At 45.0% G+C, this 71,857-nt stretch overlaps 3 protein-coding genes and 1 pseudogene across 4 annotated transcripts; 2 read left to right on the plus strand and 2 right to left on the minus strand.

The window, feature by feature from the left end:
- Positions 1–3,973: 3,973 nt before the first annotated feature.
- LOC135384444 (piggyBac transposable element-derived protein 3-like) lies at positions 3,974–5,605 on the minus strand. The gene has a single exon (XM_064613645.1). The coding sequence runs from the start codon at positions 5,603–5,605 to the stop codon at positions 3,974–3,976; it is 1,632 nt and encodes a 543-aa protein (XP_064469715.1).
- Positions 5,606–11,950: 6,345 nt separating this feature from the next.
- LOC135385257 (uncharacterized) lies at positions 11,951–23,994 on the plus strand. Its single transcript, XM_064614459.1, has 5 exons — positions 11,951–12,630; positions 12,844–12,959; positions 13,244–13,537; positions 14,045–21,493; positions 21,558–23,994. Exons 1-4 carry the CDS (start codon positions 12,287–12,289, stop codon positions 14,818–14,820), a joined length of 1,530 nt encoding a protein of 509 aa, XP_064470529.1. The 5' UTR covers positions 11,951–12,286; the 3' UTR covers positions 14,821–21,493; positions 21,558–23,994.
- A 462-nt stretch (positions 23,995–24,456) lies between these two features.
- LOC135385258 (uncharacterized) lies at positions 24,457–55,716 on the plus strand. Of its 2 annotated transcripts, none has more exons than XM_064614460.1 (4): positions 24,457–24,806; positions 24,927–25,171; positions 37,529–37,744; positions 53,376–55,716. In XM_064614460.1, the coding sequence occupies exons 1-4, from the start codon at positions 24,574–24,576 to the stop codon at positions 53,720–53,722; spliced, it is 1,041 nt and encodes a 346-aa protein (XP_064470530.1). In that variant the 5' UTR covers positions 24,457–24,573; the 3' UTR covers positions 53,723–55,716. The 2 variants fall into 2 exon arrangements, with proteins under 2 accessions (XP_064470530.1, XP_064470531.1); XM_064614461.1 differs by having other exon boundaries at positions 24,653–24,806; positions 24,892–25,171.
- Positions 46,603–47,948, minus strand: LOC135383259 (uncharacterized; annotated as a pseudogene).
- Positions 55,717–71,857: the final 16,141 nt, after the last annotated feature.

The following is a 71,857-nucleotide window of genomic DNA, read 5'->3' on the forward strand; positions in this document are numbered from 1 at the left end:
CACTGCCTACCAGATGCTCTGTATTTGCTTCCAGTTGCCCACTTTCGACAATACCAAAGCCATGTAGGTACCACAGTACGTGTTTGAGTGCACTCGCAGATCGTATCACCAGAAGCACAACCAGAACCATGTGACCGCCGCACGGCGGAGTGCTCGACTAGGATTGGATTCTATTGACGGCTTAGCATGGCTTGAACTGACTCGATAGTCGACAAAGCCAGTTGGGTTAGCCGGACGTATAAGCTAGTGCAAGCAAAGACTTCTGTTTTCGTACTGTTGTTGTTCAAAATGGGGGGGAGGGATCGGAATGGGCGCACAGTGGCGCAGGAACTTCAACATTTTGGCTTTTTGTAGCAGTATGTAGCAGGGCCTCGCGTGAGTGCAAAAATGCGCAATCAGCGCAGCAATCACACCTCTGAACACCGTGGGGATGGCACCTTCTTTCAGTTGTGGACAATCTCGTGGTATTTCAACAACCTCACCTCCGATTACATGCCAAAATGTCTTTTCAATGAAGCGTTCTTCCAAGTGGCGCTCACACCACCAAGCACTCACTCGTTAGTTCTTTGTCGGCCCGTTTTATATTACGTGCCCATATCTCTCGTAGGACAGCGTTCTTTGGCGGTGGAAAAAGTGAGGCTTTCACGACGCACGACTTATACCCACATTACGACTTATACCCACAGAACACGTACGTCCTCTCGATGGCATGGTTGTGCTTCCGGACTGTTCGACATTGCACACCTATGCACACTTTATGCAGGGATATATCTACAATTTGTGTCAAACGTGCGACAAACAGATATAACAAATTCACTTCCGAACAACGCCTTTGTTGTGCTTCAATAGCCCAGGTTGACCATGGCGTTGAGGGCTCAGAAGTTGAGAATAAGAAGCAGGACAGCGTCGCCATACACACAATAACACATGGTATGTCACCGGAGATTTCCCAATGACTCACTGGGAAGCTATGACCTGCTCCAACGCTACCCAGCTGAGTGCGGCACAAAGGGCTATAGGATGTGATGTCCCTTGCTTCCGAAGAGGACGGAGCACACAGTTAACGAAGAAAGGGGATGCACTCACGCGGGCATCCACAGAGGCGAGAACGAATGACATGACAGACGTTTAACAAGCACAAACACGATTTAATATGAACACAACTAAACACTACGTTACCACTTTTGGTGATCGATAACACCAGCTGTGCGATATATACAAATGTGGGAGACAACATGGCGGCAAATGTGACTGACCCTGACTTTGCGCACCCTGACAAAACCGCTTCATCTGGCCACGGACGATGGCATGGCAGACGAACTCTGAAGACGACTTCGGCAGTAGCCTATGCGGCCGGCACTGCAGGCTCCGACTTTGGATTGCTGCTTCTGTCGGTCTTCATCTGCTCTGGTCTGCATTATTGGTCCATGGCCTGGACAACAACAGTAGCAAAGACGCCAACTTGACAGCAGGCCTTCTGTCCCACTTGGAGGCTCGGTCCCAGGAGCTTGGCTGCCGCCCTCGTTGGTACATTGCGTCGCTCACCTTGTTGTCGGGTACACGTCTCGTGCCAGTCAGTCGCCGCCAGCTGGTCTCACTCGGTTGTAGCTTCAGTTGCCCGGACCTCAGTACTGATGGAAGGAGACTTCGGGGACAAACCCTGAGGTCGCATGGGGACTCCAGGCATCGAGGCGCCTCCGTTGTCCCCCCGGGCTCCCGCATCTCGATCACGTATCGACGGCTCCTTGCTGCTTCCGACTCTTGACAACTCCTGTCTCACTCTCTTTCTCACTCCTTGAAGTCATCCAGGGTTTGTATATAGCCTCCTCCACACCATGTCACAGTCTGGCCCAGTCACATATGCCCAACTAAAAAACACACCTGTGGGTGCGACACTGCATTCCAAGAACACTGCGGTAGCCACAGCTTCCATTCAGTTGATTACTAGTTAACTAGATTAACAGAATTACTTGTAACACGTTACGTACAAGTCTGCGCTTTGGTCAACACTAAATCTGTAGTGCCACTATATCTACCGTGACCTGGGTAATGGCAAAGGGCGCTGGCCCTCGTTCTTAGTATGTACGAGTGGGCTCATGTCTTTGCCTACAATATACGGTGGCATCTCTGCTGCCCCTTCAAGATGATTCTGTGAATTATCTTTTTGTCACTGTGTCGTATACTCTGTGGGAGCCTGTTCCCACTCTCGGGGGCAAAGCCCGTTCATTCGACTCCTGTGGAAAGCGAGGCACAAATGCAACTACAAGATATACTTAACAACCGCTGCTTTAATGACTCACATGTTACAGTCTGTTCCTGCGCACTTCCATGTCCACCGTCTCGAGGTCCGTTACCGTGTGCTTCCACGTCCACACTGCGTACAAAACCCTTCGTCGTCCTCCCTTTTTACCACCTGTCTCTAACTTCCTTGTCGTCCTCCAACCTCCCAACTTCTTCGTCCTCTTTTTCCCCACAACTCTTAACCCACACAGTCATGTAAGATGGTCTTTCTATGATGTCTCGGGCAGTGCCGGAAGCCATGACCACAGGTTCGACACACTTTTTCTTCCACATTATACGTTGCCTCTTTGCAGTTGCAGTTGTATTTTTGTTTCAGGCTTTCTGTCGATGACCTTTGCGGCCTTATGAGCGATAGACAGCCGCTGCATTAGCTCCACGGAATAGTTTTCAACAGTTCCATAATTTACGGAAGGCATGTCGCACATTACAGTGAGGAGCACTGGATTGCGAATCCATAGGTTCCAATCTCTTTGATCACTTGACAAGAAGTGCAACAATACTTTTCCCATACTCTGAGCCTCTCGATGATGGCACCATTGCATAGCGTATGGTACACTGTGGTCTGTAACTTCTTGAACCCAATGAGTTGATATGCATCCATCATTTGGGATGTGAAGTTGGATCCCTGTTCTGTCAGCAATTCTTTCTGTGCACTGTGTCGCAAGACAATCTGTTTCATATATAGCCTTGCTGTAGTGGCCCTCTGGTCAGGCATTGGAATGGCCTCTACATATTTCGTAAAGTGATCAACAAAAACGAAAATATACTAATTACTACCTGAAATTATGGGAATAGGTTCGACGACATCCATCCGGGAGGTACCCAAAATCCACCATTAAGAATAAACTGCTTAAAAACAAATAATTGAAGAATAAACCGCTTCAAAAATACACTGTTAAAAATAAATTGGGAAGAATAAACCAGTTAAGAATCCTCCATTAAAAATAACCTGTTTCAAAATCTCCCCATCATCCAGCACGGAGGCAGATTGATTGTATTCTGCGTCGGGTTAGATCAGGTTATGTTATGTTAGCCTGAGCATTTATTCTTAACGGTTTCAAATAGGCTACACCCATCCATCCTGGTGCGGTCAAATCGACTGACTCACTGCCTGGAAAATTTGCAACAGTGCTGCCTTACGGTTTTTAGGGACATTGTCTGCTGTGTAGGGCGTATTGTTTCGTCCGGCACACTTTTCTGACCTCAGTAACTGCGAGCGTCATAATGAGCCTTTTGCTTGTGCACCCACTAATATCCATACTGCTATGTTGCATTACATGCTTAACCCTTTGTTGCATTCACGGCGGATTCTCATGCAAATACCACAGTTCTGCATGCTTTTTAAAGCTTTACGATGGCTTTTAATCGAAAGAAAAAAATTCATCCAGTTTTGGTGCTTCGTTTGCTGGGTATAGATTGTCCACTCCAGTGGACAGCATGCACATGGACATCCATAGGTAACTAGTAATTTGAATGATATTTATTGCTTTGAAATATAGCTTTCTTGCGTGATAACTACGGTTGAAATATTTGTACATCAGGTTCTGTGATGGAAGTTGAAAAGACAGACACTTTTGCTCTCTGTGCACATGTACACCTTGCATTTCCCGCAAATATTGGTGGTCTTCCGCTTGCTCTCGTCCATTTTGCATCTTTGGGCAGCACAAGTGTTCTACCAAGGAAAGTAAGAGACTCGGTCATATCGCACGTCTTGTGACACAGAGCTTGCTTTGACTGGAAAGCTTCTGTTCTGTGTTGAGCGCGCAGGAGCTTGCAGATCCTCAACCACTGGGTCACTTTCTAGAACTGATGCAGCTTCTGCTTGAATGAGTCCCCTCGCCAGAGTGAGCTTGAACATCCCTAGTTGAATGTTGCAATCTGGTATGATGCGGCGGTAAAGAAGCCATGCATTTACCACAGCTACATCAGTCAGGTGAAATATGACACGTTTGTACCATTTTTTTGTCTTGAAGTGCATTCGGTAGAACGAGAGCAACATATCACATTTATCGACGCCACCCATGTTCTGGTTATAGCTCCTAATCAGTGCAGGGCAGTCCACCTCGATGTGCTCTTTTCTTTTCCTGTCAAAGCGCTTGACTTTCACAAGTGGCTCCACTCCGTGCACATTTGACCCCATGATGACAAGTCTGTTGTCATACCACTCGCACACAATGATGCCATTCTCCCTGTCCACCCGGTAGTCATATGAACCTCTGCCTTGGGCCTTCAGGTCCTTCTCCGATTGCAGAGGGCACTGCGCAGCGCGGTCCTTGCGCATTGTGCACGTGGAATGCAGTCCTCTCTGTTTCAAGTAAGCCAAAAGTGGAGGCGACACAAAAAAATTGTTGAAAAAAAGATACGTGCCAACTGGAACATCGGTAGTAACACGGATGACAATGAGACCAGATTCTCCTATTGCTGGAGGAGCATCAGTTGGGTCACTCTTCAGGTTGTCACCATGAAGTTCTCGTTTGTGAACATATCCGGTTTGTCCGGCTCTAACCCAAACCTTGTAGCCCCATTTGGTCGGTTTCTTAGCCATGTACACTTTCAAAAAGTGCCCGCCTTTGAAAGTTATAATCAGCTCGTCAACAGCCTGACACTTCTCTGCTTCTGCCAAGCTGCTGAAGCTGAGATTGAGCATGTTTACTGTGGGCCTTACCTTCTGCAGCCTGTCAAACCCAGGGTCTGTACTTTTTTTCTCTAATGCCGGGTCACTCAAATGAAGAACAGACAGGATTTCTTCCCACCGGTTGAGTGTCACTGCATTAGCAATGGTGTCTTGTCTTGTGCTTGGTGACCAATACCAACGCCTGTGTGGCACGTGAACCACGGACATGTACCTACACATTCCAAGGAAGACTTCCATCTCATTATGCGTAATGGGCTTCATTTTTGTGCGGTTACACAGTCTGTATCTTTTGGATTCAAATGTCATAAGGTGAATGGGCTCATTATCAAATACTGCCTTGAACATCGTCAATGGCGTTTCTCCACGGAGCGCTCTCCCTTTAGGAACCAACAAACTTGGTAGCTCTATGGGTGAAACAAGATCTTTTTTGACCCACTGCCATTTTTCTTTTTTTTTTTGCTTTTCCTTTTCTTGTGGTTTGCGGCGTTTCGTTCCAGGTCTGGAATCAGCCTCAGTACTTGGTTCGTGTTCGTCGAAGACGTCACTTTCACTGCTACCCGTAGAGCCGCCTCTTGCACCTTCTATAGTGTAGTTGGCGTCATTCTCATCTCTTTCCAAGAGATCGTCTTCACTTCCAGGTGGTATTTCTTCATGGAGGGTGGCCTCCATTTCCGCCTTGGGTACAGGTTCATCAAGGATCGCATTGATTTCTGCTTCAGTCAAGGGAATTGTGTCAGCAGGCCGCCTTTTCCTTGAAAAAGGCCATAAAATTTCTACGTGAAAAACTGATTCTCCAAAAGGAACGCAAACAAATATAGGAATGTTATTTACTTAGACATATGGTTGAAGCGATAGTAAAAAAGTCCGATATGCATAACTGCACCCCATGAAGGAATGGGCGTTATCGTGGCGTCCACTAGAGTGGACAAGTACCATTTGCCATTTGTGGCTGTCTGTGGCAATATTCTTTCGCATTGGCCACAAATCCGCATATTATTTTGTTCAGCAATCCCTCTTCTAACATCGCAAAATAGTTTTGGAAAATGCACTGCACTGAAAAATTAGATGTGAGCAAAATAGTGCACGTGGATGTGCCTCACCTGCGATTTGATGTTGCCACCATCTTCCTTATGGAATGAAGAGAGCGGGGTTGATCGGTGGCGCCATCTATCAGCACCAAGCGAAAGCAAATTGTCCACTGAAGTGACCACCATGAGTACCGGCTTCTACGCCGCATGGTGGGCTACCCATATCGTATGGAATTTTGTCCATTGTAGTGGGCAGGATGCTCGACGTGTAACACATTTCTGACATTTGTGTAAGGACTTGTAAATATGAGTGCATATCTATGGCTCCCGTCATTAATGTTGTACAGTGCGATCCCGTTAGCTTGAACTCGAAGAGGCTGAAGATTTTTTCGAATAAAGCGTAGTTTGAACAAATGGGAGTCTGTCTGAATGTGGGCCCAACAGGCAGCATATGTTAGTTGTGTCGGAGATGCGTCATGGCTCACTAGGCCTTGCAGCTCATTCTACGGCACACAGTGCTGGAGATATAAGAGGCTTATTCTTATTCAAAAATGTTTATTTGAAGGCAACCATCAAATCACTCAAGGCTGAAAATAATATGTAATACATGCTTGCACTCTGTCCACGACTTTACTAGTATCATTTGTAGCTTGCTCATGAGCTTCAGTGCAGCGTCCGCATGTTTTTGGAACGAAAAGTAGCACACAGTCATATCTAGCGCTGATGAAAAATCAGATGCGTATGGCGGGGACATTGCTTCGTCGTTTACATTGCCCGAGTCTTCGTCACTGCAAGTAGAAGGATCAGATGGAATCTGGACAAAGCATGCAGCCTCGATGCTTTCCACATCGGTCAGGGGCCCAGAAATCTCCACGCTGCGTGTCTACATCTGCGTAATTTTGGAAGGTGGCACCTGGGAGACCAGTGCAGGCATAAAGTTTAACTCTTAGCAGGTGATCTTCCTCCTCGGATAAAATCTGTTCCACGTTTGCGCAGTTGTTACGCCCACAAATTTTGTGATTGTTTTAGGCTCGACAGCATTCCACACAGTTGCGAGAGTATTGATGGCGCCCAAAAGATCGACCTCGTGCTTACACGTCATCGTATCATACGACATTTACGTATGATAACATACGGCGTCATAGCTTATCATTATTCAAATATAGATTTCCACTCTAAAAGGTGCCATCTTCGCAGCGTCTTTAGATTCTGGATCACTCTGAGATCCATGTGCTGTAGCACAGTTGTCACGTTCTTTGGCAAAAAGGTTGAGTGAACCGCTTTGAGTCCCTTGACGTCACAATGGGCAAAACAATTGTCGAAAAACAGGAGAATGCTCCTCCTTTGTCCAACAAATATCTTGTCCACCAGGTGAATTCATTTTGAGAAAATCTTGTCAGTCATCCACGCCTTTTTGTTGGCTTTCTAGTCAACTGGTAGTGTCTACATCTGCTTAAACCAGCGAGACTTGTTTGCCTTGCTGTTCACGAGCAACCGGCATCGTTCAGTGCCGTTGGTGTTGTCGCACACCATTACAGTGACGCTGTGCTTGCTCATCTTTCTCCCGGAACAAGCATCGTCTTTATATGTAATGGTCTCGTTTCACTTAATTAACATTAATTAATTAGTTTACATGATCTGAGAATACCGGCCTCGGTGGTTCAGTGGGTAGCGTGTTCGCCTTCTGATCCCGAGATAGTGGGCTCGAACCCAGCCGAGGATGCCAGCAACTTGGTGGCTGGGTACAGGTTGCTTTTACACGCTGTCTTCCGCTGTTCCGTGAGGGACGTTAAATACAGGGCACAGTGTGGTGAGCTTTCATCGCACACTAAAGAACCCTCAGGTGGGCAAAAGCAATTCTCAGACCGACCTCTATGCCGTCGCTCATGATCTCCGTTGTCTCACGATGTGCACCCTCCATTATTATTACATGATAGCATTTTCCTAGTATGCAAATTTTACATGCTTGTCACATCTGATTGATTCATATACACACGACTCACACACATGATTCACATAATTGATTCATATCGAAACTGCTTGGTCTCTGGCCCAATCCAGCCCAGCAACGCTCTGCGCTCAAAGCTCTTCTGACATTTGTGGACACCATCGGGCTTCGATCGTTATTGTGAAGGGGCTCGTTATTTTATTCCCCCCATTCCATCCAGCAATGGGGTAGAGTATCGCCTGTGGCGATGAAACTCCCCACTCTCCAAGGTCAAAAATAAAGTTGTTGTTGTTGTTGTTGATTCATATTACACCTCTTCTTTGTTCAGTTGTTGATAGAATGGCTAGGCACCCTCCTTGCAAGGCAGTTCCCTATGGTCAGGCGTGTTTTGCTAATAAATCTGCTAGCTGTAGTTCAATGAACAAGAAAGTTTAATGAAGCACTTTGCTGTGTCTGTGTCCGAATTGGCCAGAACCTACCCAGAGAGTTCCCTCTCATATAGCTTGCCACAAAGCACCTCCGTGTTCTGTGCTGTGCAGTTTCGACTAAATGAAACAAGTGCTGAAGTCAGTGAGCGTTATGCATTGATGCCATGCATTGTTACTACAACGGAATGATGCAGCAATGACTGTGTCATATTGTATCTTTCACCTTCAACGTTTTGTTCTCAAATGTGAAAAAAAAAAAAAAAGCCATTATTACTCGAAAATATACAGGGTGTCTTATCTTTCTAGATTTTTCATTAAAAACCTATAAGGGCTATAGACATTCAGAAGATGTGCAAAGAATAAAAAAAATAAAAAAATGGTGTTCTTTCACAAATTTTTTGCAGGCGATCTATCAAACGGATTTTTGTTCTGAAAACGCTAATGGCACCACGTGACCGAAGGGACCACATGTTCTCATTGGGACGGCCTTGTAGCTTCTATAGTTAAAAAGTTAAATAACGATTTTTAGGTAATTAGTCATTTGACGGTTGAGCAACAGATGGCCAAGAACGTCCGCCGCCCCAGAGACGATAGAAGTTAAAACAGGACACCTTGTACTTTGGTAATCTGAGCCTAAACATGCCTAAATATCAACTCTTCTTTCACTCTCAGAGATTCTTTTTCTCCATCCTGTGTCTCTTTGTTCAATGCACCCTCAAACATGGACCGACAAGGTGTCTGAGGAATCTGATGTCATTTGAAGAAAACTGGTTTAAGAAACCAGAGTTTAGAGTCATGTGTGTTAGTCACCAGAACTCTGCATGAGGATTGTACTTGCGATAGAAGACTTCAACTGTGCTGCACAAACGTCGGATGAGGCAATTCACCTGACTTTCCTCATTGCGATAAGGTCACAGCGGGTGAACACAAAACCTGTGTCATTGCTGCAGCTTTCCCAAAAAGCAAAGATGTTACAATAAGACGATACACCACTCAAGCAGCAATCCTCAAGAGGTTTCTGCACATGTGGGTGTGGGCCATTTTTCCGCTGCACCTCTCGCAGTTATAGAAGCATTTCATGTTCCGTATTTTTTTCCTGATGTTTCTGTCTGCATGCTCGCTGCCATTGTTGTGTGAAAATATGAATATCCATGTTTTCCTCACAATCTCTAAAAGAATGATAGAATTTTTTTTTAAATCTCACCAAGACCGTTTCCTTTGTGAATACTGTCTCTTTTTATTTCAGGACGTACAGCTTGGGACAAAAGTTTATGGAACACAGCACTGTCGTATTCCTTTATTGGAGCGGCCTCATGCTAGATATAGGGAAGAGATCGAATAAGAAATGTGTGACTGGCTATTCTATCTATCTCTCAGGATATGTGTCTGCTTGTGCTTACTGCCAAGGTGACATCCATTTTTTTCGTAAGCTTTTGTCCCAAGCCGTAGCAAGGCCATGTGTGTAGATGCAAGGTTATCCTTAGAGTATCATACGGAAGCAATCTTCACCACCTCGTCCATGTATAGTCTCATAATTGTGATAAACCTTAGCACATTTCCTGTTGGACAAAGGTCGCAAACCTCTTTCCGGATGTCATGATCAATGGTAAACAACACAGCTCGGGACTATGCTGTTGATTTTAATGCAGAAAGTTAAAAAGCACATGGCATTTACAGGTCGAGTCAGCTTTGAGCTCGTTTTATAGCCAGATATACAGCCCAAATAAGGTTCTCATGTTGGGAACCAGCCACCCTGCATCGGGAGTGAACCAAATGCCATGCCATGCAATGAGTAAAAAGGAATAGTTCTTGTTCATCTTCACTACCTGAATTCTCTGCCGTTCCTCCCCCCTTCTTCTTCATTGTGGAATGGAGATGGAATGAAGATCGTCCTCCACGATCTCTATTCCTTTACAAGGACTGCATGCGGTAGATTGCAACAGCTGAGGAACTGCTGTAGGCCCCGAGCGGAGCTAACTCTCGTAGGCACCAGCACCGCCCTGTCGGCGGTGACGTCATCCCTTGTGTGGCCACACGCAGCAGTGTTCCGCGTTCACATGGATAATTCGCTCGGCATGCGGGATGACGTCCGTTAAATGAAGTAAAGTAAATTGTTGCATCATGAAATGCAGCAGCAGCTACGGAAATTCTGTCGATTCCACGACATGCAGTAAGCACTTCATCGTCAAAAAAAAAAAAAGCTCTGACGAAACCGATAGCCCCAACTACAACCCAACGATATTCCCTGACGTGTAACATGCGCCGCAGAGAGGCACGAGAGACAACACTTTCAGGTCGTTTCTTGTTGGCGTTTTTGTCGTGTGCTTCCTACGCAGCAACAGAGATATATTTTGCCGTTACCCGTTGCATCATTAGTTTTAACGTTTGATTTTTATCATCGAGGATTCACGTCGACAGAGTCATACAACGCCTAAAAGTCTTCGATACTATCAATTCCATTCCATGCATCATCTCAAAGTACGTGTTCTTTTTATTCATAGTAGCATTCAACACACAGTGGCGTACAAGAACATATATTGTTCCTCTTTCTGATTTCTGAGATGTGCAAAATAAAAGCTCCTGGGCCTTGGTACTGCTGTACCGAAAAAAATGAAGAAAAAAAAAACAGGAAAGAAGTCATTGCAACATGTGCAACATGAGCAACCCTGAAACTGAAATGGGAGATCCCATGCCTTCTTTTGTTCCCCGCTCTTGGAACAATTGATTTGTATTAGCTGAACCGCTGGAACACAGGGTCTTGCTGCTTTGGGTTGCGTTTTGCGCTCTGCCGATATGTCCCACATTCCCTGGTAACTTATCTTTGTTTCAGCAGCGCCTCTCTGAATGTAGACGGCAACTGCCGCCGCAAGCGTGCACTTGCTAGAAATACCCGCTCTCCATCCGCAGGGCGCACTTACAATGGCTGTTTCGTTGTTCACCCTCAATAAAAGCGTCTCTGATTTAGTCAGTGAGGTTATGTATCAGCTTGCGAACCCTTCCCTTGATCACAATTTGTCAACTGCGATTGTTGATTCGTGTCGGTGGAACACACTGCCTAATTATGTCTCAGCCGTGATCGTGTGTGCCCTCACCCATGCAGTAAACGTGGTTGGAGCGAAACAGAAGCTCGCCCTTGTTGACATTCTGGCCTTGAAAAACGCTTTGATGTTAACTAAGGACTTAAAACCAGCTAATATTCGCAGAAAGGAGACATCCGATGCGGTGCCCATACATTCGTCCCCATCGCCCACACAGGTAACGACAGGCTCGCAAGGAGGGGGCGCTGACGCAAGCCTGATAGTGGCGCCGCCAAACAAGAGCTCGAGGCCTGTAGGGATGGGTTTGTCCAATGCTTTAGTTTATTCATTTATTTATTTACATACCATCAGGGCCTTTGGCAATGCAGAGGGAAGTGAGTTATCAAAGAATAATACAAATACAGTCGATGCAGTATAGGTAGGGTTCCACGTTTTCGGTTTTAATCGAAAAACATACGCCAGGTAAATTTTTCCTCATTCGGTGTTAATCGGAAAACAACGAATACAGAGGAATATTCCAGGAATCATGACAGAGGTGAATAGACCTCTCCCTGTTCGTAAACAAATGACGTCATAGTGTTCGACAGTGCCACAAATTAGGCAGAGCTGAACTACGTGCAAAGCTAGTGGCAAACAAGGTCGCGCCCGAAAGCCACGGTCTTGAGGGGGGATTACGATGGTCCTGAAAGGGACGCGACCTTCGGTCCTACTTTTCTTTCAAGAGGAAGCAGCGAACAATGCACCTCTTTCAGAAAAGGTGCTGCCGCCATGTGGCGGGTGACAGAAACAATCTGGAGGGCATATACGGCAGCGCGCGCGGTTCGGGCGTTTCGTGAATTCGTGTAGCCGGCCAGTATCCGCAGCCATCCGTGCAGTGAATTTCTGTGTACACGTTTGTTGTATTTGCAATGACAGTCCCCGGTGATGTTTTCGTCCCCGGAGGTTTTGCATCCTTAGTTAATGGATGGTGTAGCAACTTGGGAACAGTTGCTCTTCCAAATCATGAGCGGATCATGCAGTACCTGACGGCATCTGGTGCTCCGTCCGCACGGCAGGTTCAGAAAGGCCATCGCTTTAAAGACGAGGGATACGTAAGGTACATTTACGTTCACCCAGTGTCACAGCACTCGGAGTACAACGTTATAAAGTGTGTCTGCCTGCCCTCCATGCGGGCGGGTTACTATGTCGTCCATGCCGTCGTAAGAAAGGATAATGGCAACATAGAAGGAGCACACTGCTACTGCCCAGCCGGGTAAGTGCACAAACTTTCACACAAATGAGTCGAGCATGAGTGTGATGAAATTATGCTCAAGCTGTATGAGCTGAGCATGAGCGACACGCGTTCATCTGTAAAGCTCCTACTAAGCGTCTGCATGGTCGCTAGGCGTAGTTTGTGTTTGTTAACGTCGTAGTTTGTGTTTGTTAACGTCGTACTTTGTCTAATAGGACTACCGATAATTTACAGGTTGAGTGGATCCTGCCAACATGTTGCAGGCTTGCTATTCAGTCTTGAAGAAACTGCCCCTACAATAGAGCCTTCTTGCACTGATGTAACATGTACATGGGTTGTGCCACCAGCAGGTAAGAAAGTGTTTGTTTTAAAATGTACACGGTTGTGCAGCTAAGTAAGCAAATTAATCACAACACGTGCTATATATTTAGTTAATATGACTGCAATAATGCCTCAAATTAGTTAACAAAACATATAGATGGCAGTTGACAGGTGGTGATATATAAAGTACTGCTTTCTCACTACTGTATATGCTTTGATTTAGAAAATAATTTAGTGTGTTTAATGTGTCACAAGCTGTAATTTGATCCGGTCCTCACGTTCTTATTCCTCACGTTCTTATTCCTCATGGCAGCAAAGAAGCCGGACCCTCCCACCCCAATTGATAAGATCAAATTCAAACGAGATTCAGTGCGTGTCTCAGCTGCAAGGAGCAGTTACTCTCCTGCGGGGCACCTGCTGCCTGGTGATCATTGCAGTCTGGTGGCTGCTTTGGAGAAAGTGCACCCAGAATGCATTTGGCTCCGGTATAATAGGGACATAGAAGAAGATGAAACTGATGTCCAAGTTCAACCCGCTCCACTTCTTCCTACATCCGAAGACTTCATGCATGGTGACTGGATAGCAGTTATTGAACGCTACTTTGAAGGTATGAGCCAGATATTAATCGGATAAAGTACATAAGGTTACGGCTGTCTTCTGATAGTTTCCGATAGAGATGTGTGCTCTCCTTTTTCGTAAAACAAAGGGAGGTCCAAGCTTCTGTGGAAATGGGAGAAGTTACGTTCCTTGTTGTCTCTAACTATACATTGCTTCCCAAATGTCAGGATACTTCTGGGATTCTTCACTCATTATTTGGTGCAAGTTTGCTGCAATTCTGCCCTCAAATGGTGCTTTTTTTTTCTCTCTTTTTCATGTAACAGTTTTCAAATTATCTGGTTATGATACAGATATTCAATGATCGGTACTTGGCGGCATTATAGTTGGCTAGGCAATCTCATAGGCACTGTCTTGCACGCTTACCTATCGCAAAAACAAAAAGGACAAACGTTTTGTTTTCCCACTGCGTAAAAACATGTTGAAGTTCCAGTTTGTCAGTACTACATTTGCCTCCAGTACTAATAAAATTAATAACACATATTCCTACCTTCTCCAGGTATCCAACCTTTATCAAGTGAAGAAAGGGAAAGCATATGTCAAGCAACAGTGGGACAGGCATCAAACCACACATGGCACCGGGAAAGACAAGGACGTTTAACATCTTCAGTATTCGGACGTGTCATGAAATGTAAAAAGCCAGAAGGGCTTGTGAAGGATATCCTTTACCCCAAAAAGCAAGTGCAATGCGAGGCTCTGCGGTACGGTAGAAACCGTGAACCTGATGCTGTAAATGCGTACCTGTCATTAATGTCGTACTATGACAGGCAAATAGTTGCGTATGAAAGTGGGTTACATATTCACCCTGTATATGCATTTCTTGCAGCATCACCAGACAGAATTGTAAAGGAAGGGGCTGACGTGGGTATTTTAGAGGTAAAGTGCCCCTTTTCACAGCAGGGTAGAACCCCACTAGAAGCATGCACCACAAAGGGCTCTTGCTGTGAAGAAGAAAATGGGGCTCTTCGTCTCAAACGAGGGCATCAGTATTACGCCCAGGTGCAGGGGCAAATGGCGATAACTGGCTACAAATGGTGTGATTTTGTTGTGTGGACCAACAACGGCTCACTGCAAAATTCTGTTTCTGTTGAGCGCATTTACTTTGACAAAGTATACTGGGACAACCTGTTGCTTGCGTTGTTGCACTTCTACAAACATGCCGTGATACCGGAAGTGCTAACCGGTCGTCTCAGGGCAACAGGAAAGTTATTTGATGACAAAGCTCCATACGTGCCATACTTGGCCAAAACCAAACAAGTCAGGCACAAAAAGTAGTATGTTGTACCGAAGTAAATAAAAATGTTATGCATGAATACTTTTATTCCTACTTTACATACACATCATTCAGCTGGCATAAGATGCAGTACATTGATTTAAGTATTTATGAGGGGGTCCTGGAAGTTACTTAGAAAAGCACACACCCTGAAGATGTGGCCAGCTATATCCATCATATTGATTGGGATAGGGCTATCAAATATGTGGAATTCTTTTATGCGCCTAATAAGCCGTTCAATGTGGATCCTCGCACTCGCTATTTTGCGAGTATTCTCAACATCAGCAGGAGGCATCTGCATACCTTTCCGAAATGGTGGTACATACAGCTTGATCCCAGGCGGCAGAAAAGATTCTAGTTTGAAGCCCTTGTCAGCCATGATGGCATCTCCTGGCCTCAAGTGGTCCAGGAGACCACTTTCCTTGACTATAAAACCGTCACTCACATGCCCTCCCCACAGGTTTGAAACGAAACACAAATATCCGTCTGGTGTCGCCCCTACGAGCACTTTGAAAGTATTGTAATGCTTGTAATTAGAAAAAGTTTGTCGTTGAGCAGTGAGCCTTGACGGCCTTTGTATTTTGATCTCTGTGCAGTCGATAACTACTCTTGTGTCCTGAAAACACGAAAAAGATTTGGGGAGATTCTGCTTTATAGCATTAGGTGAGGGGAAGTGTGTTTGAGCGCTCAGCTCTTGATCAAGGAATTTGACCCACGTGGTAAATATTCTACTAAATGTGGCTTCAGATATACCAAAATTTCTTGTGATTTCCTGGCTTGGCATTCCAGTCCTGAGTCTTACGAGTACCATTAAAAATTCATCGTCAAGGCTGACAGCTCTTGGTCGTCCCCTGGCTCCATCGTTATTTCTGGGCCCCATCTGCCAGTAGTTCATTCGCCTTGCATTCTCTTCAACATGCTTAAAAATTACATTGAAAAGTTGTTTACTCTTAAAACCGGTGTAATACTTGAACTTGCTGTCCGGAATACTCCGCGAGCTCAGTATGCGTGAAGACAGGTTGCGGTTTTCTTCTTCCAGTGCTTGAATCCGCATCTTGAGGAGTTGGTTCTCTGTACTCATTGTTATTGTCTCACAGGAGGTCTTGGTTCCAAACTTTGTCGTTAATTTGTCTTGTTGTAGCAGGATCAGTGACTCAGCTGCCATCAGTTCCAAGTGTGTGTGTCCTATGTGAGATAGGGAGGAAGAATGGCTTTAGTTACTGTCAGAAAGCAAGGGTAGGCAAAAAGACATGAGCATATTTATTCGGCAGTTTTGATGGGTGATGAATGCAGTGACGCATACCAGTCATGTATAGTCAGCTATCAGTAAAGTATGTTAATGAAGAAAAATAGCCAGTCTTTCTGTTCGAGTGTTTTAGGAAATGTAGAAATATTTAAGAAAGTACCAATATGTTCTAAAGCAGGTTACAACATCTCTACAACACGGTCCTCTCATGCTGATCTGTGCAGTTGTGGTTGGTTAGGATACGTAGATGAAAACTAGTACCCATCTATTAAAAGGGTGTGTAACATAGCAGCTTAACGAACACTCTGGAGTACACAACACTACTATGTAGAGTGGTGTTGTCTTATGACCGCTGCAGGTATCTGTCAAAATTAGTAACAAATGTGATACTCTTACCGTCTTCACTGGTGCTCTGGATTGCTGAACTTGTGCTGCCTTCATCACAGACAGGGCTTTCAGAACCTGGTACAAATATGAGGGATGAAAAGTACACATGTGCTCTGCCTGTAGTAAAATGTGCCAAAATGATAGTCCGCAGTAATTGCTCAGCTTTGCTTTCACAGTACATACCAGACTTGTCGCTGCTGCTGTGGGCTGCAGACCCTTGTCCGGTACTCTGAGGGAAGGAGCTACGAGCACAATCTGTTAGAGGTGGGAGGAAGCAAATTCGGTCATTGACCTATCTGTGCCAGATATGTGGGCTGCATCACGGGTGTACTACCTAAGATATCTGCGTTTGATTGTTAGTTTTACTTCCCATACACAAATGTGATGTGACATAGAGCAAAGCACATACGCTCGTTTTTCTTTTGCTGAAACCGTCTTTGCGATCGCTCAAGCCTCTGAAGGGCATCAGTCCTCCGCTGGCACGCGTTTTCATCATTTTTGTCAGCAGCACATGGCACGTAGTCAACATGTTTTGGTGAACGGCTTGGCCTTCCTAATGCATAACAAACAAAGGTTCATTACAGACTTCGGACTTTTTCTGACTGCAATAGCACCAACGCCGTAAATACACGTTTTTGGTTATTTCGTTTCCGGCTATCGTGCCGCCGTATTTCTCACGTACCTGTTGCGAAATGTCGATGACATATTCGTGAATACGGAGTTGGAATCCACGGCTTGCCATGTTCGTCAACACGCTTAACAGCAGTAATCCAGGCTTGCCTCCTCTGTGTTTCACGTTTTTCCGACGGGAAACGGAAAAAACCTTTTACTCCCCGTGACTTGCAGCCGGGCATTGCGCACGTTGACGGCATGATATGCTCTTCTGTGCCTTATGCTAGTAACAGTAGCATACAAACTACGGCATTCAGTAACGTCAACAAACAAAAAAAAAAAAAAAAAACACGACGATAGAGTGAACACGTGGTTTAGTTTCGCTTCTGCACGTCTGCTTGAATCCGCCGCCACACATATCACTTGGTCGTCTGCTGCACCAGACTTGCCCTCCAAGTTGTTTCTGCGCTCCGCCGCAAGATGGCGATAACAAATGAGCATGCGCAGGAGGTATTTTTGAAAGAGGCCCATTGCCCATTCGTAGAACCCAGCTCTCCCCTTCCGATCTGTTTCGGTTTCGGTCTGTCTACCAACGTAATGATGACGTTTGTTGGGTAGAGGTTTATTGCTGCATATGCCCAGCAAGTTGTTGATGCAGAAAACCACACCGAAATACAATGGTACTGAAAAATGTCCATTTACTTTTTCATTAGCCGTAAAACGCCACAGCAGTGGACAATGCCATGTCGAATGAACGTCTTGCAGGAATTACATCGTGATTTCTATTTGCCGATAACTGACAGGTAAACCAGTTACGTGCCAGGAAAAACATCGAAAAACGTTGATCGAAAAACGGAATGGCATGAAAGAACACTAATCTAAAAGGGAAAAAAGGCAAAAGGGATTAGGTGCAACAAATGCAGAAAGTGACATAGGCAACTCTTAAACTCCTTGATGTCTGCGATGTTTGTAATGGATCCGGGCAAGCCATTCTGCTCCACAGACGTCCGGGTATGGATGATTCATTAAATGATCTAGTTGACCATGTTATGATGCCAACTGTCTAATAAAGTAATGACGGTTGAAAATATTTTGGTATACGGTACTACGTATATATAGTGGTAAATACAGGGTGTTCAAAATTAAGCTTTCACGAGCGCTACGCAAACACAGCGATAACAGGAAACCGGATGATAACTTTACGCTGCTTGTGTAAGAAACAGGTGCTGCTAATTATGTAGCACCTGTTTCTTACTCAAGGAATAGAAAAATAGCACCAGTTTTGCTTTTGTTCACCTATTTATAAAGTGCTAGTGAAAGCTTAATTTTGAACACCCTGTATATCGATACTACTATAAAAGGTGAACGCTCACCGTGAAGAAGTGGGCACTCTCAAAGTATCGAAACGCGTGTGGTGGAGAAGGACCAACTTGCCGTTCTCAACTGGAAAGGCTTTCCAGTGAAAACGCAACCACACTGAAGAAACATCATTTTGGTGGTCACCATTTGCATGGTGAGAAGATTGGCCGACTGTCCATTTAAGCTCATTAAAGGTTGACAGAGGGTGCCACTACGCTGTTGTTGCCTGCACACAGCACTGGCACAACTCAAAGCTTCTTAGAAGGGCAACCTTTCCTTGAGTTTGAAGAGAGAGATGGCACAGAAGGGGAGGGACAGAAGAATGTGCACATGAGACTCGATGAGGGATGGGCTTGATCGGTTTGATGATCCGAAAGTACCTGAACGTTTATGGGTTATTGGAATACCGTATTTTAGTTTGGCATGAATAGTTTAGACGATATTGGGTTGCATTGTGTCCCTCAGTATGCGATTTACAAGCAGCAAAAACATGAATTACACTGTCTAGCTATGCATTAATATTATGCACTCAAAATATCATTGTCGCTCACTGTATTGTGATTCCTCTGCGTCATGCGTATTCACTATTACGTGAAGCTGCGACACACTATTGTTGCTTCTGCAGAAGACTCGTCGTTGGCGTTGTCTCAGACTCTTCAACATTCCATTTTGCGTGGACACAACCTTTTCACGAATAATGGCAGTCGTCTTGATCCGTTCACACCTGTAGGGCTTTGCTTCATCACATTTTGGGAGCATTTTCCTGAACAACAGTCACACGTGGTCGCTTTGCGCTCTGCAGCCGGTTGTGCTGAACCAGAACACCTGTGAAAAGACACTTGGGACATACGGAGAACACGTACAGGTATTTCTTCTTCAGTTTGGAGAGGGCCATTGGAGGAAACGAAACTATCAGACTTGACTAACGGTTGGACGATTGCACATCTTCTCGAGAAACACTGACACAAAGTAACACGATCGACCGCGACCTCCAGCCGAGGATCGTCATGTGGCATGTTCACCCCCTTACCCCTTTGTTGGGATTTTGCCAACCCAGCCTTCCGCAAAATGCATTTAACGGGCTGTCGAATTCTTCAGGATTATGGTTGGGCAGCTTTTAAAAGAAAATGAGAGAAAAGAAGCCCAAGGCCCCACTTTTCCGGCGATTGGAAGGCGCGTCCGCACGATCAAGAGACTGAACGAAATTTGGGAGTCTCCTAGATAGGGAGACTTGGCAGGTATGAATTGCTGATGTACCGCAGACTCAAGTCCTCTTTAAGCTATCATGATAGCGGCTCTCTGAAAGCATGGCCGAGGAACTTGATGCCTGCGGTAGGACCTCTGATACAGGTGATATGATGGGAGAGGGAATTATGATATTGACTGGTTTAGATGTCGCCATATTGACTTTGAACTGGAATGGCCAGCTGGCTGTTTCCTACCCAGAAATGCAGGGGCTGAAAGTCAGTATACCATGCTGATACCATGACAATGATTGTACCTTCTTTTGCAACGTTAAGCCACAAAGTGTCCTTGCATAATTGTCTTTCCAGAATATGTGCCTGGTGTAATAATTGGGGCATGAAGCTGAATTCTGATAAAAGTGCTCTATTGAGAATCTAAAACAAGACAGACATATATTCCAGTATACATATACCATTGATGCAAGTGTAACTCTTGAAGTTATCAAATATAAATATTTCGGTTGCGTTATTTCTTGCCTGTAGTATCCACAACATATTTCTGTTGTTGACGTTCCTCAGCCCTGCGTAGTCTCAGGTGTGTAAAACGCAAGTTCTTTGCAAGCAAATTCTGCTATTGTCAATCCAAAATCCCCATTATACACACTGCCTAGCAGTGCTCATTACATAAGGCCTACTGCTCGTGGGCACTGATGTGCTGATGTATGGTGCTTCCGTAGAGGCAAGAGGGAGTATGCTGGGTCTCAATACAAAATATGCTGACTCTGCAGCCTGTTCATCCGCTACTCTTAGTCGCCATACAAGCCACTTGCTTGGAGGATAGCCATGCAGAAAGTAGTCATTGCTTTTGTGTAAAGGGCATGGCTGTCTTGGCTCATTTCATAATTTCACCACAAACAACTGCATCTGACGTTTATTGCTTCTGAGGATGGTAAATACTTGCATCAGGTTCTTGTTGGCATAGCCATTGAAAAATAATAAATGGCATAAAAAACTATGACAACTTCAGTGTCTTTTAGCTTGATCGTTTCTTTCCTATGAAATTTCTGACTGACGATTGATTTGTGTTTCATCGGCTCATTCTAGCAATGCACACAGGACTGCTCTTTCTGCTAGTGACCGCGTTGAGGTCAGTGAAAGGGTGAGAAGGTCAAAATAAAGTTGAAACTTGGGCTGGTTGGTAAGACATATTTATACGACATATAAACGACAAGCCCAGGAGTACAACGGACAAACACAAATATAACTATAAACACAGGAGGAAGTGGGAGAAGTGGGGTATTATACGTGCGTATCTGGCAAGTTCTTGTTTTGCAGTTCAGAGTGTGTTTGTGTTTATTTGGGTTTATCTGTTGTATTCCCTAGCTCTGAGGGTTTTATTCTAGTGCAACCACAGTATACCTTGGCCTAAGTAATCCTTGCACCAAAAAACCTTCAACAATGTACATACATGCCACCTCAGTATACCAAACAGTGTTTTTGCTGATCAAAAAGACATCCGAATGAGAAGAGAACGCAAGGTTGGAAAGATAAAATAAATGACAGAAAAGTACCCAGAAGTGAAGAAACCCTATCCCTGGTTCCCTACAAGGTGTTGCAGGTTGCAGGAGAAAGGAAAACCGTAGTTCAGTGAAACCACAGCAAAAGAAACAGGCTCTGCAAGCAGCTTTCAGATAACAATAAAAAAAAAAAAAAAAAGAAGAGAGAGCTTGTCAACATCTTTACAAAATACTACCCATCCTTTGGGCCCTGTTCCCCTCACTACCCCCAAAAACGGATTAAGAACTCCGATGGTGCTCTCTCGCAAAATCCTGGAATCATGGGTGCTCCCTCACCAGCTGACGACCACATCCAGGATCCAGTACTACGGTGAGTTGAACATTGATGGAATGATAGTTCTTGCAGTTGACATAGGATCCCTCTGGTTCCAAAGGTGCCTTGATGCAGACGTGCGTACCGTCCACATCTCCCACAACTCCAAGAAAGCCAGCCAACTTAAAGAAGTAGTCTTGCTGAGCTGCTCTCACCTCCTTGGCTGTTGGCCATCTGAATAAATGCAGGTCATTATAGATTGCAAGTAAAGGTCACAGAGCAGAAAGCACAGACATACATGTGTACTCACTGGGCGAAGCTGCTGACATGCCTACAAAGTGCAGCGACGACTGTGTGCAGAACGTGGCATGCCATCTATTTGTGTACACTCACAAGTTCCCGGTAGTGAGATACTTTTTTTTTTTTTATTTATTAATACTGTAAGCCAATATGTGGCCCAAACAGGAGTGGCATACATGTTTGACACATATTCAACAATGGACAACAAAACAGATCTCAGTAAATTGACCCATCAAAACACGATCCTACACTATATCTATTAAATTAACACCACAAGGCATTCTATTGAGAACAAAAATAAAATTGCTCCACGTTACTTATAAAATTACCTGACTCGAAAACACTTCCGGGCAATGAATTCCAATCTTCTATCGTTCGAGGAAAGAAACTATATTTAAATGCATTAGTTATTGCAAAAATTGGTGCTAGCATTTGTTCCCGCTGACTGTGTCGTGTTCTTCTCAACAATGTAGGTTTCAGAGAATTTGGTAAATTTAATGCGACATTTCCCATCAGACCCTTACGAAGAAATAATATCCGACTAATTTTTCGGCGCAGTTCAAGTGTCTGAATGTTGTTTACCTGCATCAGCTTACTAGGTGAGTCAGTTCTTCTGTATTTCCCAAAAACGAATCTCTTCTTTCCCAAACGAATCCCAAAAACGAAACGGCTCTTCTCCTCTCCACATACTGCTGATACTGCTGCGTAAGGAGCACCGATGTCCTGAGCGACAAGAGAGGTGATAAAAAATATGCCTCTCGCGTAAATTGAAACTGTAGTTGCAGTTCACCGTCATCCAGGCACACCAGTGGGTTCTCTCACTCCCAGTACGCTATCTATCGTGGCAGGGACAACGCGAGATAGAATTGGTGCAGATGTCAAATCCTCACTGCACTTGGCTGACATGTTAGTCCTAAGCTTTAGTGCGATAGTTTAGGGTGCTCATGGAACCCTTGACTGGTTCCCTAGTTTGTGCAGAGCTAGGGCCCCCCACTTTAGTGCTCAAAAAGTTTCTTGCAAGCCAATCAATGCTCCAGCACTCCATTGAGTGGAACCCTTATTGAGTGTTACACTAAAAATGTTTCGTGCAATCAGGCCCAGGACTCAATGCTGCTCATCCGCAGCTCATGTTGCCCTTATCATTCTGTGTTTCTGACTAATGTTATAGGCCAAAATACTTCATTTGCATTAGCCCAGGGTGAGTGAGTGAGTGCACCTTGTCCCTTTTGAGTCAGGTCAGACGTCAAGCGTCACAGGCGTGAGAAAAAAGAAAAAAAATACATAAACTATACACACGAGCACTATATACAAATGTCAACAAAAGTCTTTTGCTTTCTTTCTCCGTTCCCACTGTACTAGGTGGCGCTTCACTTGCATCAACCGCTCCTCCTCCTGTTGACTTTGGGTTCTTGTTTGGTCGAGGAACCAGGCGACGATGTCTTCGGTGTTCTCTTTTGGTCCTCCGCTCCACACTGGTTCCAATTTCGCCTTGCCGCATTCGAGTAGAACGTGTCGTATGGTTTCCGGCACGGCACAGCACAAGTCACATGTAGGGCTTGCGTCATGAAAGAGTTCGTTTCGTCTTACGTTGGTTTGCAGGGAGCCCGTTCTTGCTTGGAACAAGAGTGCACTGCCCCCCTCTCCTGTATACACTGGGTTGTACGGCATGAACACTGCTTTGGGGTTCATATCAGAAATTCGTTTCAGTTCACCAGTAACATGCCCAGCCATAGTTGCAGCATTGTCATGTACTTGCCCGTAGCAGTGCTTATCACAAATCTGTCTTATAATTATGTCAGCTGATTTTCCATGAAACTAAATTAAGGCAATGAAGGACCCCATCTCTGTGTTTTCGAAGTGCACATATCTAATCACTTGGGATATTTGGTCAGTGTGAGAAACGTTGGGACTGCGCTTAAACATAATAATTGCCCTGTGCGATGTATTGAATGACTGCTCTTCTGACCAGTGGTTTATCCAGAATCCCAAGCACGGAGGGGTGTTGGAAAAAATTGGGGGGGTCATTACTATAGTTACATCAGTACAGCTTAACATATCATTACTGACATGTGTCTAAAGCTGAAATCACAAGGGCAGCCTTAGTAGGGGGTACACAGGTGAAAAAGTTCGGGAGGTGACACTGAACATCTGAGGGCTGTAGGGGGGTCTGGATAAATCACTGCTTCTGACATGTCACTGAGCGGGCTGATGATCGAACTCAGTCTGACTAGGGCCGGATCCATACCCTTGGTTTGGGAGCGCGTACTGTGGGAGAGGGAATCCAGTGTATAAACTGACTTTTTTTCTCGGTGTGTGTGTGGGGGGGGGGGGGATGATTACCCCGCCCTTTGGATCCACCACTGAATGTGACTTTGCGGCGGGAGATAAGACGGCATAATCATCTTTTCGTTGAATTTTGTGGGGGTGCTGGTTAGCAACCGTATGGTATGGATACATGACATGTGGTCATGCCTTTTATTCACCGATTTGATTTTATTTGATTTGTCCGATTAACTTGCTAACATGATTTATTCCTTACACAAAACGCGTCTATATGCTTCACCCTGTGATGCTGCGTGGAAAAGATGAGATTGTCGCTCTATTTGTCATTTTTCAACGCAAACATGATCCTTTCATTTTGTTTTGAACGTGTTTGGTGCGGACGAAGTGTTTTTGGTCGTTTAAACCACGTGGTTTAAACAACTGTTCGAAAATGACTTTGGCGTCGTCACTGCGCATGCTCAGAATCCGACTTCTGGCGGCTTCTCAACCAGAACGGCCGACCGAACCGAAGTCTATCCAAAGACGAAGCTCTCCAGAAGGCGTGTTTTCGTAAAATGGCGGCACACAAGGCTGGGTTTTCGCGGTCCCGCTTTGTCATAGACGATGATCTCGCTTTGTTGCGAGAAGTCAACGCGAAGAATCCATTCGAAGACCCAGCGAAGTGGAACGCTATATCAGCACACATTCAGTATGCAACAGGGAAGAGTTTCTCGTCGCGGGCTGTCCGTGATCGATGCGACTTACTGCTTGTCCAATTCGCCCACGAGGATCGGACAACCATAAAGAAGTGAGTACCGTTTATGGTGACCATTTGTAGACATTATTCCGTATTGGCTTTGCAAAATGTAGTCTTTGTGTCTGTACTCCATCAGATATCATCTGGCGTGATTTTAACATTGCACGCTAGGTCTGGCACCGAGGAGCAGCATAACGAAAAGCATCACTTGCTTGAGGGGATCACAGAACTTGCAAGAGAAGCGTCCTACAGAATCCGGCAGACGGTGGCTAAAAAGGTCACCAGTTCCCACACACCATTGCGAGTCGAAGCGGCAACCGAGAGGTGCAACCCATCTGTGGCGAGGGACGGAGCAGCAACCGCAGTCCTGGTGGAACAAAATGCCTCTGTGACGCCACTGGAGACAGGAAGAACATGTAAGTGCCTCATGTTTGAAAAACTCGTTTCAACCAGCACAGTGAATTTCCTGTAGATCTGTTGCACAACTTGCACAATCTGTACACTCGGAGGCAGATTCAGGAGTTTTCAGAGGGGATTCCTTCCTTGGACAGCATACTACTGTAACAGTAGCGTTAGCGTGGTACCTTCAGGCAGCACTTTTCTGTCATTTCAGTCTTTCGTGCCGCACATAACGTGGTGCATCCTCTGCTCCAGGCCGTGAAACCACATTTTATTATATAGATGGGTAGAAATCCAGCGAACCGGTAGAGATGTAGGAAGGGAGTTGCCTCAGGACAGAAGCCGCCGATATTTCGCACAGAGACTGTTCGCCCAGAAGAAGAACAGTCTCTGTTCGAAATATTGGCGGCTTCTGTCCTGCGGCAACTCCCTTCCCACATTTTATTATAGCATTTGAGTCAAATTGAAAGAAGATTGAAGTTTATCGAAAAAAAAAAACAGCACAAGCAGCTTGAGGATGTCAGGCAACCAGTTTGTAATAGCCCAATGCATGTATCATGGAAAAAACGTAACATTATAGGCCTCGTGCACATCGCCAGTGGTGCAGCTCTACGCTCTGCCTTCGGTGCCACTCGGCGACAAAACTGTACGCAACTGGGTAGGCGAGCCGGCTGCAATGGCTGAAGTTATGTAAGCCGTGGCTTTGAGAATTTTAATTCATCTGCTATATGACTTCTATGGGAATTCTAACTTAAAAAAAAAATGTTAAGCTTGACGATAGTGCTCATATGTACGGTGATTATGTGGCCATATGTATACTGTAAGAAAAATGTGTAATTTTAATGCACAAGTGACTGCTGACTCTGTTGCCGGCACATGTGCCATAACCTATATGTAGGTTTCAGAGTTTTCTGAGTTTTTATTTTGGAAAATTCGGAGGCTGTTTCACAGTGTTTTCAGCTTTTCCAAAATTCAGAGTTTCTCTGAGAACTAAAAAGTCTGCAAAATGAACTGTGCCGATTTAGGAGCATTTTGAAGTAGTCATTGCAGAGACAATGCAAGGGTGACTGATATCACACGATATTGCGCACAGATGTTTTACTACCCAGAGCTATTGAAGTACAAACAAGCGTATTTGCACGAATTGTGAATGGTCCCCAGGCTCAAAAATACTAGCAGCTGTGACGAACACAGAACTGTTCTGTGCCAAACTAGCCCAGTGCCCGAGGGCAAGTAGAGTCACAAGGGTTGAGGATGCATGGATGGGACAAGTGGGTGTACTATCCTGCTTTTGGGCCATTCATGCATCTAGCGACCCTGAAGGAGGCTACCACTTCTGACCCCTTTGTTGTTGTGGATCAGTTTGAAGTGGTAAAGTAGGTGTGGAAGAAGGGGGATGACAAAGAAGCTGTTGCGGCTACAAAATCTTGCATCTACTCCCAGTAGATATTTGTCACCAGAGACCGTTACCTGACGCGTGCAAAAATCCGATAGATTTGATCGAATGATGAAGGACAGAGATGTGATGGCAACAGCATAGCGTGCGTGGCAAGCTTGTCATTGTTCAGGGCTCCTGAAAATTAATTCGGTACTTACCAAGGAGCATTCCATATATGAGAGTGGCATTAACATATCATGCTATAAAATTAACTGGCCTAGGGGGGTACAAAGTGCTGCTGGTAAATCCGTGAATGATGATTCAGCTCCCACCTCTTTCTGGCTTCGCCCACCCTTTTCACTGCTCGTATCCATGATTTTCTTTGCTCAGGATAAAGTTTGGCTGTAGGAAACCTATGTAATGTCATGCCATTGCTTCTACCATGACAATATTTGCAGCTAAACACCATACAGTTTGTCCGGATCACAGCTGTAAACACGGGAAACCTCTGCCGCGCTTGCATCTGTTGTCCTACCAGCTAGGAAACATGGGAGGGAGCAGAGGAAAACAAGTGCCTGAGCATGTGCACTGATGGAGAGAAAGTTGGATTGTCTCCAGATCTACAAACTGAAGTGTTCCGTTCTCGGAAAACTAAGTTGTGCAGCAAAGCTCTGCTGCTGTGTTCTTCACAGTAGCTATGACACACTGCAAAACATTTGCATCCGTCGACAGAACAATCAAATCGTCAACGAATCTATTTAACACAAATAAGAGCACTGTGCACATATGAGTCCACCCAAAAAAACAGAGCCGGATCCAAATTCAGTTCAGTTTATTCAATTTACCATATACATGGTTGGACAAAGGCGCAAAAAGCTGGCAACTTGACAAGGCTCCGGTGCCCACGGTTCGGAAGTAGCATTTCAGACAATCGAAACAAACAGTGGAAAAAGTTCAACAAATGTCTAAAACAATAGCTGGAATGTCACTTAATGAAGTATGCTACAAAGGTTATACATGCAAATTAGAATACTCTGGTAGATAACAATACCAGTACAAATCACTTGTTAACAAAAAATGTACGAAGCTCCTTTTTACCGTGTCTGATTATAACGTTCCCACATGTAGAATACATATAGAATATAGAATACCTATTTAGAAGCTCCGGGAGAGTAAAAGAAAGGGCCTGTTTGTCGTAATTTGTGCGGAAAAATTGAATATTCAATTCAACGGTTCCACGGAGCCAAATGGAAGAATTACGCAATTCTAGCATTGACGTCTGTAGAAATTCCCTATAAGTTACATTACCAAACCTGTACGCAGACAGTAGTCTGTAAGTGTACATATTGTGTATCTTAATTATACCCAGAGCTTCAAACAGGCCACGGGTTGTCTGTAAGTATGCCATATTTGTTATGTGACGGATGACTTTTTTTTGTAACAATAAAAGTTTTTCGAAATTACATTTAGTTCTTGTTCCCCAAACCAAAAGGCAATAATTAAGCTGAAAATGGAATAGATCGAAGTAAATTTGTTTTTTAACTTTGTTAGGAAGGAAAGCACCATACCATTACACCAACGACCTTTGATAACTGTGATGCAAGATGGTTAATGTGTGCATCCTATGTTATGATCTCGGTAAAATAAACACCTAGAACCTCAAATCAGTGAACAATCTCAATGGGGGTACCATTTAGTGTAAGGCATGAGTTTGTATGAATGTTTTTATTTCTGCTACGAAATATAATTGCTGTAGTTTTGTTGCAATTCATTTTTAGTTTATTTGCATAGCTCCAAATGGCTAGCTCTCTGAGCACTGTGTTTGCCTCGGAGATTACCTCATCCGCGTCTGTGGAACCGAATAGTAGGGTCGGGTCGTCGACATAAATGACACATGTTAGTATTTGACTAATCTTTGTTACATCATTTATAAAAATACTGAACAATAAAGGGCCCAATATGCTACCTTGTTGTACACCTAGGCAAACTTCCATGGGACTAGATAAGTTGCCATTAATTTGTACAACCTGATACCTGTTTACCAGATATGATGTGAGAAAGGAAAGACAAACACGTTGAAACCCATAATAATCGAGCTTATATAATAAAATAATGGGACATAAGGAGTTGAAAGCCTTTGAAAGGTCTATATATATGGCAAGTGTAAGGAGCTTATTTTCCAAATTATGAATTATAGATTCTTTCATCACAAATAGCGCAGTTTCGGTAGATCTACCTTTACGGAAACCGTGCTGAGCATCGGTAAGAATGTTATGTTTAGATAAAAAACTACTCAGGCACGTTTCTACTATCTTTTCGAGGCCCTTGGAGAACACGGGTAATACCGATATCGGTCTGTAATTCGCGAGACTGTTTATGTTGCCTCCTTTAAAGATAAGATACTTTTGAGCATTTCATCTGCTCTGGAAACTTTCCTTGCGATAATGATAAATTGAAAATGTACTCTAAGCACGAGGCAAGGACATCAGTAACAAACTTGATTGGTTTTATGTTCATGCCATAAACGTCCTTGCTTTTGTTGTTTTTTAGACCTAAAAATGTACTTAATATTTCACATCTATCAGTCGGCACCAAAAAGATAGAATATGGGTTTCTTATAATATTCATATTTGGCATAGCCGCGGATTGCGATTGAGCACCAGCCGACACGAAATACTTGTTGAATTTGTTTGTGAGAGCATCGCCTGTTAGAACAGTCCCATCGACGAAAAGTTCCTTCGTGGCCGCGTCTGGTCTTGTGTCTAATTAGATCATTGATTGATCTCCAGACTTCTTGGGGGCGCTTTCCAGCGGCATCTTCAAATCGCGTATAGTAGCGTAGCTTAGCCGCTTTTAATTCTTGTGTAACATGATTTCTATAACGCTTATAATTTCGTAGATTTACCAAGTCCCTTGACCTCAAAAACTTTTTGTAAAGTTTATTCCTTTTATTTATCATCCGTAAATAATGAAGATAAACCTCTGACAGGAGAGGTGCGACGGCTGAACTAATGCAGATACCATTTTTTGGGGGCGAGAAGAGGTTACCATCGACCACAAGAACAGTAGCATGCAGATAGAGCTTGAGAATTTGCACGAAACCGTTTACGCTCATGCCCGTTGTAGCCTGAAACTTCAGGAACGTAGGACTTGACTCGAGGACAGGACTTGAGGAACGTACTAATACATGACAGCAAGATGGGCTCTTCTAGGCTATGCTACAAGTCTTCTATATCCATGTATGCTGCTACACAATGCTTTCCACGAAAAGGTACAAGGTTCAAAACAAATTCCTCTGTGTTCCTTAAGCATAGGGGTTTTCAAGCTGAAGGGAAGAAAGGCACCTTTAAATGAACTTCGAGACTACTTTCTGTCCAGTTTGGTTTTCATTGACAACCACCCTCAATGGCATTTCTAATTTATGGTCCTTTAAGGCTTCAGTCTCACTCTTCTTGTGAAAACTGCCATGTTTGCAAAGAGATTGCGCCGCTCCTATTTGCCTGACGTTGGAAGTATTGATGTCGTAGGAAAGCATTTTTTCTATACAAATGTGCTACAGCGCCCTTTTGTTTATACATCACTCAGCTGCTCTACTATAAAGCGAGGAACATGACCATATTCTCATTTTTTGCTCATCTTTGCCAAGGTTTTACGCGAAGAAAAAAGAAAATAGCGCTATGTAGTTTTTTGCAGCGTTGTGTCCTGGGATACACAAAGTGTGCCACAGCCCCGTATTATTGATATTTTACGTAGGTAATTTAAACACTCATAAGAAAACCTGAAAAATTGGATTTTTCAACTTGTCATTTCGGATTGTTATAGTGCTTGTTTGAGAGCAAAATCCGCACTGAAGAGAGACAATTATGCACAGAACAAATCCTGAAAGTTTCACCGTAATCGGAGTGTATCAGGGGAAGCCCGAATGCCTAAAAGCTACCCACACACCGCCCAGCGAAACCGAAACTGATGGGCTGTGGCAAGCGAGATTTACCGCGCAAGTTGGTAGTCCCATGGTTTGTAAGTCCCAGCCTTCCCCGGGAGATGTCGCAGGCAAATACCGAAAAAAGACGTTTTCTGCTACAGCTGTTTCTGCACTTTTCGTTGTCTTCTTTTTTTCTTTTTTGTCTGTCATGAACTTTTTGTGAATTATGCCGTTCATTTTCTTCATTCTTTTTTTTAGTGTAGTGTATTGGTTTCATTGAATTGAACTCGGGAACTTGCCATCAGTCACTGTAACCGACCGTCTGCGAACTTTTTTCCTTTTCAACCGTATTTACCTTCCTTATGTTTATTATTAGTAGTATTATTTATTTTTTTTAGACAAAATGCGTATGGTAGATACAAAAGCACGTAAACTCAACAGGTTGGTTGGACAGGATAAAGCGGGAACTGAGGAAATTTGAATTTACGATCTCTGCAGTGCAAATAAGCATTTTCATTTCATTCATTAATTGTTTACAGGGCTTCTGACAGCAGTTGGAGAGGGGGGGAAGCGCTTCAGATTTACCCTGCCCTGGCTGCAAACTTGCCTCGCTACGGCTCTGATAGTGGGGAATTCCTCTTTGTGTCGTTTGCAGGGTGATTGCCCTGCGGATCGTCTAAGAAACCTTTTGTTTTCTTAGACGATCTATTTCTTTGTAACTTTTAGGGTTACAGGTACTGTAACCCTAAAAGAAGGCATGCATACCCATACCAAGAGAGAAAACAGCTCAGATTAGGTAACGTTCGTTATGGAAGTCGTTTCCGTTGATATAGGGAAACCAATTGTGCATGGTTGCTACGAGTAAAAAATGATTGGATTCTTCAGCATCAGCACACGTAAGCAAAAGCTGAGCTCAGAATATAGTACTCATTTGTAACATCATTCCTTTACTATATTATGCAGGGTGTTTCACCTAAGGTGATAAAAAATTCTAACTGGCGACGTACTCGCCGGAGGATTGTCAGACTTCCGGTAATTACCTTCTGGAAAATTTTGCCACCACTGAGGAATACTTTGGACAATTTTTAATTGCGGAAATTTTATTTCTTCAATTAAACTTTGAAAATTGCCAAGCGAACCTCACTTTTTTACAGAAATATGAAGTCCCCCAGGGGATAACCGCAAGCAAAAAAAAAAAAAATTAGTACAAAGTCGGCTTCAGCCCCGCCTGCTTGATTGTCACAAAGAAAAGCCCACAGTATTTGAGGGAGAGGGGGAAGTGTTCCCGCCTTTCGTTTTACCTAGAGTTTTACCTTCCTTTGCGCCGCGTTGACCCTGATGCTGGTGACAACCGTCTTATCACGAAGAAAACAACCGTCTTTATCTCAAAGGCCAAAACAAATGAAGGCCGGGACACTTTCTCGTCTAGACTTAGATTTCGTGTACGTTTCTCTGCGAAAATCAAGCAGGCGGGGCTACAGCGTAATTTTTACTAATTTTTTTCTGACTATTTCTGTTGCGATACTGTGCATAGTCTTTGTTGGGTCTGCGGTTATCCGTGGAGGACATCATATTTCTGTTAAAAAAACAAAAAAGTAAGGTTTGCTTGGCAATTTTCAAAGTTCAATTGAAAAAAAAATAAATTTCCCGCAATTAAAAATTGTCCAAAGCCTCCTGTATTCCTGTCTTTCGCATTGCATGATCTCGAAAAGCTGCCGTAAAATGTTCCTTCCATCTCCAACGTCCTTGACTCTTGCGAGTGAACATGTACGCGTCCTTACATATGTGGCTTCCTAGCTAATAGTTCTTCTTATGAAGACACAAAAACGTGGTAGTTAGTAGTTAGTTAGTTAAATAACTTAATAAAATTAAAATAAAAACATGGTATTTCTGTAACCATGTCAACTGTTTTACATGGCATATCGTATCACCAAAAATGCAGCAATGCAATTTACCTTCCTGAAGTTGTACAAGTTGATGCATAACTTTCCCATCAAGACAAGAAGAAAACAAGGGTGCAGCGGAAAATGTGATATTTAGACACGACGGAGCTACGGCAGACGAGGACAATACGAACGACCGAGGAAAAACAACTAGAATGCGCAAGCGTTGGCATTTCTTCGGTTGTTGTACCTCATGTCTCGTTGTAAGAGAGAATCCCAGGAGAACGCTACAAAACTGTTGTTCAGAGCTTGGCTCTTGAGTGTGTCTTTGCTTGTATTTCTGACATTCTTGCAAGGTTTCCACAGAGTAACATATTGGCTTTGGATCGAAACAACTGTTGTGGACAGAACGAAAAATCGTAGCATCCTGTTTTTGCCCCTAGTAAGCAATGCGTGCGTGTACAATGAACGCATGCGGCATTTTGTGCAACAGCTGTTTCGTTGTAATCTTTGCGCTACGGGATGGACAAGCAGCCCTGTTGTTAAATGTCATATAGAACTGTATTCGTTATTATAATACTTATCACAATGAAACTGCAATTATCACAATAGGCTCGAATCGTAACAATTGCGCCCTGTGCTGCGCATGACGAATCAACTTCGGTCTCCCAGTGCCACTGATAACTTCTATGACGGCGAAGCCTGTTAGGGGCGGAAAGCAGGCGGTTACAAACCAATTGTCAGTGCTAGGCGTGAATACTATTGCCCAGAGAGAAAAGAATATAAGCCAATCCCCTTCCCCAGAGCACGCGCGTCTTTGTCTCATTCCTTTTTCTTTCCAACTAGTTTTTTTTGTTTTCTGCGTGTGGGGGAACTGAAGGAAGAACCGGAGCATGAAAGGAGGGGCCACCACGGTAAATGTTTATTATGTGGGCAAGGGGAAGGAGTGCTGTCGCACCCATTTTGCTACGAGGAATTTTTGTCGCACGATAACTATCTTGCAATGCAAATGCAATTTCTTCAGTTGAACTCTGAAGTCTGTAGACGAATCAATCAATCAATTAATTTATTGAGCTCCCAAAAGTCCCATACGGGCGTTACATGGGAGGAGTGGGTTACAGGAAGTGAGGAAAAAGATAATACATAGAGAAAAAAAAAGGCAGTGAAACAGCAACAACAACGTTATACAAGTAGGTTACACAAGGTATCATAAATGACGCAAGAGTTATTAACTTGAGATAGAATTACGAAATTGAGACGGGTCAGTTATGGTAACGATGTGGGGCGGGAGGTTATTCCAATAAATGGCAGTTTTGGGGGGAAAAGGAATTTGAAAATGATTGAGTGTTACATTTTAAGCGGGCGACTTTGAGTTCGTGGTCGATGCGAGATGATATTCTGTGAGGAGGATTGATATAGGATGACCTGATGGCAGGAGAATGGCAGAACTTGTGAAACAGTGATAAGCGTGCGGCCCTCCTACGGACGTGCAGTTCGGCCAGGTTGATGTGTTTTTTTTTAATGAAGAGATACTTGTATATGGTGAGTACTTACTAGTGATGAACCTGGTTGCGCGGTTTTGAACGGCTTCGAGGTCGCGCACAAGGTAAGCAGTAGATGGATCCCATACGGCAGAGGCATACTCCAGCTGAGGCCAGACTAATGTGATGTAAGCCAGGTGTTTAATATTAGGGGGGGGGCAGACGAGAGATGCCGTTTCAAATATCCTAAGGTGCGGTTAGCTTTGTTAACTATGGAACTTACGTGGATGTTCCAAGAAAGACAGTTTTGCAAATTAACACCCAGATACTTATATGATGTAGCGGACGAAATTACAGAACCATTAGGGGAGTAAGAGTGGTTGAATTTTGGAGTTTTCCTACAAAATGGGACGTGGCAACATTTATCAATATTGAGTGACATTAGCCACTTACTGCACCACTGATCGATGAGGGTGAGGTCATCTTGAAGGATGAGATGGTCGTCGGGAGAGGAGATGCAGCGATAAAGGACACAGTCATCGGCAAAGAGATGTATGTTTGACTGTATGGACAAAGGCAGGTCATTAATGAACAGGAGAAACAGGAGAGGTCCTAACACGGTACCCTGCAGTACACCGGAAGAGACTGGGTGGGCATCTGTGAGTACGTTATTGGCGAAGACAGACTGTGAACGGAAACTCAGGAATGCAGAAATCCAAGATGACGTTGCGGAATCAATATTAAAGCTCCGCAGCTTGGTCATTAGTCGGCCATGAGGAATCCGGTCTAAGGCACGAGAGAAATGAAGGAATATGACGTCTGTCTGAAGTCTGTTGTCCAGATTAGTATGAATATCGTGAATGAACGAGGCGAGTTGGGTTTCGCAGGAAAAATGTTTGCGGAAGCCATGTTGACAGGGCGAAATGAGGCCATTAGACTCGAGAAAGGACATTGTTTGAATGTATTATATGTTCGAGAATTTTAGATGGCACACTCGTTAGTGATATTGGACGATAATTGTTAGTGTCGTGCTTGTCACCTTTCTTGTAGATATGGATGGCAGCAGAAGATTACGACTGCCGAAAGATAGCAGTTAGATAGGAAGAGGAGATTATCCTAATGCCCTTTAAAATTTACAAAGAAATGCGAATCGAATCGATTTGCTGTAGGATACCGCTTTCAGATATGAGGATCGGCTCCATTGGGGGACAAGACAAAGGTGGACAGCTTGGTATGTAAGACGTACTTTCTGTTGAAAAGGCCTGCCCGAAAGTATAGCCAAGCAATTTTGCACACTGGTCAGGCGGGACAGGGTCCCTTCCTTCGTGAAGTAATATCTCATTGTTAGCTCTGGCTGGATTTATAGTGGACCAAAATTTTTTTGGGTTCTGAACAAGGAGCTTCGGAAGGTTGCAGGAAAAGAACTTGCGTTCCGCATCTCTGACTGCGTGCTTGTAGGTCTCGGTACATGAAATATACCTTTCCCACAACACGGCGGAATTCCTAGTTTTCGCTCTTCTGAACAAGTCTTTTTTTCTTATTCAGTAATGTTTTGATGGACTTGTACCATGGGGCGTGGGAAGAAGTTATAATCGACATAGACGGCATGTACCTCTCAATGAGGCTGGACAACAGTGACTTATAGTAGAGCCAATTCTCTTCGACAGAGCGAAATGGTTGGCTTAGAAGAAATGGCTGAAGAGATGAAGAAAGAGCATCGTTTATGGCAGTGAAGTTGGCATGGTCGTGTAATCGAATCACCTTCTTGGTGGTACGACACATCGGTGTTTCAGAACGTATATTAAAGTGAATGACATTGAGGTCGCTGATGTTGGTCATGCATGTAACGGAACTAACAATATATGGTAGTGGGGACAACACGAAATCTAAAATATTTGCAGTGCTGTCTGTGACCCTGGTTGGGGACGATATGATTTGGTGACGATGAAAATCCAAGCACAAATTGAAAAAATCTCTAGCAAGGGTGGAACAACCGGGCATGACACAAGGTATATTCCAGTCGATACCAGTAATGTTAAAATCTCCAAGAAGCACGAGTTTGTGTTTAGGAAAGCGCATAGCAATATCAGATATAACAAGAAACAGTTCACTTGCAAAATCTGTGACATAATCCGGCGAGCAGTAACATACTCCCAGCAGTACATTTGTCGGCCCGCACTGTACACACACCCAGACAATCTCAAGAACAGACAAGACTGGTATAAGATATGAAGAAAAAGTGTTTCTTACGGCAATGAACACTCCCCCACCCCTTCTCCCACCTCTGTCTTTACGATAGTAAGTGAAATTAGTCAAAGATGGCATTATCTCGGAGTCATTTACGTTGTTCGGATTTACGTCGAAGTACAACGATGGCCTCACAGCAAACTGTGGGCAATCAGCGCCGCATAATGGGATGGAGACGACTGAAATAAACTAGTGAAATTGACGACATTTTGTGGTGAAAGATCACACCTCGTCATCTCACAAAGCGATAACACGAATCGCAGCCAAATAGAAAAAAAAAAGAAGTTATCTTCACCTTTGATGGCACTTTGTCACGGCCGCTACTATGCGGAATACGGACAGGTTACATAGCGTATAATGGCCGACTTCCCTATTTACTTCGGTTATGCCATTCCTTTGATTCTTATCATTTTGTGTGTGCACTGTGAGTTGAACTTCTAGTTTCAACAGAAGTGGTAATTTCATACTTCATTTCAAGAAATCCTGTTTCTGTAAGCTGTATTGAGATAAAACTGCTACCGATCGGCACGTGAACAGACTCTTCACAGCTGACTGCAATTATGTAGTATTTGCGTCCATTTTTTATGACTGTTGTTTGACCATTTTGCATTTGAGATATATATTTTTATATATCTCAAATATATTATATTTTGCAGAGCCTTCGTCACACGCTATGCGCACGGCAGCTACCCCCGTGCTACTCAAAACACGGAAGCACGAAAATCAATTAACAGAATGGCGTAAATGCAGGCTGGCTGGTGGATAAAATCTATGATAGGCAAGCCTGAGCGATTGGCAAGACATGTAAACAAACACAAACACGAAGGCTCAAAACTAGCAAGACGTTTTCAAGACTAAATCAACTCGCCATCTTGCACGACAGTTTTAAGAGACAATCGTACAATGGCATAAACGGGAGACCCAAGGTCAAAGGGTCCAGTCGACAGCTGTCCCATGCGTAACTGTTTCTCCCTAACGGGGTCATCCACGGAAACCGCGATGGTGGCGCCCCGCTGTAGGAAGCCCGTAAATAAATTCAAGATGGCTACCGTGAAACCGTAGCCTTAAGAGGAACTTCACTGCTAGCGAGTGGTGTGTTGCTTCCAATACCCTTTGTGCAATCTCAAGCGTTTGTTCAGCTCCAAGAACACCCAGAACCTTTCTCCTCAGTTTGTTCAGAAAGCACTCAAAGATTTAGAGATCATTTAGGAATCAATTTAGAAATCATTACCTTGTATGCCCTGTTGTGTATACACCATTATTTACAATGAAACTTACTTTTTAATGAGAAGAAGCAGTACAAAACTGACATCAGTAAGACTCCAGATAAGTAAATTGACTGCTGATAACAGGATGTCATGCCACACAAAACTTGCTCACGAATTCTGTAAGCATGGGGGCAACTTCAGTCTGCACACTGGCAAGTTCATTCGTAACATACCAAGTGTTCTGTATCTTTTCAGGTGCCACAAATGCGTCGACGTCGCAGGCCGACGTCTCACACGACTCGTCAAATGTGGAGCAACTCTCGTGCGACCTGGCACCAGGTGACACAGTTATTAGCCTGCAAAGTGCAGGAAGCAGCCACAGTGTGTGTAGTTCCCCACCTCAGCCGCACAATACGCAACCTGAACCGTGCCACGCAACAACAGAGGAGTCTTCTCAACAAGGAAGGCAAGGCAAGTTGTCAGCTGCACCCAGCAGTAAACTTCGTACCTTCATACCTGGCCTATTCTAATCCACACCACATTTTCACAATCGCAGTCAGAGAAAACACAAAATTTGTGCACAGGTGCGACATTATCTTTATCAGGGTGTCCACCAACCTGGAAAACAGGGAATTGTCAGGGGATTTTTCATGTGACTGGAAAATTCAGGGGATTGCCAGGGAATTTGGCCGAAAAGCAGCAGAAGTCGGGGCGGAAAATCATTGACAAGTGCCATGTTGATGCGCGGCAGATTCGCGAGTACCAACCGGTGGTTGAGCGGCGATGCTGCAGCAACGTTACCGTGAGTAGCAGTTCGCCAGTACGACAAGCTCTGAGGCAGAAAAGTAGGGTAGCCTCACTAATACTTAACAGATGATCTGCTTTATGAGGGATCTGTATCAAAACGTAGGAGCAGGCACCAAGTTTCCTGTTGTTTTTGACAGGGAATTTGAAGGCCGCAATTTGGTAGACACTCTGCTTTATTGCTTTATTTATGCGTCAGTGGTCTCTTCACACTTGGATGGTTCTTTATCACTGTCCATGCACAACAGCATGTCGTCCTTCGTGCTCTCCATTGACTGGAGCGTGTGGGATCCGAGAGAGCTGGCCTGCATTAACGGCCACTTCAGTGTTGTGCACACGCTGCTGTTCCTGGGAGCAGCTTCTCCACTGCTTTTTGCAACTCCACTACAGTTGTGGGAACAGCGGCCCACAAACCCGGGGTGGTTCCATATCCGACCCGCCGTAATCCTGAAGAACACAACTAACAACGAGAAACAAGGTTTATTCCCTTACATTAAATCCGCCGTGTTTTCCACCCGAGCAGCGCCCACCAAATCCAGACAGAGAAAAGACGGCCTACGCTTCCGTACATTGCCTTAAGTGCCCTTGGGCAGGGGCGTGTCTCTGTGCTGCACACTGATAACGGCCGTGGCTCGTGTCTTTTCTTGATTGCTAGGGTGATTACACCACACAGTAAACTTCCGTTAATTTGGTCCCAGGAACGCGAAATTTGGTTAATTATTCGACGGTCGAATTGTAGAAAACACTGAGAAAAATGAATTAATTTGAATGAATTTGCTAGTGCACTTTTTCTTTCCAGAAATAGTCTGTTGGATGATTTTATGCTGAATCAGGCATGGTCGTGCGGTCAACCTCTCAAGATTTTTTTCTTTCAAGCATATATCAATACCTGGTCCCTAGGAAGCATACCGGCAGTGAAAGTACTGTAAACTCACGTTAATTCAAACCCAAATAATTCATATTTTTGATTAATTCAAACGAATTTCAAATTTTTTGTTGGCCTGCCATGTTTTCAGTGCATTGGAAAAACCTGTTACAGTGAACGCTCGATAACTCAAGCACTCACTATCCACGATCTTAGTTTGACTTAAGGAGGTACGCGGGGATCAACTCGCGAAAAATGACAAAAAACTGATTTTCTGTAACATTTTTGTTGACGAAAATCTGTCTTCTATATAATCCAAAAGTATTTTTGCTCAAATCCGCCTTGAAGTGCCCCACAACTCGTTTTTTCTGAGGCATGGTAGCAGACAATATCGCAAAAATGACGAAAAATTGTTGTTTTTCAAACAGCCGTGTCTCGGGAACGACATCACCGAGCGACGCCATCTTTGCACCAATCGACAGTACTTTTAGTCCTCTTCAAAGTTCCCGCGCATCCGAGCTTCTCCTGTCAGAAGCGCTGTGACGAAGAGGGGAAAAATCCAAGGCCCCAAAGCGAGAAATCCGTGCCACGTGATCTGTGCGTGCGTTAAGATTGGCGGCTCCTGGAGCTCCCGGAACGCCTGCCCTTTCTCACAAGCGGATTGCGATCGCAACTTTTACTTCCTATTTCTTGCAGTGTTTTCGAACGTGGAAGATTCTTGCGATGGACAAACGAGTTTTGAAATGAAAGTATGGCACCGTCCAGCATTTCGGAAGCTGCAAGCGGAAGCTGTCGACGACAGAGAAGGAAAGGGCTTCTGCGCCGGAATTCGAAAGCGAGCGCTTTGTTGACGTGTTTAGCGGTGGTGATGTCGTCGAAACACGACCAAATACTTCTTTTGATCAAGGAGGGGAACCCGAGACAGGGATGAAGCGACGACCAACAAATTCTGAACGAGCGGGGGGCATGGCAGAGCTGTGTGTATCAGATTTCCTCCAACACGCACTAAAAATGCTACCTTGTCCAGGTTCCCTGTCTCTCAAAAATTCTGTGGAGTTAATTGATTCCCTCAAGGAATCCCATGGAAGGTCCCTTAACATGGTTTCCTTTGATATCAAAGATCTTTATTACTCAATGAAAGTGCCACTTCTCCTCCAACGGGTCTTTGACTTAATTGACAACAACATCATTAGCTTCCAGAGTTCTGCTAGTGTGTCTGTTCACGATTTCTTGGCTATCCTTCGGATCTACTTAACCTCCACCATCATCAATTGGGAGAATCATCCCTACATTCAATTTGAAGGCGTTTGCATTGGTTCGTCGATTGCACCGGTTTTGGTCGAAATGTATTTAAATGTTCTGGACAACGCTATTCGCTCTTTTATTTCCTGAGTTGGTGGGGGCATGTTAATGGTCCGAAGGTATGTCGATGACATCATTGTGCTTTTTGATTGTAAAGTTGCTTCTACTGAAAGCTTAGTTTCCACCCTTACTTCGTTTGCCCCTGAACTTAGGTTCTCTGTTGAACATCCTTCGGGGGGTAAGCTCAGGTTTCTTGACTTCACTTTGTTTACCCTTACGGGTTCCTAGTGGGGTGGACGTGGGTTTTGAGGCAAACTTTTTTATTTGTAGGCGTTGTGTTACATGTATGAATACTAGTGTTAGGAACCAGGGGTCATTGAACTTGAAAACATAATGATGTCACAATGTGCAGTGACCTCTCACGAGTCTAACGAAACAAACAGGGTGAAGTTAGACGTAGTGGTTGTGAAGCTATCCTTTTCCACGAGCGGAGCAAGTAGGAGGAAAACTAATTTTGAAAAAACTAACTTCGAAGTTTGGAACAACATTTACTGGACTAAAAGGCACCTGGATTATCTTTCAGGTCACTTTCAACACTGGCCTTCTTTCCTTTATGGCCCTTCGTCTGATGGCCTTTTGATGCCTTCTTTCGACGCAAGTGGTCCTTCTCTGTGGCTCAGTGTAGTGCATCGACTCCTGGTCCAAGGGAGTTGCAGAACTGCTTGTAGGGACAGGGAGTCCCAGGATTGTACTCGTAGATAGCCTCGCTTACAACTGTTTCCACGGCAATGAGTGAAGCATGCTTGTCCTTTGACGGCAGGGACCATATTACGGAGTGGAGACTCTCAGCAGTGTTTTGCATGTTTTTTTTTTGTTTTTTTTTCTTAACACCTCTGTAGTAGTTGTGAGTTGGATAGGCGCTGATATATCGGCAGGATTGCTTCGGCAACATGACGTGCCAGCCGATATCTGTGCGTTGGCTGCGGCTTCCCTTCTGCTTCCGCTGCTCTGTGCCTGCACCAGCTTGTGGGGCTTGGTGGACACAACTCGTGATATGGATCCCCTGTAGACATCACATGATAGTATGCCATGACTGCTCTCTGCATGTCGTCTACTTTGTCGTTGCTTCTCAGTGCCAGGCCGTAGTAACCAGTGGACTTCTTGATGAGATCTTGGGTCACGTCCCCCAAGAACCTTGTCCTTTTTTGCTTTTTGTGACAAGGGTGCATAGTGCAGAACCCATATGTTTTTGAACATGTTTCACGCAGTCTTCCTTCTTCAGTGGAATGAAGCCGTAGGTTTCGTCCTCGCACATAGCCAAGTACGTTCTGCTGTCGCCGTCGCACACAACGCTTGTGTACCGGAGTTCATTTCTTGAGAGAGAGCGTCAGAACATTTGCAGGGCAGCCTCCACCTCCATACCAGAGGACTTCGAATCTGTATTTAGTTCCATCTTGCGCTCGGTTGCGGACACGGCACTCAACGAGGCTTGAGCAGTCTCTGACGTCTGACGCGATGCTCCTGTATCCACAAAGCTGGGCTCTAACCACATCTGTATAGTCCCACCTGGCCTTGTGGACAGCATTTTGTAATCGTTATCACCATCGTTTGGTCGAACGTCATCGGAAGGATCCTGATGCATATCAACATGGTGGTCACTTTCGGTTTCCAACAGAGGAGTCCTCATAGTTTGAGTGACTTCCGCTTCCGGCTTCCGAATTGATGCCTTGAGTCGAGTTGAGTCTTGAATGATCGTTGTTCCACAACTTCTGAAGTGATTGGACTATAAAATGCGCGAAAAACGAAATGGGAATCTTGAGAAGCAGGTGACCATTCGAAGGGATAGCAGACGCCTTGGCAGAGACTGCGCTTGTTGCCAAGCTAACCGCGGAGAAGTCCAATGGCAAAGCTCTTAGCGGTCACATGGCGCGAAAAAGCCAATTGTCGCTCACGGGTGTCCCTTCAAACTTCTGCAGTTTGCCACCCTCCTTCTCATTGGACTGCATCGCTGAAGCGGGGGCTTTGAAGTCGAAAGAATACTTTTTCCAGTGATACCAAGATTGCACTGGTGTGAGCTCCCGTTCCAGAGATACGGGCATTCAAAAACCGCAGATTTTTCAGGAATTTGGTGCATATCGCGCTACCTTGACTTACAAAATTGTTTGTTTTTGGTACTTAGGGTGTGTTTTCAGGGAAAGCACTTCGGTACCTTGTGGAATAGCGATTATAGAGACCAATACTGGCATTTCCAAAAATTCAATTTTTCGGTCATTTTTTCGACGTTGAAACCCGCGTCCCCCCTTAAGTATGTACTTTTTGCATTACGGGTGTACTGAAGGTACATGGGATATCGGTGGGTGTTTGATTTAAGACTAAATTTCTACTTAAGCATTGTTTGACTTAGTGAAAGTTCACTGTAATTCAAACAGTGCCTTCGATTATTTCAAAACTTTGCATTCCTGTGGAAAGCGGCTTTAGTGTTACGAGAGCTGTTGAGCCGTCTTTTGTGGTTGCACCACCTTTTGACGCTCTTGTAAAATATGCAGCATGTGAACGAGCAGCCGACCATGCCTCCATACGTCAATACTACGTCACTTTCACTCGCAAAATTTCAGACAGTGAGTGACAGAGGTAGACCAGACCATCATCAGCGGCAGGGCCGCAGGGCTTGAGTCGTGTCGCATGACTCAAGCCCTGCGGCACGAGTATGCTATTGAGGTATACAGGGTGTCCCAGAAAACGTGTCATTGAATTATAATAAAAAAAACTATGCCACCTAGAATCATGCGGTCAACAGCATTTGTTCTTATTAGGTTTTTGCCACATCCTAATGTGAATGTCATGTACTCCAAGTTTAATTATGTAAATATTTGCGAACTGAACTCGGAAATTTGCCAAGTAAAGGTCACTGTTTTACCCCACCAATATGAAGAGCGTGACGAATTCACTCAAATTCATGATAAATCACAGTGATATTCACGAGCTATCCCATCGGAAAAAATAGCCGAATATCATGCTTTTCGGAGCACCGGACCATAGCGCACGATGACTTTTTGAGCGCAATCGCTCTCAGTGCGACGAAAGGAGGTTCCGAAGCCAGCCCACAGAGTGATAACAGTTCCTAAAATTGGGAGAGGGAAAGCATTATCCCAGCGAAAGTCGAACGTGATAAGCCGTGCCTGTTTTATCTCTTTCTGGGATGTCGGGGAGGGCTGGATTTCCAACCTTCTTTCGTCGGACTGACAAAGATTGCGCTGAAAAATTCATCGTGTGCTATTCTGTGCGACCTCCGTAGAGCATGATGTTCGGCTATTTTTTCCGATGGGATAGCTCCTGAATATCCCTGTCAGTTATCATTAATTTGACTAAATTAGACACGCTCTTCACATTGGTGGGGTAAAAAAGTGACCTTTACTGGACAAATTTCAGACTTAAGCTCGCAAAAATTTACATAATTAAACTTACGTTACACGACATTCACACGAGGAGGTTGCAAAAACCCAGTAAGAACAAATGCCATTGACCGCATGACTCTATGTGGTGTAGTTTTTTTATTATAATTCAATGACACATTTTCTGGGACACCCTGTATAATGCCGATGAGATGTGAATGAAACGACAAATATATAGAAAAGAGTTTTGTATATATAAATGCTGCTATATTAAACCATATTTTGCCATTTCACATGTATTTATTGGAGGGCCTGATAATTCAGACAAATATCCTTGTTTACTAGGAGTTTGAGTTAACGAGAGTCTACTATAGTTTATATCGAATCGTTAGTATCGAAAATAGTTTATAGTTATTTTTCATTAATCACCATTCAGATGCGGACATTTCGACCATAGCGCTTCCTATGAAGTTTCCAGCCACGTATCTTCATAATCATCCAACATGTTCAGGTGATTTTTTTTTTTTTTTCGCATACTGTCAGTGGTGTGTTGCATTGTATCCTAGGCTCTGAAGATTCTTAAGTCTGCCTTTGTCCAGTTAAAAAAATCGCAAATTGGCTCATTCGTAATATTTGGCACTTTTTTTGGCACCTCACTGATCTTCTTTCTGTTGTATTACGTACAACTATTTTATATAATAGTGTTTGTCTCGAAATGCCATTTCGTCTCGCAGTGCGCATAATGGTCGTTTTGTGAGGGGCGGTTTAAAGAAAATGGGTAAATTCAACAGCACGCATTTGTGAAACCACGTTGTTCATGATGACTCACATTATCATATTAAAGAAAAAATTGCTTCAGAGATGGGCCACATTTCGTTTCAGAGGTGCAAAGTACCTCTGCAGTGACGTCTCAGTAAGGGGCGCAACAATTGCCAAAGCTGTTCTCTTTTCCCCTGGAGAACGCTCAAAACTGCAATGCTATGTGAAATAAAGACAAAATAGGGCTTTGAGTCATTTATTCCACAAACGACATCAAGTTTGAAGAGAGAAAAAAATACAGGCTGCACAGAAGCATGTAGTAATGTGCGGCGTGGGTTCTGTGTTGGAGGAAGAAGGCACAATTTGTGACTGGTGAAGACAGAGGGTGAAGGGGACTGCGAGTGTGACAAAGAAAGTTCAAGACAAGAGCACTCTTCTCCATTGGCACTTGCATGCCCTTGCCATGAACAGTTCACGAATGCCCTCGTGATTTGTTTTACCAATCCAGGCATGAGACGCTTGCCACCGGTGGAGGCCTTTCCCATCCATCCTTCTTGATCATGTGATACATCTTGACGCTTTGTGCTGACAGGTGAAGCAGGTCGATGTTCGAGAGTTTCACGGTGCGGCAAGAGTAATGTGGACCACTCGTCGCGATTTATGCGGGACAATCCAGCTTGTGTTGTCGTTGTCCCATCAGCCTGCTTGGGAACCATGTTTTGTCCCGCTTTTGGTTGGAACGATCCCCAAATAGAAAAAAAAAAAGGAAATTTAGCAAAGCAAGGGTTTTCTACTCCCATGTTGCCCTCTTCTGACTCACATCTTTCCACAATCTAACCAATACAGCATAGCGTCTCCCAACCTGGGAAACGGGAAGTTATCGAGGAATTTTTGATGCAACTGGAAAAGTCATGGGATTGTCAGGGAATTCGCCAAAAAAGGCAGCTGTAATCGGAAAATCTCAGACGAATGCTGCCATGATGAGTGGTTGCCGTGAGTAGCAGTTCACCAATACGACAAGCTCTGGGGCAGAAAAGTAAGGCAGTCTTACTAATTTCTCAGTAAATGATCTGTTTTACGTGGGATCTGTACCAAAACGTAGTAGGGACAAAGTTCCCTTTTGTTTTGTTTCGGGAATTAGCTTGAAACCTGGAAATTGAGGGGTGCAGTTTAGTAGTCAACTATGAAGCATTTGCTAATAAGCCATCCCTGTGACAGTACTTTGTGGAAAAAAAGGATCCCCTGCACACGCTTTGCTCATTGATGGAGGAAAATGGTCTTGATATAGTAATCAACCATCACGATAGTGACGCTAATGACGGAGTGGAACTTTAGCGATTCAGCAAGGTGGGGCTGAAATTTTCCATTCATATCAGTAAGTATGAGGATACAGTAAACAGAATACATTCTTGTCAAAGTGCGTAGTTGCATGAAGTCTGTCGTCCCTGGTCTCTGACTACGTTTCTTATGTAGTTAATAGTGTTCCTCCGGGAGAGTTGCGGCACTGGTCTGTTCAATCCTGACATACTCTTCGAAAGATGTGAATTTTCCTCGGAGTTCACATCACCGGCAGGAACTTGACATGACACTGAGATGACGATGAGATCATCTCTGTCATTAGAATCTGTTGACAAAAAGGACTTCTGTGCTTCCTCTCCAGAGTGGAATCCAGCATGCCGAAAGCACTGCTGGATTACTGTGGACTTGTTGTTTCCAGCAGCATGTCATCAGTGAGATGGCACCCAGCAGGTCAATCTCATACTCCTTTCCATTTCCATAACAAAAGAGAAACCTCCTCAGAAGGTTACGTCTGTATAAGTTACAAGCTTGTAGGATGACACCCTGGCCTATTGGCTAGGAAATCACAGTTGTGTGTGGGGGCCAGAACAGTATATTGATTGCATTGAGGTTCTAGATGGCCCATGCACCAAGCAGTTGTCGACGGTAAAGATAGCTTGGCGGCCTTTTGCACTTAATTTTCTGTCCATCAGTTGTACGTGCCCTTCAAAGAAGCTACGTGCGCAAATGCCACTTAGGTTTATGTGCACACACCCTATACATGACTAAGGCCACCCATTTTCTGCTACGGCAGATCCTGAATTCCGCGGCAGGGGATTGTGAATTCTGCGTTTTTCTGCGGCACATGCTCAACGGTGTTGAGTTCAAACAGAAAGATCTTTATTGGGCCCCCAAGATACAGAAAGAAGCTACAGCATTAAAAAGCTGTTGTGGCTAAGCATGAGATGGTACTTCGTATTCTCATCTGACAGAAAATGACGTTTATCACTGACAATAATCTTATATCTGCTGAATGATCTCTCTGCATCAACAGAGTTTATGGGTACACACAGGTGGTTGACTGCAATTGGTGCCAGTGTCGGTGTCAGTGTTTTCATGCCATCCCAAAAGCCAATGATGTCAAAGGGCTGTGGCGGTGGGTCGACTTGCTTCGAGACAGATGGGGCCAGGTCACGGTCAGAAGACTTGCAGTCTTTTGTAGTGTTGATATACAGCAACCACTCAGCTGCTAGGTTTCCAGCATCTCTTCCTATACCCGGGATGTTCTCATAGTCACAAAGTTCATGTGACATTGACTTTAGTTGCAGCAGGTCTACTGCCCTCATACTCTTGAAAAATTTCCAGGTGTCACTTTTTTTCAAGAGCTCTTGTGCTTTGCGGGCACAGCTGCTTTGCTGGCACATTCCGCTTCTTATTTGTTCTCCTACATAAGCAGCTTCATCATCTTGCACACCCTCTGGCCTCATAAGGGCTACGTAATCTTCCAAAGATGCTGCTCTAAGGTATCCCCAGAGTGCAAACAAGGCATTGTACACCATGTGTGCAGCCACTCCCTGACCTTCTGCAGCCTTCAACAGGCTGGCCACCTTTTTGCCAAAAATGGCAATACACCGAGTGGTGTACTTCAGCTCTGTATATATTTCTTGCATCGTGGAAACTAAACTGTCTACTCCAGCAGCATCTCCATACCTTTCTTGTACTTTTTCCAAAAGAGAGGGGTAGTGCTCAAAGTACTCAGAGTGGGGCTCCACAGCCTCAATCCATGAATTCCATCTGGTTTTCACCGGGGCTGGTGGCGCCCTGGGGTTTTCCACACTATATTCTTGCAGATGAGCCTTGAACAGTGCGGGCTTTCCGCTCGAAAGTCGAAAAGCCTTCTTCATTTCCCCAACGTACTTGTCCACGAGGGGAAATGATTTGTACATAGTCGCGCCGATCAGATTGACACCATGTGCGACACACGTCATATGGACGGCGTTGGAGCACAGTGGTTGGATGCATTCGCGAAATGCTTTCTTCATATGTGACGCGCTGTCGGTGACAAGCGCGGTTACGTCTCAACACCGTACGTCGTGAGTGCCTTGACGACGATCCGGCCGATTACTGCGGCGTTCACCTCATTTGTGACCGTCACGTCCACAAGGACTGGTTGCAAAGAGTCGCCAATTGATGACGCCAGTACATTCACAACGGATTTCGCTCAATCGTCTGTCGTTTCGTCGATGACGACCGATACAGTGGCACCGCTGAACATGCCTTTTAGTGCCGACTGATGTTTAGCGAAAAGTTCTGGAAGCCTGCTCCGAAGATTTTTGGCCAAAGGGACTGATCCCGCATTTGTAACCCGCTTCTGCAAGAACGTGCGCACTTTCAGATGGTCAGTCTTTTCTATTGGAATGTTGGCCGACACAAGCATGTCCAAGAATTCGAGCACCAGGTCCTTCCTTGCCTCCTTTGCCATTAAAACGGTTTCTAAAGTTTGCAGCCTGGTCCGTTTTTGCAGCCCCGATCCAGACGCTGTTGGGTCCACTTTTGCTTTTCCAACATTTTTCCGGTGGCTGCTGCTTCTGATGTGGTCGTCAATCGTAGACTTGCGTTGGTGGTCAATAGTTTTCGCGCAAGGCCGGCAGAAAAGTAAACCGCCGTCTTCGTAAAAGTCCTCCGTGCCGTACTCACGTACCCGTTGTTTGGCATCTTTGTTTGGCATCTTTCTTTCCCAGATGGGACCGCTTAGACATTTCCACACTTCGCACTCGAAAACAACAGAGCGAGATGGCAGAAACGAAAGTAAAGTTTCGTCGATGCGCCGCGCGCGCCGCCGGTGTTGCTCCTTGCCACCGCGGGCGCGCGCAGGCACGCGTTTTGAATTCCGGGAACATTTGTGGCGTTCATTTTCTGAAGTTAAGACAAAAAATGGCACAGGACGCGGGAAGTCGATCCGGCTGAATCAGAATTTACGGCAAAAAAGCGGAATTCCGCAGGATTCCACGCGGAATCTTGTATTCCGCGCATTTTCGCGGATTCGCGGAAAACGGGTGGCCTTATACGTTACACTGCAAATTTGTTACAAATTATGCTGAAGATGCTGTAAAATATTACATTCCATTAAAATAATTATTCATCATCTGCTGCATTTCCCGCTGCAGCTGGTTTGTTTCTTCCTGAAGCTCTTGTGCTTTCCTCCTAACTTTTTCTTTTTATCTGTCTGCTTTAGCAGCTCTTTTTTTCTGCAGCTTGTGCAAGCTGCAGAAACTGCATCAGCAAAGTCTGGTTTTCTTGCTTCCATGGGATCCACGTTCTCCTGCGGCTCATCCTGAGTCAACATTTCTTGTGGTGCAGAGGCAACCACCTCAGCACCTTCTTCTGGCTCATGGACAACTGGAACCTTGAAAATGCACATTAATGGACAGTACAAAAACGGTTGCTTTACTTTACACATAACATACAAACACAAACATTACCAAACCAAATATTACCTTTTAAGAGAATCCTATATTTTTAGGCCACGTGTTCTGTTAGCAAAAGAGTGCACCAGTAGCAAAGTGTGGAAATTATATTGAGTTACCAAATGAACCCCCCATTTTCATCTGCCCTCATCATCTTGAAGCAGAGCAGTCACATGCCAAGTTCCACAGAGCATATCGGCTTATCACCCATGCACAGTGGTTCAGCTTATGACTCATGACTTCACTGTTCATGATGATGAACCAAGGAGCTGTTGCATAGTTGTGTGTAAATGTCGTGCAGTACAAGTAGTCTACAAGTAGTGCAGCAGTAGTTCATGCAGCTGGAATTAGATTTTCACATGCCACAAGTCATAACAAATAGCATCAAATGCTAAAGAGCAGCAAAATATCCAAATGCTTTACCTGGATACTTTCTTCCACTAACGAGAGGTCACTGACCAGTGTCCCCCAAAATCAATGAATTTTACAGAAATATGGCCAGGTTATCGCTGCCGAGCCAGTTCTGCACCTCGTTAGTGCCCTGTAATTACAAAAGGGCTTTGTAATTCAGTACCTTCCTACTTACCATACAGCAGTGCACAGCTGGTCAGTCGAAGCAAGAATGCACTAAGCACGCCAAAGAGAGAAGAAAGTAAATAAGTGCTATGAAATGAAAGGTACCCCTACCTGTATTCTTTTGTGAGGCTTTCTATTTTCATCCTCACTTGCTTGCCTATGAAAGCTGCACTGTGGCAACCCTCGGTTAGGGCTGACACAGTGTGCGGTCGTAGATGGACTCATTTCTTTTCTGGCTTCTCAAAGCCTGTGGGAGGTTGTCCTCTCACAGGTTTAGGCGATGTCTAGTCATGGCATCAGAAAAACGCTTCTTGTTCGTTTGCTCAATGTCAAAGTTACACGACGTCGCAGCTTTAGAGGTTCAGGAGGAGTTCAGTCAGCTCGTTCAACTGATGGCGAGGAGCTCAGATGAAAGTAAACCGTTGTTGGCACTGTAGTGTAACACTCTCAACCACGGTTGAGTTCAACCGTGGTTGAGAGTGCTAGTGTAACTAGAGTATTATAACTTCCGCATACCTGCCAAGTTTCCCGGATTATCCGGGAGACTTCAGAATTTCATTCACTCTCCTGATTGTACGGACGCGCCCTCCAACCTGCCGGAAAACTGGGGCTTTGGGGTCTTCTGTCATTTTCCTTTAAAAGCTGTGAAAACGCATTCCTGAAGAAGTAGACAGCTCGTAGCACGTGTTTCACGGTATTGACTATCCATGGCTCGAGGTGGCGGCAGATATCATGTTACATTGTGTCCATGTTTCTGGAGAAGACGTGTTATCGTCTTATCGTCAGTCCTGTCTCGTACGGTAGTTCCGTCCACTCTGATGGCGCTCTACAAACAGAAGAAATGCCTGCACATGTTCCTCACAAGTGCTAAGTGTCTTTTCACAGGTCTTTTGGTAGAGCACAACCAGCCGCAGAGCGTAAGCGACCACGTGTGTCTGCTATTCCAGAAGATGTTCCCAAAAAGTGACAGAGTGAAGCGCTACAGGTGTGGATGGACGAAGAGCACTGCCATCATCACTGCCAAATGACTGTGGCCGCGCGAAATGCAGTGTCCTGAAACGACACGTCTTGGCAATTGCGGTTGACGCAGCTCCACCTGATAGTGGCTACTTATGATGGGGAGCAATTGCAATACAGCGGCAATGCAATTTTGAATGCACAAAATTAGTGCGTCCCCCCTCTCCCTGGTCGTGCTGCGAGCAGTCTCCTGAATTTGGGGTCTGTCAGGTTGGGAGGTACGCTTCCGAGACTTTGACACTGATAGAGTAGTTACTGTAAACGTATTTTAATTTGCGGTGTATTAATTTTTGCGACTGCCAAAAAATCACGAAAAATTGTACTTGTGAATAAAGCCGCAAAATCACGATCGTCCACTGACTCACGGGAACCAGCTTCGTTTTGTCGAAGTTCAGCACGAGATCGTCTGGTATGTCGTGTTTTGCGTGCTTCGACGCAACCTCTTCTATGAAAGCTGCTCTGATGCTTTGAAAGTTGTCCGGGACTTTCCGAGCTGCTCTTGTGCCCTTCCTTTCCGTGAAGCCGGTTCTGCGAAGGAATGACTGTGCCCAAGGTTTGTCCAGTGTCAATGAGCTTCCGAACTCGGGAAGAAGGGACGGTTTGAGGGACTCCAAGATGCCCGTAGCAGCGGCGATCAAAATTCGGCTGCTGACGATGCCCCTGGTGTTCTGTAGACCTTCGATGTACACTTGAATGTCCCTTGTCAATATCACCAAGAAGCGTTTTCGCACCACGCACCTCGTGAGGTAAACACTGCACCTTTTTACTAGCAGCCGCCGCGGCCCGACATTCTGCGTAGTGAGCGGCCTTCATGGACCGCACCGTGCTTTCGCTGATTGCTTTTTCTCGGTCGACAAAACTTCCGAATGGCTGCCAGGTTGCCGTTTTCTGCAGCGTACTTGCCAATGTTCTACCGAAGTTCACCATCGTAAAAGCTGTAAGAGCACCGCTTCCGTTTTCGTCTGCAGTCTGCTATGTCAGCCTCGTGGACATTGTCATTTGCAGTTGAGAACACACGCTTCTCACATGATCTCCGAGATGCTTCTGGAGATGGCAGCCATGGAGTATGATGGTGTCACTTGCCCGTGGTTCCGTAGGTTTGAAATAACGTAGTAACGACATCCTCGCAGCTCGATCCTGAAGGAATACGTCTAGTAATCCTAGTGACTGACACACGTTCCTCGCTCGTGATAAAATGACAAAGCTGGGTCAGTTTCGCGTCACCAAACAAAGTTTGCCTGACCCGTTCTCCTCTCCCTCCGACGTCAATGTTCTAGAAAAATTGGCGATTGCCATGCTTCTAGCGCATTGTAATACCCGGCAGACCTCCCTGATCCCTCGAAGAATGTTTCTTGACTTCAGTGATTTGTGACTAACCATTATCCTTTCTGAAAGGTATCGGAGGCTTCCCTTTGAGGCATGATAAACAGGTAGACCACATATGCCAAGAGAAGGAGGCCCGGTAGAAGTCATCTGAGGTCACTGGGGAAAACCGCTCGAAGCACGTGCAATGTGGGCGCTGACCTCGGAGCCAGTTGAGGGAAAGGAACATGGTCCAAAATCGCAAAATTACTTACATGTGAATAATTTTAGAAAGGAGCGATAAGGCGATTCGTGAAAATTAATACATCGCGAATAAAAGTATGTTTTACAGTATATGATTTGAGCAATTTGTACACCTTTAGGTGTTATATCTGTCCATTTGACACACGTAAACAAGACTCGTCACAGCTGCCACTGTCTTGTTTCTGCAAGAAAATGTGTTTTATCCGCAATTTCTTCACCTTTCTAAATACACGGGTCTGTCGTGGCCTGCCTCACAAATGCAGTAAAGTTACCAACGTAAACTAACTGGGAGCACACACTGTACACACGCTATCGAGCGAAGCATACCACAAAGCATGACCGCAAAAGGTCGACCCTTGGTCGATCACCGTATACTGCTGACATTTGCCATAAATTGTGCGAATCGAGATACAGGATGTTGTGTCGTTGCCAACAGAACACAAAACATATGCCGAAAAAACAGGAAACCTTGTAAACTGACGTGAAATCACAGGAAGCCCCCTGGTAGCATGCCATTTTTAAATATCTGTGAGAAGATATATCCCATTTTGGCGGCTGGTTGGAATGGAATTTCAAGCTAGTTTTTTTGTGAACATATACTTTTGAATGTGGGGAACACATGGTAGTTGTATTAAATTTACGATTTTGTGGTCATGTTTGCCTATAGCATGTATCTCCCCTAAGAATGTGGTCAGCTGTTTGTGTCGTATTGTCCCTTATTGTGAGTGCTTAATCGCTGGGGGGGGGGGGAGGGATATACTTAGTAGGAAAAAAGAAAACTCCGGCTTTCCTTATTGCACGCAATGAATGGAAGCTTGTTTTTCTTCTTTTTACCCGAAGTGACTATGATGCAGTTGAGGAGTAAAAATGGGAGTTACCGGGCTTAGCCTTAAGACAGGAGGCTCTAAGTGACATGCCTGAAAGTAGTTTCTTGATCTGTCCTCCTTTACACACAAAATACACATCCACAATGATGCTTACCTTTTATCTAACCCAAGCACATTGCAGTCCTATGAAGTAATTAGGGTTCAGGTATGATTTTTAACTTAACATGTTCACGTTTTCTGTCCTTGCAGGTACAAAAAGGAAGGAGTGTGATGACAGCATCGCATTCTTTGAAAGGCTGCTACAGTATGAGAAGAGTTGCAAGGAGAAAGAATTTGAGTTAGAGAAGCGCCGCCTCACCCTGGAGGAGAACCATCTGGCCCTAGAGTGGGAGAAGCTGGAGCAACGCAAGAGGGAATGGGAAGCCGAAAGGGAAGAGAAGGCAGAGGAAAGGCGGTTGAAGATCGAAGAGCTTGCGGAACGCCGGCAGCAGCATGAAGAAGTGCTGAAGGAACGTGCTGAGGAAAGACAGATCTTCCTGGAACAGCAGCATGCCCTTTTAGAAGTCATAAAGTCACTTATCCCAAATGGAAAGTAAATAAACGTGGGAAGGCATGGAAGCAGGGACTGAAACCGAAACGAGTATCAGTTCAGTTACAGGAGTTGCTGTTCTAATATTTAGCAGTTCAACTTTTTTGTTTGTTTTGTTTTTTATTTCTAGGATGTGTCTGCAGGTTGCGTGGATGTCTTGAAGTGAGTTACAAAGCACAAGTGGATAACAGTGAGCATAGTGAGCTCTGAAAGGGTGGAGCAGTGCCATCTGCCTAGCCGTAGAAAGAGTGAACTCTTTCTTCGATGCGCTGTTGCCATCTCCGACATTCCCCGTAAAATAATTTGTTGCGGTCTCTAATATCTCGTGCACGTTCGTTTAGCTGATGCTGTAAAAAGCTACAAGGCAAGACAAACTGTGTGTGTTCGAAGGTTAAGCAAACAGATGTGGAAACGGACAACGTGCAACACGTGGTATCTTAAATGATCACAGTTCATAACTCATAAGGGACAGAAGCAATACATGTCATACTGTACAAATGTTATACGATTATGGGTCCAAGCGCATAAGATGAAAAACGCATGATGAAGTGATCTACTTTAAAAGAAGCACCACGAACTACACCACTAACCAGAGTTGTAAAGCGATAATCGCATCCAAAGTTGTTCGAATTCAGTGATGGAACTGCTGCGCCATTTGCGCCAAAGTGCGCCATTTGGGATTGCCTGCGCCACCCTGCGCCGAAAAAGCAATTTTCCCTAATTCTGCGCCACAGCTGCGCCGAACAAAGATGCCCCGGTTCGGATGCATGAAAACGAAACAAAAACCGCGAGTGATGCTCCTGCGCCCTGTCTATTCTCGTGATGCCTCTGGACAGCAAAGCCGAGTCAAGCCGTGTCGTTTCGGCCGAGCCCGCCAAGTCGACGAAGATTCTTAAACTGCCGGGATGTCACTGCTGAACCGAATATTACGTTGTTGTACTTCAAAGAGAATGGCTGTACAAATTTACCGAACATGTGGGCATGCCACGTGCCTGCGATGGAATATTGGCTCGTTTGCATGGGAGTTGTTTTTAAACAACCGCGTTTTAACTAATTGTGGATGGGAATAACTGACGACGCTGATTCCGGAGTTGCCAGCGCCTGTACTATGGATCGCTCCACGCTTTCCGCTACTACGTAACATCGCGCGTGCTCGCAGAGTGTAGGCGCGTAAGGAGAGCGCGAGAAATTGAGCTTTCAGGACTTAAACCGTACGTGCCGATAATTGTTCCCAGATGTCCTGAACCCCGATATTCGCCATAAAGTGGAGAGTATGCATTGCAAACACGACGTATTGCGGTGGGACGCAGTGGGATACATATGGCGGAGGTGCGCCATTCTGTGAAATTCTGCGCCAAATGCAGCTTTTTTGTGCGCCAGCGCCAGCGCCCGTGGGCTCTGAGGCAGTTCCATCACTGTGTTCGTGTTCACGTGTGAACCAGTTCATATGAACTGGTAATCGAAACCACATTTTTTGGTTCTGGTTACGGTTTTGGTTAATTACTGATCGTTAATTGCGGTTTACGGTACAGTTCTCCAAGAAATTTGGGTTCGGAGTGGTTTTTGGTTTTCCGGTTTCAGTCCCTGCACTGAAGTGACATGTACAAATAGAACCCCTTTTCCGCCACATTTGCTCATGTGCCATGAAAACTGATCTCATTAGCACAAACTGAGCCACGTGCAGAAGTCTGTGACACAGTCCATTTTCTCGCAGCATGCCTATGAAACACATGGCACTTACAAGCACTTGCATAATGCAGCAAAAAAAGCTATAAACATCTGGTTGACATTTCAAACTGCAGTTCTTACGAGTAATCTTTCTGTTGGGAATCCCCTTCTACTCATTCGCAAGGCTTGGCTGCATGGGGGGGGGCCTTGCATTCATTATTTTTTACAGTGACGGTTACTGAATTTGAATGTCAGAGATGCTAGCAAGGATGGAATGAAAGAAAATTTGTACAAACTAAAGTTTCAAATAAAAATGTGATATACGGTAACATTCGGAAGACTTGCACACTTCGAACTTCCACATTTTATGGAGAATCATTTTGCTGCCTGGTTTGAAAATTTAGAATCTCCTTCCGTTCGGGTGCGCATTCTCCCTCTTAGCCCTCTTCAAAGCTGGAGAAAGGCATGCAGTATTAAGTGCATCCATGACGTGTGATGTGGACAAACGCACCACTGTTCCCTCATCGAGCGGACTGATGAGGGAGAGGTCAGATGATGGCAGACGATCTGATGCGAGGGCATCCAGCAACGGTTGTCATCTTCACTGCTTCGAGTCGGAGGGGGAATTCTTTTGGCGGTGTTGTCTTGGTGACAGACGTAGGGCAGACGGCGAACGGCATGAGAGGATCTGCTCATCCGTGCACCGTTTGTGTACTCCCGATATATGCTTCTGACATTTAGAATGGTGAAGGTAGGACCCAGGGAGTGACCACGTTGCTGCAAAATTGAGGTATGTCCTAAGAGAGTTGTCGTTGCACCACTAAACACCCAATCATCATCATCACCTAAGAGAGTTGGCAGCTGCTTGGGAGCACACAGTGACTGTTAAGCACCATCTCTTCCTCGTCTGTGGTGAGAAAATTCTTGAAAATCCCTACGTTGCCTTCATTGGCAGATGGGACATATCGTCATTACCACATGTCCATTGTCACTTTGACGTGAAGCTCCTCATTTCACACGCGTCAGAATCGCCATGAATCACAAAATAGCATGCACTTTTTAGTCTTCCCAAGTTGCATTGCGAGTGTATCCAAAATAATGAGCATTGAGTATGGAATATACCATATTTTACAGTGTATAACGCTCATGTTATGTAGTAAAGAAGTGCTCTGAAGAGGTGCAGCGCATTATCTAACGGTGCTCGTTATACATGGCAATATTTTGCTGCAGAGTTCCTTTTCAGGTCGGTGATGTACCAATTCTAGCCCCTTTCAGGGTATGCTGTGACTTTCTCCCAAATTTCTTAGGGTCAGTCGACAAAACTGGTTAAAAGCCACTCGACTTCGTAAAAAGTTAATGATGCTGCTTGAGAATGGTATTGAGCAGTCTGTAATCCTGAATTCATTTCAGAAGACTGGGACGAAGACATTGAGAAGGGACCCGAAAGAGGAGGAGATTGTAGTATATACTGTAACAGCGACCCTGCTGCATTGGAGTTTAACGGCTTTGACTAGATGTGTTTCAAATAAAGCACATTGTCTGATAAAAATGGAATCGGAAATTGGAAGGGAAAAGAAAACTGAACTTTAATAAGTAAGACTTGTCTCTGGCACCGCCAAAGGTGTAATGTAGAATTCCTCCAACAGAATCCTCAGTAAAGTTATCCCGACCGTCTCTGGTATCGCGCCCTCCTCTCTCTCGGTGCATGTGACGGTAGGTTTGACTGCTGCGCTAACACGGCCCCGGTGTAAAACATTGCGCCCTTGTCAGTCATTGTCAATCTCCACCGGTGGTGTAATCCAATTGCCACCGAGATGGGCAGCTCTTGTGTTTGTACCTTCCAACAGGTGCTGTGAGCTGTACTTCCAAGGAAATGGGTTCTGCTTTGTCAGGGATCACGGCTGATGGATGGCCGTCAGGTTGGCTGTTTGAGGGAAACTCGTCAAATATCTCTCTGAGGTCTTAGTCATGCTCCATGTGGTGAAGTTTGCGGTAGGCTCTGATTTGCATGGCAGTGGCAATTTTCATTTCACTTAGCCCATTCGGTAACGAACGTTCAATCTCATTCCGTTGGAGAAGAGGATCCTCCTCCTTTGTATGTTCGTGTTCGGTGTTGAGAGTGGAAACTCTTTTTCATGGCTTATGAATACTTTGTAAGGCTGACGTGTGCGTCATTACGCACATCTTCAATGTTGATGGCTGGATTGTCAGGGCTGGCATGAAGTGCGTTGTCGATGTGCCGTCGAGGAGAATAACTAGCAGCTGGAATGGAGATGTTCTCACTCCTGCATGGTTGGTGACATTCACTTGGAAAGTTGAGTGTTTCGGATATTCACACCAGTGATCAATGTCACCGTCGATGTTTTCCCGAAGTACTGGCAAGATTTTGCCGTTTCGACAAGCCCATTAGTCTCAGGTGCGAAAGTTATGGTGGTCCGTCGTTCATATACCATGTATATCTGTATCGTATAGTATATCGGTCGGCGAAATACCGTGTTGCTTTTGCAGATATAAGCACCTTGTCGTCGTCCGGGATGACCACTCAGGGTGTCCTGTACGTATCAACAATGTCAACCTCAAAGAATGAGTAAATACTCAGTCGTGTTACAATGAATCGTGTGGTGAGGTCAACAGCTGTAATGAAATAATTGTTTGGATCCACCGTGTTTATTGGACCAACGTGATCAATAGCGACATGGTTAAATGCTATTGTAGGTGGTGCTCGGGGTTGCAACGTGTGCGTCTGAACAGCGAGCACGTGGTTATATTCCTGGCACCTGGAGCATCCCTTCATGTGCGTTTGTATCTTGCGACATTGTCTTCCAGTAGTACCTTTGCTGAATTCTTGAAAGTGTTCGTGAGCACCGCTGTGGCTGTCTTTGTTGTGGTAGCATTTCTGGTAGCATGTCTCACTTGAGGACAGCATGCCTGAGTGATCGTGGTATGATGGTGTGCATTATGCCAGGTATCTAATTCCGAGAGACTTACATAAGAGTGCCGTTCACCAGGGAGTAGTGGCCCTTCACTGCAGATGGACACTCAGAGGTTTCGAGGTCGTCTATGATAGGCTTAAGTGCCGGATCCGGCCTTTGTGCGTCGTTGAGGCGGGTGTCTGCTTCACGAAGAACTAGGAGATTGTGAACTTCATCTGGTATTCTTGACAACGTGTTGGCAACAGCATTTTGCTTGCCGGCTGTGTGTCGGATGGTGAAGTTGTACTCCATCAGGTCGAATATAAGCCGTGCGAGAGACGTCTTTGTGGCATCTGTTTCGTCATGATATCTGTAGCTGCCCAGTCGACAGTGAAAACATCGGAGTGTGTCAGTCCTTGAAGGTAGCTGTGGAACTTTTGAGTCACAGCCCAACCCAGTGCAATGCGATGGCTTCTAGTGCAGTTCAATGATTGTTTTCGTCCGATATGGGAACCTTCTTGCTTGCGCATTTGACAATGCGGGCGACTTAACCCTCTCGCTGAACCAAAAATAGCTCCAAAAACCTTGGTGTGATGCATCAACATGAATTTGCGTGGAAAGCTCAGGATAGAAGGTTGCAAGTATTGGCACTTGCATCAGACACTGTTTAAGCGTGGTCATTGCGGATTCGCAGGCACTAGTCCATACGAACTACGTTTCTTCTTTGTCAAGTCTGTAAGAGGACGGGCAACCTTCAAATAATCCTTCATATGCTTTCAATGATCTGAGTTGTCTCGCGACGTCAACACCCAATTATTAATCATATATATGCGTTCAATAGTATGGTGTACGTCAGTCCCAGGAATGACAGCAGTTCCATCTTGTTACGTGGTGTAGGGTACCTTTCGATCGCTCCTGTGCGGTGAGGATCGATAGAAAGTTCCTTAGGTGAAACAATGAGACCCAAAAATGAAATAGCGAAACTCATAAAGATGCACTCACAGTCAATCAATTCACAGTCCAAGTTCACAAAGAGTGTGCAGCATTGCAGAGACGAGCAGAGACCATTTCCTCTTCTGTACGTGTGTCAGGAAGAGAACAGTCCTTTGTGTGGTGTCAGACATTGAAGCACCTCGCACACACGTCTGGTGGAAGAGTTGCAGGTTTCGCTTTCCATTGTATTTCGGGTGTTTGGCTTCGAATGCCGTCAGAAGCCTTCTGGTCCTGAACCCCTTGGTCGTTTCTGCTTGTTGTGAACATCTTCGCTGTTCCTTGTTTGGAGTGGTCGGCGGCGGGAGTTTTGTGCACTCCGTCCGTAGACTGGTGATCAATTTCCCGAGCGCACTGTACCAGGCTATTTACAGGACCTTGCCTGAGCGTGTAAAAGACAGCATAGGTTTGTGCCTCTGTTCGACTACGCCGTCGATAATCCAATCCACTACGTTAGGGATATTGAGATGGTACTTTCCTTTCTTGATCCGTTGTAATCTTGCGTAAATGTAATCCACAAGAGGTTCCTACTTACGTTGCCGTCGGAAGCTGACGTGGTCGACTCACTGGTGAAACAAAAAAGGGAATGTCGAATTCTTTTTGGAGAGCGATGATCCAGTCGTTGCATTGTTTTAGCTTTGTGCCATTCCAATGCGTGTCCTCGAAGTCTCGATAGGGCTCATCCCAGGCTGCCACACACACGATGGATGTTGACGATGATGACAGCATGTCGCAGAAATCATCGTCAAGCCTTCCCCCCAATCCTTCCCCATGGAAGGAACAAAGAACGAAAAAAGGAGGCCGAGGCAGGGGCAGTACGTCCCTAGGGAAACACAAGCAGCCCCCCCCAAGGGTTACACCTCCTACATAATGTACAGTCTCTCTTTGTTCTTATTCATCACTACTTTCATTATGGGACAGGTAATCCTTCAGTGGAACTGTCGAGGCCTCTACACTAACATAGATGATGTACACGATCTCTTTGAAAAATACACTGCAGCTTGCTTCTGTTTACAGGAAACCTACCTTCAGGAACAAAGTTTCAATCCCTACCGCAGACATACTATTTTTAGAAAGGACCGTACAAATACCACACATGCGTCTGGAGGTGTGGCTATAGTCCTTCCGCAATCTGTGTCTGTAAAACAAATCCCACTTGTTACAGGGTTGGAAGCAGTTGCTGTTCAAGTGTGCCTCGATAGGGTTTTCACTGTATGTTCACTGTACCTTCCCCCATCAGAATTAATAGAACAAAGAGATTTTGAAAACTTGTGTAATCAACTCCCACAGCCATTCATGATTCTGGGTGACCTGAATGCCCACAATCCTTTATGGGGCAGCGCAAGACTGGATACGCGAGGAAAAATGTTGGAGAGAGTTCTTCTTTCAAGGTCCCTTTGCATTTTGAACACTGGGCTGCCTACATACGTCAACTCCTCAACACAAAGTTTTTCTTGCTTGGACATTTCACTGTGCAGTCCTTCCCTCTTCCATTGTCTGGACTGGACCGTGGACCAGAATCCTCGTGGAAGTGACCACTTCCCGGTAGTTTTGAAATTTCGTGGTCCTACAAATTCCATCTCGACGCGACCACGAAGGTGGAAACTTCAAGAGGCTGACTGGAGCTTTTTCCAGAACGAGGCAAAGCTTGTTTCTTCATATTTTGAACACATGTCTATTGAAGAGGCAAACAAGTTTGTCACAACGGCCATAATAAATGCCGCTGAACAGTCTATCCCGCAGACATCTGGCCGGCTCCCCAAGCGTCCCAAACCTTGGTGGACGGATGAATGCACACAGACACGAAAGCAACAAAACAGAGCATGGGGTATCTTCCGCAGATACCCCACTCCTGAAAACCTCCTGACATTCAAGAGGGCACGAGCCAGGGCAAAATGGACCAGAAAACAAGCAAAACGGACGTCGTGGCGTAACTTCGTTAACGCGCACAACACCGTCAAAGGTTGTGTGGGATAGACTTCGAAAAATTAAGGGTGATTACACTAGTTTTTCCATTCCCCTGCTTCAGGTTAATGGCATACCCTGTCAGAGCCTAGAAGAGCAGGCTAACGTCCTTGGTCAACATTTCTCTGACGTATCGAGCTCCTCACATTATGATAGAAACTTCCTGCGTATTAAGGAGCAAGCCGAAAGGCAAACAATTCCAATTACGGGTGGTGACAACTACAAGTACAACCAGCCTTTTACCATGGTAGAACTCCAACGAGTGCTGGCTTCAGTAAAAGTCAGCGCTCCTGGACCAGACCGCATTGCATATCCAATGCTTAGTCATTTGTCCGATGATTCCAAAGAGCATCTATTGAAGTTCTTCAACACGGTCTGGGACAAGGGACAGATGCCATCAGCATGGAAAGTAGCCACAGTCATTCCTTTTTTAAAGCCCGGGAAAGATGCGTCCAGTCCAACAAGTTACCGACCTGTTGCATTAACTAGCTGTCTCGGTAAGACATTCGAAAGAATGGTCAATGACCGGCTCACGTACTATCTAGAGGACAATAACTACTTTAATAACTACCAGTGTGGTTTTAGACCTGCACGTTCAACGTTGGACCATCTAGTTAGACTAGAATCCACAATTCGTGAGGCGTTTGTGAGACGGCATCACTGTGTGTCAGTGTTTTTTGACCTCCAAAAAGCGTATGATACCACCTGGTGCTACGGTATTATCAGGGATCTCTATGCGCTTGGCATTCGAGGGCGACTCCTACGTTGCCTGATGAATTTCCTCCAGGGAAGGACGTTTAGGGTCCGACTGGGGACAACTCTTTCACGTCCTTTCATCCAGGAAAATGGAGTTCCCCAAGGCTGTGTGCTTAGTGTTACTCTCTTTATTATAAAAATGAATTCAATAGCTGCTGCAATTCCCCCGTCCATTTCGTATTGCTTATATGTTGATGACGTCCAGATTTCTTATTCGTCAACAAACCTGAGTACATGCGAAAGGCAGCTCCAACTTACAATTAACAAATTGGTTAAATGGGCAAGTCAAAACGGATTTAGTTTCTCACCCGAGAAAACTGTTTGTGTTCTAGTTTCAAGGAGAAGGGGTCTGTACCCAGACCCGATACTACCCATCAATGGTCAAAACCTGCCCGTACGCACTGAACAGAAGTTCCTCGGTGTTGTGTTTGACAGAAAGCTTACTTTTGGGGCACACATCAGGAACTTGAAAAACAAATGCTTAAAGTCCACAAATATACTCAAGGTAATATCCCACAGGTCGTGGGGTGCTGATCGGGAAACACTCCTTCGCATTTACCGGTCTGTAGTCCGCTCTAAAATGGATTACGGATGCCCTGCTTATGGGTCAGCACGACCGTCCACGCTAAAGGCCCTCGACACAGTACACCACCTTGGTTTGCGACTGGCGCTGGGGGCTTTCCGAACCACCCCTGTTTATAGTCTGTACGCAGAGGCAAATGAGTGGTCGTTAGGGAGGCGAAGGTCTTATATTACCTTGTCCTATGGTTTGAGAATAAGAGGCCACCCTCAGCATCCTTCGTTTCCTTCAGTGACACGGAGCAACTTCAAGCAGCTGTTTCTTAATAAACCCAGAGTTGTGCCACCTTTCAGCATTCGTGTACAACGAGACGTCGAATGTTATGGCTTTTTCAGTTACAACTCACCTTCCTTGGTTGCCAGTAAGTTGACTCCTCCCTGGCAACCACCAGTTGTTTATGACGTTTCACTTGCAAAGTTTAATAAAAGGGAAACACCCACCACAGAAATCCAGCAGGAATTTCTCATTCTCAAGGAGAGCTTTGGAGACCACACCGAGATATATACTGACGCTTCAAAGTCTTCCACAGGAGTGTCATGTGCTATGGTATGTGGCTCGTGCACAAAGGCACATTGCCTAAACAATGTCTTTTCAATTTTTACTGCAGAACTCTATGGTATTATCATAGCACTGAACCATGTTTTACAAACACACATGACACACACAGTAATCTACACAGACTCTTTGAGTTCGTTACGTGCCATCTGCAGTATTCAATCACATAAAAACCTCCTGGCAAGACGCGCACAATTCCTGGCCAGCATTATACAAGAAAAAGGGTTCCAGCTGAGACTGTGCTGGGTACCCAGCCATGTCGGAATTTCCGGCAATGAGAAAGTAGACCGCGCTGCATCTGCTGCTTTAGGCAACGATATAACTCCTTTTGAGATTCCACTTAATGACTTGCTGCAGCAACTGAAGAAAGCCATCCACACGGATTGGCAAGCTTTTTGGGATAAGCAGATAACAAACAAACTGCACACAGTAAAACCTCGCCTATGCAAACCTACACAAGATTTTGAAAACCGCCACCATGAAGTTTTATCGAGCCGTTTGAGGATTGGGCACAGTTTTTTAACTCATGGGCATTTGCTGCGAAGGGACGACACGCCTCAGTGCCCTCACTGTGGAACAGACCTATCTATCATACATCTACTCATAACATGCCCACTTTTAGAACATCATCGCCACCTACACTTTCCATTCTTTTACAAATACAAGGTCCCTCTTCACCCTGCTCTTCTACTCGGTGATGAACCTCTAGTCGATTTTAGCCATATATACAAGTTTTTAAGAGACACTGGGTATTTAAAGCACATCTAGGCTCATATATATTGTTTTATTTTATTTTATTATTATTTTTTAATTGAAATAATCCTTTTAAACTACTAACCATCCATGCCATTGTCTTGGCGCACTATGGCCTTCGTCGCTAATGCGCCAAAAAAACCTTAATCATCATCATCGAAGTCTCGATATCTCCATCGAATTTTCGGCACAGCGGAATGCTAGTCTTTGAAACTGTCTGTGTCATTTCTGTAGTAGAGTGTTAGCGTAGACTACAAGTCGGGGTGGGCAGGGCAAGCGTTAGGTATGGTCCAACAGGTTCCAGAAGAGGCGGTGTCGTAGTGGTGGTAACGGTGGCCGATGCGTTTTTCCTCGTTGCCATGTCGGATAAAAATGGAATCGGAAATTGAAAGGAAAAAAAAACAGAAAAGAAAAAAAACGAAACTTTAATGCGTAACGTCGTAAAGCGACGTCTGGCACCTCCAAGGGTGTAACGTAGAATGCCTCCGACGGAATCCCCCGTAGGTTCTTCCAGCCGTCTCGGTTTCGCGCCCTCCTCTCTCTTGTGCGCGCATACTCTGACCGCTGCGATGACAACATGCATATATGATACACAGCCTTGGTTTGTTGTGTATACTTGTGGCAGTAAAGAAGCTTGTAGCAAAATTGCGGTGCACGTTATAATTTGATTTTTTTTTTTTTTTACATTCGGCTCGTCTTTAGTGGTGCATGTCATGCACCGGAAAATACGGTACGTGCTTCCAGTAGCCCATGAGTCTGACAAACACCAACCCCTTTAGAACCGCTTCAGATATTTTTTTGTATCTTGTACAAGCCTGCCCGATTGGCCTTCGTGAACGGGATAGTGCCACCACCTGGCTGATCGATTTAGGTGTCCTGCTGGAAACCGCCTCATTCAAAATCTTATGAGAACCTCATTGGACCCGTTGTATCCGTGCGCGAATCTCATTCAGTTACCCCCGGCGTCGGGAACTTGGCGCCCCCATCGCCCGGCAGCAGCCGCAGTAGCCCCCTCCCGCACTCACGGTTGGGTCGCCGCAGGAGGGAGACCCCTACGTATAGCTGTGCGTGGCTTTCCCGTGTCTGGGGAAAGGGGGATCCTGGCGGTTGAGTGGACCCGGAGGTTGTTTAGGACCCTTCGGGGCCCCTCCGGGAAAGCAACACACCGCTTTGGCCCCTGCTTCCCATAGACGGGTGGTCCTGGAAGGCCCGGCCAGGACTATTCAGCTAGTCGCCATCTCCCTTTTCATCACTTTCTCTTCCTTGGTCTCCTTCTTTCTCACCTTTCGTCTTTTCACCTTCTTTGGCGGCAAGGGTCAACCTTGGGCAGTCTTTCACTCTCCAGAAGCTGCGCTTGGGTATAGTGTAGGCGTACCTGCTACTGCGTGAAACGCGGTGCCCTGGTTGGGCTCCGTGGTGGGCGGCAGGACCCTTGCATCGAATTGTATTGTCACCTTTATGGCTTCCTCTTCCTTAAAACCCCGAGATCGGAATCAGAAACGGTTCCGCACCGAGTACCAGCAAATTGATTTAAATACCTCAACACCCGAACCATGGTTTGCAAAGTTTCTCGTTGTCCACTCGAATGACTACACAAGACCACTGTCAAAGGTATCTCCTTTTGTAATAGCGAAAGCACTTGAACAGCTGATAGGTAAAGAATACAATGCCAAGAAACTGGGCTCTGGAGATATCCAAGTCCACGTTGAAAAGCGAGAGCAAAGCAGTGCACTTCTTTCACTGACAAGCATCAATGGGATATCTGTCACAGTAAGTTCACACCGGAGTCTCAACATTGTTAAAGGAGTAATTTCTGAGAGCGACCTTCTTGACTGTTCGGAATCGGAACTTCAAGAAGGCTTACAACAGCACGGTGTGGTAGCTGTAAAGCGAATAGTCATGCGTAGGGATGGGAAAGAAATCCCAACAAAGCACATAATCCTTTCTTTCAAGCTCCACAAGCTGCCAGACACAATCAAGGCCGGTTACCTCAGTTGCAATGTGAGGGCTTACATCCCCAATCCGAGTCGCTGTTACAAGTGCCAGCGGTTTGGCCACGGTTCTCAGGTATGCCGTGGGCAGTCCGTCTGTGCTAAGTGCTCCGGCAAAGACCATTCGTCAGAGTCGTGCAGCAATGATTTTCAGTGTGCCAATTGCAAGGGTAACCACCCTGTTTACTCCAGATCATGTCCTTGTTGGAAGGAGGAGAAACAGATCCTCAAGCGGAAAACTGAGCAAAATATTACTTACAGTGCAGCTAAGGCACAATTGGCGTTCCAGAAGAAAGGAACCTTCTCTGATGTGGTGCGCAGGGGAGTGGCCCCACTCAGAGTATCGGTGGAGACCCAGACCTCTGGGGCTCCCCTCCACACTCCCCGACACAAAGAGAGGGACACTGAGGGTTCTCCTCCAGTGGCCTCTCAGACGAACAGCCAGGGAGATGCAATGTTAACCTCAGAGGAGGTTGTTGCATCCCCTTCCGTTTGGGACGGGATTGCCATGGGCCTGTCCCAAAACACGAGTCAGAGCATGGATCTCGATGACGACGACTGCTGCTCTCAGAAGTCGTCTTCGAGTCTACAAAGTCTTGCCATGGGCAAGGAACAGAGAGGGAAAAAAGCTGGCCGAGGGCGAGAAGGAAAAGCCAAGGAACAACAACAAAGGGTTCCTCCACCGAGAATACAAGCTCCTTAATCCCTCCGCATTCATGGACAGTTGTTCCACAAGGTCTTTACGCCTTAGAGTAGTCGTTCAATCCATATTCTTTTTCCTCTTCTGTGCATTTCTTATGGGTTCCCAGAGCATTATTCAGTGGAACTGCAGGGGTTTGCTGAAAAATCTTGATGATGTCCATGATTTGGCAGACAAACATCATGCTGTCTGTTTCTGTCTCCAAGAAACAAATTTGATTCCAGACACCCCTTTCCACCTCCGACGGTGGAACGTTTACCGTAAGGACCGAACAGACACGGCACGTGCTTCCGGAGGTGTGGCCATTCTCACGGCCAGAACACTTCCCACGAGAGACGTTCCACTTTCCACAAATCTTGAGACCATTGCTGTACAGATCTGCACTGACCGTGTAGTGACGGTATGCTCTTTATACCTACCGCAATCAGTCAGGGTCGAACAGAGACAGCTTGAAGACTTTATTAATCAGCTCCCATCGCATTTTCTACTACTGGGAGATTTCAATGCGCATCATTTGCTCTGGGGTTGTTCCAGAGTTGACACCCGAGGCAAAATGTTTGAGAAATTATTAGCATCCTTGCCAATCTGCCTGCTCAATGCAGGAAACGCTACTCATGTTAATGCTGCTTCGCAGTCCTTTTCAGCCATAGATATTTCGCTATGCAGTCCATCTGTATTTCAGGACATTTCATGGACAGTGGACGAAAACCCCTATGGTAGCGATCACTTCCCTGTCGTTTCAGAGATCAATCGACCATCAGCTGTTATTAGAACCCGCCCATCTCGTTGGAAGATACAGTTAGCAGACTGGAACCTCTTTAAACAAGAAGCCACACTTTCTATAGAGTCCCTCCTTGGGCTGAACATTAATGACGCAAATAACTATGTAACAGACACTCTTGTAAAAGCAGCAACCAAGTCCATTCAACAGTCATCAGGTCAACTGCCCAGGCGTTGCAAGCCTTGGTGGTCAGAGGACTGTGGAAATACACGAAAAGAGCAGAACCGTGCTTGGGGCAAGTTCCGGCGGTATTCAACCCCAGCAAATCTACTGGCGTTTAAGAGAGCTCGAGCAAAAGCGAGGTGGACATGCCGACAAGCAAAGAGTGAATCGTGGAAGGGTTTTGTCTCCTCCTTGAATAGCAATACCCCAACTAAGTAGATGGGTAGAAATCCAGCGAACCGGTAGAATGTAGGAAGGGAGTTGCCTCAGGACGTCTGTCCTGAGGCAACTCCCTCCCAATACCCCAACTAAGGTTGTGTGGGATCGATTAAAGAAAATAAAGGGCAGTTACACAAGCTTCTCTATTCCTTTCTTGGAGAGGAATGGTACGGTGTGCGTGTGCCAAACTTTAGAAGAACAAGCAGATGTGTTGGGAGAACACTTCCAGAGTGTTTCTTCCTCCTCTCACTACACTAGGGATTTCTTAAAAGTCAAAGATGATGCTGAGAAATTCAAAATTACATATGGCACCAATGACAGACATGCTTTTAATAAACCATTTTGTTTGATGGAGCTGCTGCGTGCTCTGTCGTCTCCAAAACAAACAGCACCAGGGCCAGATCGAATCACGTACAGCATGTTGCAGCACATATCAAAAACATCACTAGAAGGTCTTCTGCACTTTTTCAATTCAGTTTGGAATCAGGGTGAACTCCCATCTCGTTGGAAAGTGGCGACAGTCGTTCCACTTTTAAAGCCAGGGAAAGATCCTTCCAACGCATGTAGCTACAGGCCTATAGCCCTTACAAGCTGTTTAGGCAAAACCTTCGAGCGCATGGTTAACTACCGCCTGATGTACTTCCTCGAAGAAAATGGATGTCTCGACAGGTATCAGTGCGGATTTAGAGCCGCCCACTCAACCACTGATCATCTGCTGCGGCTGGAAACTGTCATCAGGGAAGCGTTTGTCAGAAAACAGCATTGTATTTCCATATTTTTCGATCTTCAAAAAGCGTACGATACAGCATGGCGATATGGTATCGTTCGCGACTTGTACAATTTCGGTGTACGCGGTCGTATGCTCCGCTGCATCGCAAATTTTCTACAGGACAGACCTTTTAGGGTCCAGTTGGGCACATCACTCTCACGTTCTTTTATTCAGGAGAACTGTGTGCCACAGGGTTCCGTTCTGAGTGTCACACTCTTCATAGTCAAAATGAACTCTATTTTGCACGCTATTCCGCCATCCGCCATGTACTCACTATACGTTGACGATGTTCAGATATCTTGTTCGTCTACAAGCATTTCAAGATGTGAGAGACAACTCCAGCTCTGTGTGAACAAATTAGCAAAATGGTCATCTGAGAATGGGTTTAATTTCTCACCTGAGAAAACGGTTTGCGTACCCTTCTCAAGAGTAAGAGGTATGTTTCCTGAGCCAGAACTTAAAATGAATGGCCAAGATATTACGGTCAAATCTGAGCATAAATTCCTGGGTATACTTTTTGACCGCAAGCTCACTTTCAACCCTCACATAAGGAACCTAAAAAGTAAATGTGGGAAATCGCTGAACATTCTCAAGATCTTGTCACATAGATCCTGGGGTGCAGACCGTGAGGTTCTGCGTCGCATCTACACATCTTGCATCCGTTCCAAGCTTGACTATGGATCTGTCGTGTACGGTTCTGCACGAAAGTCCGTCTTGAAAGCTCTAGACCCTGTCCACCACCAGGGACTGCGACTGGTCTTGGGAGCGTTTCGCACATCGCCGGTCGAGAGTCTGTATGTGAAGTGCAACGAGTGGTCATTAGAAAGGCGGAGATTTTACCTTGCCTCCACATATGCACTAAAAGTACGAAGTTATCCACAGCACCCAGCTTTCTCTTGTGTTACTCAGACACGCTGCAAACAGTTATTTCTTAACAAACCGTCATGTACACCTCCTTTCAACTTGCGAATCCTTCAGGAAATTGAAACACAGTTTTTCAGAGTACGATTCTACGCCTGTAGGAACTAGTGGGAGGATTGCTCCTTGGCAACCACCGCCCAAACGCAATACATCTTTATTGCAGTACAAGAAACACGAAACCTCCACAGCCGTACTCCTGCAAGAGTTTCTGTCTATAAAAGAAGGTTTTGGGGACCATGTCGCATTTTACACAGATGGTCCCAGAACGGACACCGGCGTCTCATGTGCAATGGTTACAGACACATCTTGTAGATCGCATCGATTGCCAAACACAGCTTCCATTTTCACCGCAGAAGTCTATGGCGTAATCTTGGCACTTAATCATATATTACGACTTTCCATCAGGTCATCAGTTTTGTATACTGATTCACTTAGTTGCCTGCAGGCTATATGTAGCCTGCAGCCACCAAAAAACCTGCTCGTTCTGCGAGCAAAACACCTGTCTAGCCGCATAATAAACAGAGGTCTTTCCTTGGCACTTTGCTGGGTGCCCAGGCACGTCGGGATACCCGGTAACGAGCTCGCGGACACAGCGGCTACCAACGCACTCTCAGGTGACATAACCCCCTTTGACGTACCAGCACAGGATCTGAGGTCTGCCTTGCGTAGAGCAATTAACTTAAAATGGCAACACGACTGGGACACACAGACAAATAATAAATTACATTTGATCAAGTGCAACGTAGGTAAGCCTGCAGGAGTTTTCAAAGAGAGGCCTTATGAAGTAGTCATGTCTCGTTTGCGTATCGGCCACACATTTCTCACACATGGGTTTTTAATTCTCCAGAGGGACCCACCTCAGCTAGTGTGTGCACTGTGCTGAGCAGTTGTCTATTCTTCACATTCTCATAAGTTGCCCTCTCCAGGAACATCATCGCCGAACTCATTTTTCTGAGTTCTACCGGTATAGAATTCCTCTTAACCCGGCCCTTTTGCTGGGCGATGAGCCGCTTGTAAGTTTCAGCAGAGTTTACAAGCTTTTAGGGACACTGGATACCTAAGAGATATCTGAATTCACATATTTTATGTATATATCAGTTTTAAATTGGTCGTTATCTTTTAACTGGAAAAGAGATCATATATCACAGTATTGGCGCATTATAGCCTTAGTTGCTCATGCCCCATAAAAACCCGAATCATCAATCATCATCATTCAGTTACCATGAAAATCCTCCTTCCCAATAGGTGATTTAGCACAAATATTATATTGAAAATGGTGCAATACTCAGTGAGTCCCAATGAAAAATCACAGCAAGTGTTAATGAGATGTAATGAGAAATCACAGCAAGTGTTAATGAGATATAATGAGAAGTCACAGAAAGTGTTAATGAGACGTAATGAGAAGTGGTGGCTTCAAACTCATTGAATCAATGAGCCCCAGCAGGATATTTCTCATTTGAATGGTTCTCCATTTCGATTCGCCAGTAGGTTTGTTGTGGTATAGTCACATTAGATGTGTAGAGCTTTCCAATGAGTATAAATGAATTCTCGCAAAAATGAATTAGACTCAATGTGATTTGAATAATTTACTGAATCAATGCACTACATATTGTATTCTATCACAGCACATATTTGAGCTTGGGTGTAATATTCTCAGTCGCACTGTGCCTTCACAGATGCGCAATGTTTGGCTAGTAATACTGTCGTGCATCAGATAGTGGGAAATAGAAAATGTAAAAGATGTAATTAACATTTGGCAGTAGCTGAAGGCGCAGCCTCCTTCACTCCTGCTTCTTTTCCAGGGAGCACCTCATAAAGCGCAACAATGCAGTGTAAACCGAACACTAGAGAAGAGGTTGCCGGCAGTCACTGTACAGAATTAAGAGAAACAAATTTGAGGGTATCTTGGACGGAGCAAAATATGAAGCATTATCCCAGCCCGGTTAGGTCCTGTCATCAATTGACAATTTCTCTTATACATTTAATACTGATGGGGCACAAGTAGCACAAGTTAAATCAGCAAAAATCAGCTTGGTCAATTCACGTGATGATAAATGAGCTGCCGGAAACTGTGAGGCAGATTGGTGGCAAAGGAAAGCTGGACATGAACACCTTCCTCGTTTCTGTAGACGGTGCAAAGGATATTTTCAGTGATGTGACACTGAAGTGATGGAAGTCAGGAAGCATTATTGTTCAAAGCAGATTTTTTGGACTATGCTGCTGTGTCGACTCCGTATCTCTGCCCCACATGCAAAACTATGTCGGGTTTCACGGGTACTGTGGATGTAGTTGGTGCTACCTTGAAGGAGAGTACTATGCCTCAGCCATGGACCCTATCACCATTAACACCCCAAGAAAATCGACTGGTGAAGCAGCAGTGAGAGAGATTCAGCAGTCATTAAAGGATAACCTCTAATACC

The sequence above is a fragment of the Ornithodoros turicata genome, chromosome 2 (assembly GCF_037126465.1).
Source record: "Ornithodoros turicata isolate Travis chromosome 2, ASM3712646v1, whole genome shotgun sequence".
NCBI lineage: Eukaryota > Metazoa > Arthropoda > Arachnida > Ixodida > Argasidae > Ornithodoros > Ornithodoros turicata.

Excerpts from the sequence above, each read along its gene's own strand:
- LOC135384444 (XM_064613645.1), bottom strand. The coding sequence starts at position 5,605 with ATGGAGGCCACCCTCCATGAAGAAATACCACCTGGAAGTGAAGACGAT.
- LOC135385258 (XM_064614460.1), top strand. The coding sequence starts at position 24,574 with ATGGCGGCACACAAGGCTGGGTTTTCGCGGTCCCGCTTTGTCATAGAC. Across the intron at positions 25,172-37,528 it reads ACTGGAGACAGGAAGAACAT|GTGCCACAAATGCGTCGACG; the intron begins GTAAGTGCCTCA and ends GTATCTTTTCAG. Across the intron at positions 37,745-53,375 it reads TTCTCAACAAGGAAGGCAAG|GTACAAAAAGGAAGGAGTGT; the intron begins GCAAGTTGTCAG and ends CTGTCCTTGCAG.
- LOC135385257 (XM_064614459.1), top strand. The coding sequence starts at position 12,287 with ATGACAGTCCCCGGTGATGTTTTCGTCCCCGGAGGTTTTGCATCCTTA. Across the intron at positions 12,631-12,843 it reads CACTGCTACTGCCCAGCCGG|GTTGAGTGGATCCTGCCAAC; the intron begins GTAAGTGCACAA and ends GATAATTTACAG. Across the intron at positions 12,960-13,243 it reads ATGGGTTGTGCCACCAGCAG|CAAAGAAGCCGGACCCTCCC; the intron begins GTAAGAAAGTGT and ends TCCTCATGGCAG.